Source organism: Thunnus thynnus, chromosome 2 (genome assembly GCF_963924715.1).
Source record: "Thunnus thynnus chromosome 2, fThuThy2.1, whole genome shotgun sequence".
NCBI classification, from domain to species: domain Eukaryota; kingdom Metazoa; phylum Chordata; class Actinopteri; order Scombriformes; family Scombridae; genus Thunnus; species Thunnus thynnus.
Window position 1 is genome coordinate 24,829,115 of NC_089518.1, and position 65,457 is coordinate 24,894,571.

General features: G+C 39.4%; 4 protein-coding genes across 8 annotated transcripts in view; 1 reads left to right on the forward strand and 3 right to left on the reverse strand.

The window, feature by feature from the left end:
- Positions 1-36,110: 36,110 nt before the first annotated feature.
- plk2b (polo-like kinase 2b (Drosophila)) lies at positions 36,111-41,620 on the reverse strand. The gene is made up of 14 exons (XM_067612405.1): positions 41,395-41,620; positions 41,196-41,303; positions 40,971-41,087; positions 40,554-40,683; positions 40,182-40,365; positions 39,824-40,022; positions 39,559-39,706; positions 39,229-39,323; positions 38,788-38,920; positions 38,530-38,610; positions 38,133-38,292; positions 37,679-37,808; positions 37,403-37,513; positions 36,111-37,208 (listed from the first exon to the last, which is right to left on the reverse strand). Exons 1-14 carry the CDS (start codon positions 41,578-41,580, stop codon positions 37,017-37,019), a joined length of 1,974 nt encoding a protein of 657 aa, XP_067468506.1. The 5' UTR covers positions 41,581-41,620; the 3' UTR covers positions 36,111-37,016.
- Positions 41,621-42,831: 1,211 nt separating this feature from the next.
- si:dkey-190g11.3 (uncharacterized protein LOC567059 homolog) lies at positions 42,832-46,967 on the reverse strand. 5 transcript variants are annotated; one of them, XM_067612420.1, is made up of 8 exons: positions 46,949-46,967; positions 46,383-46,472; positions 45,027-45,206; positions 44,754-44,825; positions 43,996-44,100; positions 43,630-43,770; positions 43,493-43,543; positions 42,832-43,377 (listed from the first exon to the last, which is right to left on the reverse strand). In XM_067612420.1, the coding sequence occupies exons 3-8, from the start codon at positions 45,192-45,194 to the stop codon at positions 43,192-43,194; spliced, it is 723 nt and encodes a 240-aa protein (XP_067468521.1). In that variant the 5' UTR covers positions 45,195-45,206; positions 46,383-46,472; positions 46,949-46,967; the 3' UTR covers positions 42,832-43,191. The 5 variants fall into 5 exon arrangements, with proteins under 5 accessions (XP_067468521.1, XP_067468516.1, XP_067468525.1 ...); XM_067612415.1 differs by lacking the exon at positions 46,949-46,967 and having other exon boundaries at positions 46,383-46,705; XM_067612424.1 differs by lacking the exon at positions 46,949-46,967 and having other exon boundaries at positions 46,281-46,398.
- Positions 46,968-47,606: 639 nt separating this feature from the next.
- rab3c (RAB3C, member RAS oncogene family) lies at positions 47,607-59,314 on the forward strand. Its single transcript, XM_067612429.1, has 5 exons — positions 47,607-47,850; positions 48,941-49,165; positions 52,643-52,761; positions 56,377-56,501; positions 56,801-59,314. Exons 2-5 carry the CDS (start codon positions 48,941-48,943, stop codon positions 56,989-56,991), a joined length of 660 nt encoding a protein of 219 aa, XP_067468530.1. The 5' UTR covers positions 47,607-47,850; the 3' UTR covers positions 56,992-59,314.
- Positions 59,315-65,061: 5,747 nt separating this feature from the next.
- The window catches only part of LOC137171618 (3',5'-cyclic-AMP phosphodiesterase 4D-like), a 6,532-nt gene continuing 6,136 nt past the window's right edge, over positions 65,062-65,457 (reverse strand). The window contains exon 10 of the mRNA XM_067575653.1: positions 65,062-65,115. Coding sequence (XP_067431754.1) covers positions 65,062-65,115 — 54 coding nt within the window. The remainder of the gene's footprint in view (positions 65,116-65,457) is intronic.

Below are 65,457 nucleotides of genomic sequence, written 5' to 3' on the forward strand. Positions count from 1 at the left end.
GTGTAGGATTTAGTGGCATCTAGCAATAAGGTTGCAGATTGCAACCAATTGATAACCCCTCCCCTTCCAAGCGTGTAGGTGGTGGCTGCAAAACTTGTGAAAAATGTAAAAAGTCCTCTCCAGAGCCAGTGTTTGGTTTGTCCGTTCTGGGCTACTGTAGAAACATGGTGGTGCAACATGTCAGGCTCCATGGAAGAGGACCCGCTCCTTATGTTGATATTAAGGGCTCATTCTAAGGTAACAAAAACACAATGATTCTTATTTTCAGGTGATTATACAGTAATGAAAACATATTTATGAATATTAAATTTCATTTCAATATTTCTGCCAATCGAGCCCCTAAATCTTACATACTGGTCCTTTAAAGGATGGGTCACAATTTTTCAAGTCTTTCTTAAAACAATAGTCAGGTACCCAAATGAACATTGAAATAGTTTTTTCTTGCTATAATCATTCCTCCTGTTCATACTGACCATTAGAAGATCCCTTCATAATGAACTTACAATGTTAGTGATGAGGGGCAAAATCCACAAGCCTTTTTCCGTGCAAAAATATATTTAAACGTTTATCTGAAGCTAACATGAGGCTTCAGATCAAAATGAGTCAAATAACGTAGATATTGTTCAATGTTACAGTCTTTTTGGTGCCAAAGTCCCTTTTTGTTACTGTAATTCCACTGCAGCTCAACAGGGAAACACAAAGAGGGAATTTGTTGCTAAAAAGACTGTAAATGTGGCAGATATCCATTGGATATGACTAACTCAGACTGCTGATGTCTCATATAAGCTTCAGATAAACTTTTAAATACATTTTTGCCCAAAATGACTGTGTGGACACACTGTGGATTTTGTCCCCCATCACTCACTCACAAAGCACACTTGAAGGGGATCTTTTAATAGTCAGTATGAACAGGAGGAATGATTACAGAAAGCAAAACCTCTTTCAATATTCATATGGACACCTGACTGTTGTTTTAAGACAAGCTTGAAAAATTGTGAACATATCCCTTGACAAGAAATTCTCTAGAAATGGATGTGACAAAGACTTTAGCACATGTTTGAAAGTGATTATCTGAATAGTCTTACTTTCATGCATACTTGCCATGGAAATAGGCAGCTTTGAATTCTACACAAAGGCCATAGGAATGAAGGTGTTCCATCACATGGTTCCTGTAGCATTAGTGGGACGTGCTCTGCTCACCTCTCTGGCCTCTGATTCACAAGCACCTCGCTCCCTAACCTGGGTGGTGGCTGATTTTCACAGCATTGTTCCAGACCTCCCATACTCCGCCATTTTGTTTCCTGTGCAGAACGGGAAGTCCTGGCTGCAGCTGTTCCCAGCACTGTGAACTAAAGAGCTTTTGCAGGCACACACACATACACACACACACACACAAACACACAACAGTATACACACATCCTCTTCCCTCATGCTTCCCCTCAGCCTGAGTTCAGGATGCCCCTCTCTGATGTGAAGATGACCCCAAGGGATGATAGGATGAAGCCAAGAGCACGTCTCCTTTCCTTAGCAAGACAACCCCCTTGCCTGTATGAAAACTGCACGTGCACACACACATTTTTGATAGGATATTGCAACATACGGATAAAGTAGATGCATTTTTTACAGGCACAAACAGGAGAAATACCTGTGGTTAATTTACCAGAATAAGTGTAACATAAAACACATTCATTCTGCTGACTAAAGGAGTTAAAATATTTTCCATATCTGTAGGATATATACTGATAGGTTGTTTCAAGTTCTATCTACCCCTAATTTATCCAGCACCTTTTTCTCAAAAAAATGAGTAACTTTCTATTTGTCATGCAGACACCTTCATGTCTTAACCCATGATTTTTCTTCCATAGCAAAAGGGAGAGTGTAGGACATAATACCAGCGTGGGAAAACACCTATGACCTCGTCCCTACCAGTGGACTGATGCCCTTACGGCTGCATGTTGAAAAAGTCCTAAACAATGGATGTTGATATTATTTGGACATTAACAATTACATCATAGATAAGTTGTAAGACATCGTCTTATCTGCACCGGTTATTGTTTCTGTACAGTGATCTTGATAATCTCATGGCCATTTAGCATATCCGAAGTCAACTTAATAACCATGCAGTTTGTAAGATAGATAGATAGATAGATAGATTTGACAAATAAATGTTCACTGATCACAAAAAAGAGAGTCCTTCAGAGATAGTCTGTACAATACCAATGAGTGCTAGAGCAGCTGGAACTGAAAAGGTTTCCGGACACTTGAGCAGGCCAAATGCTTCATACACCACCCTGTTACCAATCTGCTGCATATTATCACTCATGTAACACATCCTCCAGAAACAAATCATTTGGAAATGCTCACAGTTTCACAGTTTGCTGGAGCCTAGTAGAACAAATTTCCATGACTGAATGTCATATATGATAATTGCACTGCAATTGGTCCACTCTTGTTCCACTTTTCCTAAGGCCACAGGTGGCCGGAGCCCATCCCTGAACGCTTTGGGTAGGAGACAGGAAAATACCTTGGACATTTTGCCAGTCCATCACACTGAACACACTCCCTCTCATTTACCTATGTACAATTTAGATGATCCATCTGATTTGGAGTATGGGAGGAAACTGAGAGATTTGGAGAAAATCCAAGTGAAACACAAGTAGCATTAGATAGATTCTGACATTCGATTTTGACATAATTTTAATGATCCTCATTGGACATTTCAGTAGGAGTTTTGATGTTAATTAACACTGGCATTAGTCTGTCCTTGACAATAATGTTTGATTACTAATTGAAGAGAAAAAGCTGTAGAAAGTGCATTTTGAATAGGAAATTCACCATATTTTCTATGTTGGCAATAGGATATATGATGCACCGTGTAACTATATGTAGAATACTGAACTGAACATTGGTATGTGGGATTTAACTCTGATTATAATGATCACTCCCTTCCTGTTTCCTGCCCACATTCATTTTTCCAAAAGCTGATAAAATACAATTGAGCTAATTAAACAGAAAGTGTTATGGCTGGAAAAATGCCCTTCTCCCTCAGAATTAATTTTTAAAAAGCAACAAAGACATGCTTTCCTAAGCAAAGAACATAATGGTTAAGTAAATTTTCTAAATCAACCAGCCTTTACTGGCAGTATAAGATGATGAGCAATACCAGTGACTAATATAATCAAATGTACTCTTCACTTTTCTGTTTCGTGTTAAAAGAAAACTTGCCTGAGGGCGTTTTACATTCCTTAAACACACCCTCCAAAAAGAGGCTCATATTGTGTCTTTGAGATACTTGCTTACTCAAAGAATGTAAATAAATCTCTCACATTCCAGTAATTAATTAGACTTCCTCTCCATATCCTTTGCTTTACCCTCTGGAGGAGCTGGTTTCCTCTCGAACACCATCCATATGCTTCCTTTAAGGAAGGATGCCATCACACCTCCTCCACTCTGGAGGTTCCACCCTTTCCTCACTTTAAACCCATGGCACAGTCAAGTTCAACAGTGAAGTCCGGTTTGGGTGTGCAGTATTAATGCACTGTTTTGTACATTAAGTCCTCATCACATCTCAGCGTGAAGTACAAAAGGTGTACGCCTATACATTTTTTGTACGTGAGCTTGGACATGTGTGTTTGTGCATACAAGAGACTACAGAAAGAGAAATGGAGCCTTTAATCCTAAATCCTCAGAATTATTAAAAACAAATGACTTCTGAGACAAAGTGGCGTTTCAATATTGCTGCCAGCTATATCAAATTCTCCTGTGGGTTTAAACTTATGCAATGTAGCTTGAATTTTATGCTGTACCTCTTATCCGTTATAGTCCAGGGATCAGACCATTTTATTAAGAGACTGAACTTGTGCATGGGTCTGTGGTGGTTCCGCCTGTGAAACAATATCTCATTTGTTTACAGAGTCATCGAGAACCTCAAAATGTCATATCGCACACAATTCACATTAAATATATTTCAGTTAGGTTGAGGACAATGTGGGTGAGCTTTCATTTCTTCACAGTAGCTGAAGGAGGCTGGATGAGCCTCATAGTTGCAATAACAGCAGTTGAGCACGGGGGGCACCATCCTCCCACACAGGCCAGCTATATCTGTGGATTCGCTTGTGACTCACTGAGAAAAAAAGCGTCTCTCTGACTAAGGGGAAAGAGGAGGTGGAGTGTGAAATGTTGGTCGGCTCAGGAAGAGAGAACAGAGGAGAGGATAACTTGCTCGAGAGCAAGCAAGTTCAGTGAATCATCGTTGGGATCCCATGAACACGGGGTGGTGAGGCCTCCCCCTTAACATCTCCAGAGGAAGCCTCTCCCACAGTGTGAATAGGTGAGAGCCAGGGAACTTCCTCCTCCAAGGGAAGATTCACCTCCAAGGTAGGAGGTCAGGAAATCTGGGTTTGAAATGTGTGGATGAAGTTGGGGTCACACATGTCAAGCAGCGCCAGAATCCCTACTTGCTGAAAATCACCTGAAGCAAGTGGCTCATTGCCAGTTTCAGAGTTATCTTCATTAAAAATGAATGCGGGGAGCTTTGTCTGCTCAGAGCACTGGCTCACCAGTGAAAAGATGTGTATTTTAGTGGAAGAAAAACACTACTGTTAAATCCCCCGTTCAAGCATGTGCTGTTTTCTGCAAAGAAAACCAATGCATACCTGCATTTCACACATCTCTCAATAGCTACATGACTAAATTCTTGGCATATTTTGGGCATTACTTTACATATTTCCTGTAAGACTTATGTTGCTTTTTCACACATGTGTGGGAATGTCCCTGTGAATGTGCCTTGGCTTGAAACCACTATATGTGTGAATGCGTAGTTTTCCAACACCTGTGTAAGCCTGTGTAGTGGCAAGCCAAACTCTCTGATGTCATTACCAGCATTAGCTAAACATGACAGCAGAGGACATCCTAAAAGAGTTTAAACAGGAACATGTAGCAGTAAATGCAATGTGGCAACTAGTCCAAACAGAGAATGCCATTCTGCTTTATGAATGAGTGTTAGGTGTTACGGGTTAACCAGAATTACATTCCATCATTGAATGAGTGAAGGGAGAGCCACCTTTGCATGGCATGAAGACTGTGTCACTCAAATTGCATTAATACAATGGTGTCACATTCTTAAGGGCTGCAGAATGTAGTGTTGCCTGTTTAAACCGGAAGCGTGCTCTTTCCTCTGATTCCTTGTCCAAAATAAATTCCTAAGTTGCCAACTAAACTCACTTAGTGTGTAAATTTGTAAAATTATGGACCATGTAGAACCCTCAAACTAGCGACAATGAAATAGAAAATGTATTTCCCACAACATTTTTAGCTACAAATCCCATAATGCACTCTACAAAATAACCTAGTGAATGTTAATCTTAGGAAATAGTGAGTTAGTGACATGAATTCCAAGCGCAGCCTCACAGTTTTAATCAGAACCTATATAGTGTTGACAGTCCCATCAAATCATCAAATGTTCAATACACAACATCCAAAATATGACTCAAATCAAATTTAAATTTATTTTTACTTTGTCATTGTTGACACATTATGCTGCATTACAGATGAGACTGTTTAGTAAACATCTTACATGTATTTGTTTTCATTCCTGCAAGACTTAGTTACCTTTCAGGATATGAGAAAATGAGGGCATCTGCCAGTGAGCACTTATATGATAACACTGATCCATCCTTCTTTAATCCAAAAACAGGCAGGACACTGCTTGGAGTTCACAGGAGTTCAGCTATGATTATTTTGTGTAGTTAAAGGAATCTTAGGAAATGCATTATTTTGGCCATCAAACACACAGTCAGATAAGATATCAGTTTCATCTGTTTGTGCGCAGCACAGAAAGTGGCCTGGGATGTGATTAGCCTATCTCAAATAAACAGATAGCCTCTGTCAAACAAACTCCAGAGTCTGTAACCCATATTTTTGTTTTTTGTTTTTTTTACATGGAGAAAGCATGCAAATTCTAGTCAAACTACTACATTTCACAGCTGTAGCTGTTGTCATGATATATCAGTCAATCCCTGAGTACAGCTCTTACCACAAAATATAAAATGGTGGCATGTCAGGACAGTTGCTGAATTATGAATCCTTCTGTGACCCTCATTTCCCTCAGGCTCTCCAGGGTCTGATTCATGATTCTCTGTAATAACGAAAGTCATAACCTCCTGCAACAAAACAGGAAAGAGAATTTGGTGAATTGACCCTGTTTTTGGAAATTGTTTTTCTCATGAAAGCTATTTTGGAAAATAAAATTGCAAACAGCTAATCCAGCTGTTGACCTGCCAACTTTTTTTATATTGCTGTGGATCACCTGCATTCAATTCCAGGTCATTCAAGACAAATCCTTCCTGTAAATATTTTTGAATTTCTGTGTATGTATTCGAACACAACTTGACCCAACATAGTATCCAAGACCTCATACTGTTATTCAGTGCAGTGTTTCATACAAACAAACACAACTGGTTTCCTCTCTAGCTGTTTACAAGCTACAGCAAAAGGTAGACGTCATCCAATGTGTCAATGTTTTATAGAGCTGTAGCATTAAGCCCGGAAAACAATGGATGAGGTAACTCTTAGAGGCAAGAGGCCTTTCTTCTAGGGATGTTTTGAACAAAGAGGAAGAGGGTTGAGATGGGGGTTTTAAAAAATGGAGAGGGAGGAGAGGAAGGGGAGGACCTTCCAGGCCTTGGTTCCCACTGACTGTGTGCAGCTGGAGGAACGAAACAATAATGAGAAACAAACAGTGAAAGGACTAAACATGACCACTCCCTCCGGAAAATTCCCTGTAGTACCTGTAGGATGATATGACAGTCTGTGTTTACAAAGAACCATCACCTGAAATTGTCATGATATCACAAATTTCAAGATCTATCTCTTTTAAAGAGCAATAGGAAAGCTGTAGCCTACATTTTTAGCCATGCTAGTGGCATGGCTCCAGGTCAAAAAAGTAATATCTCAACAACTACTGGATAGATTGCCATAAAATTTGATACAGACATACATGATCCCCAAAAGAACAAGAAGTCTACAATACTGTCCTTGCTGATCCCCTGATTTTTCTTCTAATGCCACCATGAGGTTAATTTTGTGGTTTTAAGTGATTAGCCTCAACAAATAATGGATGGTTTGCCATAAAATGTGTACAGACAGTCATGCCCCCCTCAGACTGAATTGTAATAACTTTGGTGACCTTGTTTGTTGTTGGGGTTTTTTTTTTTTACCAAATAACTGCAAAACTAATGACTAATGCCTATAAGCCTCAGCTGTACTTTTAGTATGCTAACACAGTGAACTAAAATGGTGATCATGGTTAATATTACCTGCTAAACATCAGCATTTTAGCATTGTCGCGAAGAGCATTCTGATTTTAACATGAAGGTCACAAAACACTGATGTGTGCAATTACAGCCTCACAGAGCTGTTAGCATGGCTGCTCTTGACATCGTGCGCACATTGCATTGTATGAATTGTAAATAAATGATCAGAGAGGATCAATGTTACATTATGGTGTGAACCCACTATTCTATATATCTGCAATTTCTGTGTGTTTTTATGTCATTGAAGAAAATCCTGTCTTATAATAATGATTGCTTATGTGTAATAATGATCCAACAATCTATGTATTCCTGAGATATTTCTCTGAGGTCCTTTCCCTGACATTGCCAGCCACACATGTAAGTGAAATCACCAGCAGCTAAAGTTAAGCTTATTAGCAGTCACTGTTCTTGTTATTATCCCTCAGTATCCAGTTGAGCTTCCGGTGCACTCTGAGTCATCAGGGATAACTATTGTGGAGAGAGAGAGATGGAGAGGGGAGGGTGCAGTGTTCTTGGCGATCAACACTGAAGTGTGCTGTTATTTTCACTCTGTCACAACCTTTGTCTCCGCAGTCTATCATGCTTAGTCATAACCTGTAACTGGTTCAAACTGTCATTAAAAAAGGCCTTTTTTATTATTGCCGATTAATTTCATTTTGTGCACAGCATGTAGAATGTCAGTATAAAAAAACACGGCTCTCCAACCCTGGATGAAATATGGGATCACCTTTGTGAGAGCCAGAGATTTTGGCATGGAGAAGGGATATAGAAAACTTAATATAGCAGGATATTATATTATTTAAAATCATTTAAAAGAAACATACATTTTGCATAATCTATTCAGATGTCTGTAGGCAGTTGCATGTCTAATCCAACACTCAAAGATTGTAAAATGAAAAATGAAAAGAAAAAGACATCTCTACAATGGATTATACATAGCTCTATAATTTTACTTTGCTGGTGCAAGCTCATTTCTTTGATTAATTAGTCAGCTCAGGTTTGTAAATATTTGTCCCCTACTATGCCTGATGGAGCCTGCATTATCCAGACCTGCTCAGCATCGTGTTTACCTACACACTAGAGAGGAAGAGCTGCCTCTGTACCCTCAACCCTATCATCTGGCTCCCACCTCTGTTTACAAAGCTACACGTGTCCTCATTAAAACACAGAGTGCAGCTGGCTAGACAACACACAGGGGCTTGTTGTTCTGAACTCTGTGGTTAGTGGAGGAAAGTTCACCACATCAGAAAGTCCCTGGTTTGGTTAGGTCACTGATCACTGACGGTCAACCACACACCAGTTTGCCAGCAAAGACACGTTGTACAAGTTATACAATATTCATTTGGCTGTGGTAGCTTTCCACCTATGATGCAGGAAAAAAGTCCAGTTGGATGTTGTATTTGAGAAAACATTATACGTATCTACCCACAAAAAAGGTCAGTCTTCAAACACACTACGGTGTTTTTACTATCCAGGAAGTGATGTGCAGAAGACAGGAAAAAACAAAGACGGATGAGAGAAGACACACAGAACGTCACAGAGCGTGTGACCTTTAGTAGACAGACTGTAGATTAGAAAGAGCAGGACAATCTTTTCAAGCTCTCTAAAGAGTCAGAGAGGATTCTGGGCAGCTTAACTGGTTGTAATTACATGTCACTCCATTTTGTTGAGAGGACAGAGCAGTCAGCAAGGGTAGGGGAGCGGGAGTGACTGGCACTGTGTGTCTGTGCGTATGCAAGTCTGCAATCAAATTTTTGACAGTAAAATGTATTTCGAGGTACCAATGGTTCAAGTGCTCAGTGTGTGTGTGTGTGTATGTGTGTGTTTGTGTGTGTGTACGTGTGCATGTGTATGTGTATGTTTGTGTGTGTGTGTATGTGTATGTGTGCGTGCGTGCGTGCGTGCGTGCGTGCATGCGTGTGTGTTTGGTAAAGGTGTTAAGTAACGGCCACATGGGGCAAGGGTGGCTAGTGTTGCTTGGTGGTTGGACATGATGACTCTTGACAAAGTGTTTGTGTGTGTGGTTGATGACCAAAGCTACAGTGGAGCAGACAATAATTGCAAGTTTCTTAGTCTGAACTTCTTCACCCCAAGCATTAATGGATGCTTTGCACAGACATGGCCACATGTAAAAACTGACAATCACTTAAACACACTAAAATGTTCACTTTATGTTCAGCGTTGATGTAGGAGAAATATTGTCTGTTGTTTCGAATTGTGATTTGTTTACAGCATCCAGTACACAGTAGACCCAAATGTATGGTAATACACACAATGTTCTGCTCATATATTTCTTGTTTAGCAAATAGCAGCTTAGAATATAAAGGGAAATCAGCATACAAAAATATTGTCCTATTATCACCATCAGCATTGGTGCTATTACTTTAATCATTTTTGACATTTTCAGATCATTATTAAATTACACAAACTTATTACATTGTCATCATCCTTGTCCTCACAGCACATTGTGAGTCTGTCACTCTCTTTATCATGTGACATTTCCCTAGCATTGTTGCTACCAATTAACTATTTAATTTAATTTTATTTCAAAGTTGAGATGCTGCTGTGCCAGCACTGGCAGTGACTCATATAAGCAGGGGGGACTGGTGACAGAGGTGACCTTAAGAATAAACGGCTCCTTGATGCATCTTCTCTGTATGTCACCATGGATACAGCGACAGGAACCAACCCAAACCTAAGTTGTGATGATCTTAAGTAGACACACTCTGATGCAACTTACATTGGTGATGTTCGTCATGGTAACAGGCTTCGCAACAAAGCATGGTGAGACTAGACGGCATTGTTTGATAAAGTTTTAAAAGAAAGTTGGGATTGTGAAATTGTGAATGAGGTAGCTGTGTGAAGTGAATGAGGATCTCAAGGTAAGGTAAGGTTGCCCTCTGAGTGCTGAGAGTTTTTTCTTTACTGATAATTTATTTCACGGACCATTATAAATTCACTCAGTCAAAGTGGAAAACAACAGATTTGGCCATTTTTGAGACTGGTGCTTTTCATTTCTCTGGATAACTGTCTACACATAGACTGCAACTTATAGTAGTGGTCAGATATTTGAAGCACAACTACAGCTACTCAGTATCAAACAGCTATGTTTGTTTCTCACCTTCAAACTGATTCAGCAACCATATCAGAAGAGATCCATCATACCAGAAACAGAAATACAAGTTTCCCCTCTGACTAGCTTCAATCGACCAGAATGCCCTTTTAGCATGGATTACTGAACAGGCCTACCAGACACAGCCCCAGAGGCCCAGAGGCCCAAAGGCTCAGTGGGCCCCTAAGCCAGAGTGTCTGTCATAAGTGTCGGTTATTAACACTTCTTTTTCACTTTTTTTTCCTTTTGATCCTTTAATATTGAGCACCTGCTGAAACCGAGTACTACAGTTACTCCACATTAACTGATAAGGCTGGCAATTTTCTATATTTTTCTGATAGTCAACAAATTTCAGGTGCAGAGCCAAACCAACCATGAACTCAGCCTACTTACAAGTATTGTGTGTATCCAAAGTCTGATATTTTATATTCCTCTGTGCCAAAGACCTCTGTTGTTGTCCAAAAACTATTAACAGCACGTCAATGAGTCACACCATTGCACTGATGACATGTTCCCTGGTTGCCCCAAAGGCAATGGCTACTGTAGTTGGTTTAGAAACAGCTCCAAACACTAATAACAGCAAACACATTTTCAGTCTCAAGAGAGTAGTTCTGTGTAAGGCAGACGCCACTCCACATATGCAGGAACGCAGTTACGTTTACAGTGCTTTGCTAGCTTGTTGTGTATCACAACCTCTTGACTTTGTACTGAAGTTTTCTGAGAAATTTGCAGTATAGTACAACATCAAGAGATTGTGATATGTAGCAACAGCATGGCTCATTGACATTGATATGTTTTTAAAAGTTTTTGAACAACAGAGGTCTACGACACAGAGGAATACAATATATCAGGCTTTGGATACAGGATGCAGAATAGTTCTGTAGTTGCTGCACTAGGTCAAAGGATTCATTGTTTCATTATCCATCCATGCCTTTTGGCATACATTGATGTGTGTGTTTCAGCTGTGTTTGTGCAAATATTCACAGGAAGCACCTGATGAACATTTTCCCCACACCATCATTTTTGATTGAGTTGTATTTTCATATGGAATCTTTTATCAAAACTTAAAAGAGAATGGAAATGCTATAGTGATGCTGGTCTCCATTAATGACTAACTAAAGATGGAACCCTTGTAGTTCAAGAGTGTCAGTTGTTATAATGAATTTGAATATCAAAGCTTCAGCTGGACCTTGGGGAAATACACAACAAATAGATCAAGAGGAAAAGGGAAGCTTTTTTTTACTGTGCTCCTTTGGGGTTGCATAATGTATGTCACAGCCCAGTAACCTGGGGGGCACAGATCATCAAAGGAGTTGCTACGCAACTCAGACAAAGGCCGGAAAGCAAGGACGAAAGGTGTATCCAGCAGCACAAATCCAATCACAGATATATTAATGAAAAATGAAGGACTGCATTCAGTAATAGGGCATAAAATGTCAGGGCAGCCTGAGAATGAATCAGCAAAAATGTAACATACCCATCCCTGACGTGAAAATGTCACAACCATGTAAACCATGAGAACAATGGTAATGTTAGGAATCAGTGAACAACAGAACATCTCTGTTTCGGTATTCGGGGAATGCAACTTAACAACTTCACACTATAATGATCAGTGCTTTCTTGTCACCCTGAAAAGGAATGGCATGCTAATGTTCCTTAAGTACCATGTGGCATGAGCAGCGAGCATGATGTCATATTCTCTCCTTTACTATGCAAAGTACTCTACTGGAAATTACTTTAACAATCCATCACTTTGTTTTATTACTGAATCGTGAACTTGATTGCATTTTGTGGTCATCTGTAGACAGACAGTAAATAGAGTAGACAGTGAAAAGAGAGATGGCTTCAGAATTTGTATTCAGCACATTACCCCAGGCTGTTTCTTCCCCTCTGTTCTCAGACTGCCTTTCATTGTTATATGTTGTTATATTTAAGCTAGTTTCATGATTCATAGTTATTAAAATATTTTAAAAACTCAACATCTATTTATCTGCGGAATCTGAACCAAAACGATGGAAGAACCAATGTCACCCACCCACATCTGCTCCACAGCAGCAGTTCCTTGCTCACAAACTCCATAATTGTTACATTAACTGACTGTAATGCTGTAATGTGTCACTGATGTTGTTGAAAACACATGGCCTTTGTGAGCACGTCTCACAACTATGTGTCACATCATGGCACGATGCTCTGATGGTTCCTGTACTCACTCATATTTGGAATTTTATCCCTTTTATGATTCATGCTTCACCTCCATGAGCCCTACACTTCAGCACTTTCCTCTCCACAATCCCTTCATAGTCTTAAAAGTCTGCTTTTAAGGATTTCCTTTTGCACCATTTCTTTAATGCCCCTCCTTGTGTTTTTCCTCTCACACTAGCTTCTTCTTCCTCTCTCTCCACTCCCTCCATCACTCTGTCTTCTATCTCACACTCTCTCTGCCTTCTGTGCACATTAGTATTCTGTTCAGTCCCAGTCAGTCTAAGCAGGGAGGCTGTGGCTGTCTGCTCCTCTGTTTTGAAGCCACTGGAGTGAGGCACCCCAGCACGGCAGAACGCTTTATTCATCAGTGTGTAATTACTCAAACAGACACACACACACACAACCTCATATATAAACTCTTTGCTAAATCTCTGCCTATCTCTGTACCTGATCATGCCCCCACCTCCCCCCTCAATGCCACTATCTCTCTCCCTGTCCTGTGTTTGTGGTAAGTGGTCCTGCTGCACTGCGAGCTGCCCTTGAGTGCAGTCAGTGCTGACAGATTTCATTAGAGCTGTAATGCAGCCTGTCTCAGTGTCTGCCTTGATAAGTCCTTCATGAGACCACAGACCCAAGACATCACGACGCAGCACAACACACAACACAGCATTCAGCAGCACGACACAACCCAGCATGACGAAGCAAAAAGTAATAAATAAATAAAGAGGGAAAAAAGGTGTAACAGAGCACAACACAACTCATCATGTGAACAATCACCTTCAAATGACAATATAGCCATTCATAACAGCTTTACCAAAAAAAAGAAGATGAATATGTGTGATGGAAGATGTGGAATCCACATATACTATAAACATTGCATCCTACAGGATTGGACTGTACTTTAACATTGTTTTTTTAATACCTGCTGTATCTTGGTAACCCAGATGGCATTTGTAAAGACATTCAAATGTTCAGTGGAGCAGAATATGCTAATTCTCACTTCAATGCCAACTCAAGCAAAGCAGGATGTTTCAGCTCCTACTTGGGAAACATGATAATTTCACCGCTGTTGCAGGAGCCCAGCCTCAACAAGCTCAGAGAAATCAAAGGAGAGCTCAGACCCTCAAGCCATCACTATGAAGAGTATCAAAGGTTTGATGTTGTCACTGTGATCTGTTGTAGGTCTTGTCAATGTGTGGACATGCAGGACAAACTTGGAACACACACACACACACAGCACTGTTTTCTGTCCCTGTGGTCCCATGAGGCACCAGTTCACAGCCCAAGGCTCGATTTTTCAGATGTCAGATCTGTCACCATGCAAACTGTGTGATCTCAGTTAAGCTATGTATCACTTTCGGTACAGTCTTCGTACGTAACTCGTAAGTTGCCTGCTGTGCAGACAAGTATTGTCAAGCAAATAATTTTAACTTTGGAAGATTATAGCACTCAAGTGTAATTAAAACTTTCTAAGAAATCAGTATATACAGGTTATCCTTGGTTTTGTTCTGACCAACTGACAATGTTGGGACTGTATTTGATTGGTATAATATCTCAGTAGGTTTGTTATATCCCTTCAATTCACACAGGCAATTAATTTACAAGCTAGAAGGGACAATGTTTTCAGTTGTAACTTAGTCCCATTTGTGATATAAGTACTCCATGTTACTCAATGATTCGAGTACAGAGGTTACGAGATTCTACCCATTGCCATGAATTTTGACATCAGTCACTATTGCTACACCTGGCCTGGACATCTTTCTAAAACAGGGGTGTCAAACTCATTTTCACCGAGGGCCACATCAGCATAATCGTTGCCCTCAAAGGGCCAGATGTAACTTTTAAATGTTATGTAAAATAAATGTAACTACTCCTTAATGTTAAATAACTCTGAATGTATTACTTATTCAAGTTACAAATATTATATATATGTTTGCATAGATGTAAAAAAATATGTTTGCTTGTTGCTTTGTAATTATAACATAAATCTTTTTAATTTGTCAGGTTATGAAACCCACATTACTCCATCAATCAACGATCAAACTATCCCAAAGAATAAAGAAAAATAACATCAAGCAAAAAAAAGAAAAAGACTTTAAAGCGCGGGCGATTTCTTCAGCCACAATAAAGCTAGCTTTCACCGCTGCATTGTTTTTGGTTGTGGCTTTCATGAACAAATTCTGCTGCGATCGCAGTTTGCCTTTTAGTCCTTGGACAATTTGTTGTTTTTCTTGAAGGCTATTTTTGGCATACTTAGCTCCGTGTTTGGTGTCAAAATGCTGACGTAGATTGTACTCTTTGACCACAGACACCGCCTCATAATACAAAAGACATACCGGTTTTTCTCCTTGAAGAACAAACATGTATTCTCCTTCCCATCTTTCTTGAAACTGCCTTCCGTCTGGGGTCATTATTTATATTTCTAAATTCCACTTGTTGGGAAAATTGCATTGATGTGGATACATTGCAGTCTAGTGGCGGGATACCGTCACTTTGTGGGTAACATAATTGGCATGCATTGTGGGAAATGTAGTTTTCGGTCAATGCCCGCTTTTGACTTTTTTTTTTTTTTTACAATCAGACCTTTTTCTCTCGCGGGCCACATAAAATGACGTGGTGGGCCACATTTGGCCCGCAGGCCTTGAGTTTGACACATATGTTCTAAAATGTGGGACGAACACCGCACTGAGCATGTGGGAGCTGCCACTGATTCAGCAAGTGCTGTAAAAACATGAACGAAAAGTAACTTTTAGGTCAACTAGCTTCCACTTTCCGAGTGGAATACAAACTTAACAGCACAATGTGTCCTCCAAAAAGTCCAATGTTATACAGAAACACACGTCTTGTACTGCTAATGGTGCATAACCAACGTTATATGGGCTTGTTAAAAGAAGGAGAAAAAAACCCATCTTGTATCAATGTTCGTAGGCTATGACACGTTGTGCTCATTAGAACACCAAGTTGATAGCACATCTCCTGGCAAAGCTGGTCCTAAAATATCAGTCATCTGATGCTATGGGAGCCGCCCACCCAGATGCTTGAAGCTCAGATCCTGTTTTCACAAATATGTCCAAAAATAATTTTATCTTACTTTGATAGATGGAAAATCTGCACAACAGCTGCAGTATCATTGTAGTTTACATATCTTTTCACAATAAATGAGGGGAATATCAGTTTCAATTTTCATCTTATGTAATAATAATAATAATAATAATAATAATAATAATAATAATAATAATAATAGTGAAGCAGACTGAGAGAAAAGCTAGTTAAAGGCTAAAGTGAAGATATAAGTTTTTAGCTTTCTTTTAAAAATATTTAGCGAGCTGGCTTCCCAGATATCTATCAGTAATGTGTTCCATAGTTTTGGGGCATAAGTGACAAAGGCTGCATCTCTGATTTTCTTTCAGCTGGGAATCTCCAATAAACCAGCCGCAGATGATCACAATGTTGCAGGAAGCCAGTGCAGAGCAGCTAAAACTGGACTAATGTGCTCTCTCCTCTTGGTTAATAGCCGAGCTGCAGAGTATTGAATGAGCTGAAATCTTTCAGTGTTTTTTTTCGGGAGGCCAGTAAAAAGTGCATTAAAGTAATCAAGTTGGTTTGAAATGAAGGCATGAATCAGTTTTTCAGCATCTTTTTTATTTATAAATGGTTGAACTTTTTCTATGTTTCTAAGGTGGAAAAATGATGTTTTTGTCATCTTGTTAATTCTGTTAATCAAAGATTACACTAATATTTAATCCAACTAGTAGGATTTCAGTTTTGTCCTTCTCTGCTACCCAGATGAATCAATACTATAAACCAAATAAACTTTACTGTTTAGCTACCCAGTAATGTTTCCGTTCCCCTGCTTTCAGTACCTGTCAATGAGTTCAAGTGGTGCTTCTGTATCTGTATTTGGTGTTGTGCTCCTTGATTATTAAGTTGTCTGGTTGGAAAGGTTGATCCATCACACAAATAAAACTGAGCTCACGTCATAAGCAGAATCACTCATCTGCTTCTGTGGACTGTACAACCCCAACATTTCCTATTTGAGATTTTCTTTTCAGGTCCTGTATAGCAACCTATTTGATAGAGTGCAAAGCAATCAAACCGCCTCTTCAGATAGAGAGAGCTCTTGCTCTCTCCCTCTGTGTCACTTCCTTACCCATATGAAAGTCATTGTATTCCCACAAAGCCTTGCAAGCACCGTGACAAAATCATTTCAAGCAGCAGTCCTGTGAGAGCGTACATTCTAGGACAAATCAGATACCCAAATTGTCCTCTACACGCAGCCTGGGGTGTAAGCAGAACTTCTGGCATGTAAAATTAACTTGTCATTTGTAGGAATAAATGCAGACTGTAGGATGGTGGAGTGTTTCTTTGTGTGAATTTGTGTTGTTGGTAGAAGCAGTTCAGCAGATATCTAACACAATAAAAATATTTGAGAAGCTAACATACTACAAGTAAAGGTTGGTGCAGCCTCACCTTAATTCTAATTTCTCTGCCTGCTATAAAGAAATGACTCAGCCTTGGCATTGTTGGTATGCCACTAAGCAACTGATGACTGGTATGGACAAGCTAAAGGTGCTGAAGGCAACAGTGATGCTACAGGAAACACAATGAAATGTTTTGTGTTGGGATGTGTTTTGCCTTTCTTTTTCTGGGTTATGCTTCTAATATAAATCTGCAGCTGGTCTATTGTTCCAGTTTGGAAACAACTGCAGATTTGTCAGTCAGTTTAAAATGAAAATAACTCTAACAGAAGAGGTGATGTGCAAGAGAAGATATAAAACTTATAAGCTGTCTTTTGGAAGCAGTTTTGGAATTCCTTCTTGTTTACATTGAGGCTTATTTTATTCTTGCATGGCATGTCAAACATGCCTGAGCATTTTCTGTAGCTTCTCGCTGCAGCTCATTAAATTAAACCTTTGCAGAGCTGCCAACCGATCCTGTTACAACACAGGAACAAACATGAGCTTTACAGATGTAACTATCATATCACAACCAACCAGATAGCTTCTGATGTGTTGGTACAGGACAAGCAGTAATAGACACCTGCATTCCTAAGACAAACAAACAACCATGGTTTATGTTGATCTGATTTTAATTCACTTAATGCACTTAGTCATATAGCAAATTTGACTTTTGTCACATTTAATTGCAGAACTTATATTTTATATGTAATTTTTATGCCCAACCACTGGGTTAGAATAGGTCAAATGAACATGAATGATTCACTCTTACACCTACAAAACAGAGAGCCAATCACTGATCTATATTTTTATGTGGCTGTGAACTATTAATACCCTAATTACCCTATTAATACCCTAGCGGTCCAAAAAATTAAAATAAAATAGACTGTACAACTCTTATTGCCCTTAAGGTCTGTATGAAAAATTAAATGTCTACAGCTGCATCATCAAATAGAAGTCTCTGTTTCTCAATGCACAAGGAAGACAAAATGCTAAATATCATAAAATGACATTTTCAACTTGAATGCATCAAACTCTCCACAACCTTCAAAGCACAGTATTTTTCTTTTATTGTGAAGCACTTTGTGACGTCTGCTCTTGAAAAGTACAATAAACATATTTTACCACATTGGTGATGGTCTTTATAGGATATAGTTGTGCAGCCAATATATGATTCACTTCCATATAAAAATTCTGAATAATCTGCACACACATTATTCCACCCACCAAACACATTATATACAACATATAGAACATTTCAATCCTGAGATTTCACAGTGCGTTCTTTCAGTGTACATGATAATATAAACAAGCCTTTTCAAAAGTGCAAAACAATTCACTGGCAACCTTGTGGTATATCGCAATTTGCACCTGTGAGCTGTAGTTGTCAGTATGACTGAGTGACTGCTTTCAGCTGTGCGAAAAAAAAATAGCCTAATTTCTCAGTACACATTGCTAACTGTTGGTTAGTGGCATGTAAGGGGGATACAGTTTCGCTGAGACCAATGTAATCTGTTTAGACTAACAAGACTTGCCTTACAGATTTTCTGCCTCAGTTTATATAATTGAGATAATGGTATGGGTTGCACAAGTTACTGAGGATTGCTTTTAAACTGTGAAAAACTGGTAACAGTAGTAGCAGTACCTAGTATTTTTGGTCCCTGTTATATTTAATTGTTAAAGGAACATTTCCGTTTTGTTGCAGAGATACTTATTAATATACAATCTCACATAAATAGACATGATATATCCCTGCACATAGCCTTCAGTACAACCTTTCCACAGCAAAATAATGTCCAATCTTCTGAAAACAAACAGAAAAGCTACTTCACTGTTTTTGTTATGCTGCTAAAGGCTCTAGTGCACCTGTCGAGGAAAGCAGAGACAATGGGGTAAAACAAGCTCATCCATCAACTCCTGTGAGCCCTTCCCAGCTCTCTTGCGCTGCTCTCTGTTTCCTGTTGTGCAGGAAGTGTAGCTAAATCCGCTCCACCCACTGGTCGGAGGGTAAACAGTGCGTGGGACAGAGAGATAGTGAGTGAGTGAGTGAGTGAGTGAGTGAGTGAGTAAAAATCTGTGCATCAAAAACCTCAGTTTTGCTGAACAAAACACACAAGACAAATTCTCTACAGCTGCACATTTCCATTGTAAGAGGCTTGCAATGGCTCATTAGCTCAGGAAACAATCTGGCAGGAACTATTGGGTTAATTTAGGCTGCAGGAAGCCTTGTGCTTAGACAGCCAACTCTTTCCTGCTGGAAGGAAAGGTGTGATCACTTGCACACTCACTGATCTGCAGCTGCAGGGCTCCCTTTGTACCACCAACAATCCCCAGTTACAGATATTAGTGTAAGTGGAGGAAGGGTTTTTGCTAATAACCTTTATCTCGCATACATTATACATTATATTTATAATGCATACATTATAAAGGAAAACTGTCAGTTAAGACTTTCTTAATGGTTAGTAATTGTTTGATCAATGCTTTAAAGATTAGAAATAAAACATAGACACAATAAGACAATGTATGATTATAAATCATTTTGAGATGCCATGTTGTGAGTCCAAGTGACTGAGGAAGTTACTAATAGTATACCACTCTTGGTTCATTGGCATGCACAGAATCTCATTGGCATATGACAGACGCAGCTGATTATCATGTTCCACTACTGTGTGACGCTTATGAACTCCTTTTTATTTGTGCTCCACAGGCAAAAAACATTTTAACAGCACATATCCATACCATGTCATGTTTCAATCAATGGCATACGCTAATTCTTTGCTGTACACCACTTAAACTATTTGTGTGCCGCTGCTGTTTGACTTAGCTGTTTCACTTGTGTTCAACCAGCATATATCCATACCTAGTGGCATATACCACTGCTGTGGGTATGGTATGCCTAATGAACTTAATGAAATACTGCCAACTGGCATATTGTCAATGTTCCAAAAGGCTGCACTTGCTTGTATGCCAGTTTACACGGTTAATATAGCTATGGCTAGCATGCTAGCTACCACAAAAGTTCATGTGTGGCATGCCTAAAAGGAGTGGTTATCTCCCAGTAAATGTTATGATATAAGCTACCAGTATCTGTCAGTGGAACATGAATAGCAGGCTTTTTCTAAGTGGTGCACAACAGCAGCATACCGATGGTCAGCTGAGAGTGGGATGCCAGTAAGAATCAACATATTCTTCCATGGAATTTCTCAGGTATGTTGTGATGTTAAGTCATGTGCCTTTTGTTGAAAAATGCCTTTTATTACCTTACTATAATATTCATCTTGATGCTGGCCCAAGTGACAGTTTTACAACTCTCATTCGAGCATTTATAGAAGACAATAAGCAAATATGAAGCATGTTTGAGGGATTGGCATGCCCCACACCTCCAGGATTGAGCATGAGAGGGCACGGCAATTCAATGGTCTAGTAGGTGCTTGGCATTTGGAAGTTGCTAATAAATACTTTTCAGCTTGGATTCTTGACAGCCAAAGAGATTCTTTTCTTTAATGATTACCTAGCAACCCAGGTACATTATTTATTTGTAAAGCATTGCTCAGTGACTTATTAATCAATGATAAAGTAATTGCTGACAACTTAAAAGGATATCTGTGTATTTCAGATTTTGCTTTATTGTTAAGTGGTTCCTCGTACATACAGCAATGCAGAAAATGGGCATATCAGTCAACTGTTTATTCAGCTCTCATCCCATTGCAAATGCTATTGGAGTTGTGAAGAAGAGTTTAACAGCGGTCCCACATCTGAATAATGTTCTTTCATTTCTGCTGAAGTCTTTCAGAGTAGAAGCAGAAGCTGCTCAGAGCTGCACATTTTGTAAACCGTCTTTATCCCTTTAGTTAATATTCACAAGGTCCCCTCTGATTCAAACACTTCATTATGTAATATGTCCCATTACAGTGAAAATTTGGTAAGCAAATGGCAGTTTTCCTGTACCATTATAGTGTATTTGCACAGTTATGTCGTATTTTTTCATATAGAGTTTCGGATGTCAAATGAAATCAATGTAAATTTTATTTACTAAATTCAAAATAATCTGGAAAGAGATTGTTCAATGTCTTGCAGCTGTTTATTTCTCTCCTGTTCTGAGAGAAACACATTCATGAACAGAGTGACACACACACATACACACATATGCAAGTAGAAACACCCCAACATACATACACATTGCTCTAATTGGCTTGCAGTTTCCCCCAGTGCTCTGACAGTTGATTGCTAGTAGACTGAAACCACAGGTCCTGCTGTGAGGCTCCTGCGTCACCTCATCGTCATTCCAGTCCCCTACCCTGTCGCAGCAATCACTCGCCTCCTCTACCAAGCATATAATGTCCTAATTCCACCACAGTCATACATTTTTTTTCAGCTACTGACAGTGAACAAAACCTCACTATGAACTCAGTCCGCTCTCGTGGCTAAATTGTACTTTTTTTCTCTCTTTTTTCAACACACTGGCATGGTCTGTAGGGAGATAATTACTCTGACGCAAATCAAACAAAAGCATGGCTTCACACTGTAGAGGAGTTGCTACATATATATGATGCTTGGTGCACTCATTCAACTTTCCCTGAATACATTATTTTTTATTATATGTATAATAGTATATGATCCCAAAGTCAAAATTCACAGAAAATACACACTGTAACATAACTTACTTATGCACATTTAAATACCAAAACAAAGCAGTTGGAACAAGAATCCTATCTTATCTATCCCTTTCTTGAGAGTAAATAAATAACCCAGATTTATATGGTCTTCAGATTTTTGATAACCTTTCACAACAAAAAATGCACTTTTACTCATTAAGTTCATATGAACCAATTATTTATTTTTTTATATACCTTAAACTGAATCATTTTTGGAAGACATTAATCTTATTGTTCTTTCATGTAATGTATGTATAGTGGTTATACATAACAAATGTTGCTCTACACTGCCATGCAATTACTGAAACCTTGAAGAATAAGTGAATGCCTTTGCCTTAGACGTAACATGTACTTTGCTTTGCTCAAAACTGCAATGCTTTTAGACAATTTTATCTTCATGTGACCTACAGTATTTCAAAGAAGGTAAATTATTACACCCAAAAATATGGTTTGCAATTGTCTTTGAATATGAAGTCCATCAACTGATATTGTGACTTGATCAGGCTTTTTAAATGAGCGAAAAACAATCAATTCTTTAAAAAAACAAATCTAATACTTAATGTATCTCTTAGATATTTGTAGTATTTGAAATCAAGTATGGAACAAAAGACATTTGCACCATCTGAAAACAGAACAAAATATAATATTTTTGATACTTCATAAATATCATTAATATATAAAATAAAAAGTATGGGGCCCAATACTGACCGCTGTGGGACTCCAGATTCATTACCAGCAAACTCTACATAGTGATGTCTGTAAATAGCAGCTTATCCTGCTGATACCATATGCATTTGTTTTGCAGAAAGATATCTATGTCGACATGCTACATTTCCACAACAATAAGAATACTTAGGGCTTAACTTCTGTTGATTACTGGACTTGAGAGGAAGATCTTTTGAGAGTAAATCTAACAAAGTTGAGAGAAAACCTGTTTATTGTAATGGAACACATGCTGACATATTATGAATCATGCAAACTACTGTGAATACACTGAGATACTGTACTGTCCGTCTCACTTTTCGTCAAAGTGGCTCAAATGCTGGTGGTGTAGCATTACTGCTTGTAGGCTTAGACAACACAGTACAATACAGTTACTAAACACAGCATGTCTCCGTGTTACATAATCATCGAGGACTAAAAGCCGAATGTATTTTTAACGACACCAGTCTGCCGAGGCCCTAGGCGGTAAAATGTCTCCGGCTGAGGCTGTGACACAGAGTTTGAGGATTACCAACTGGAAACCAAGCACAATACATACAATATGTATTTGTTGATGATGAAACATGTGACTTAATTTTGTCTTCCCGCTATGAGTGGACGCATAAACATGTGATCTCATTCTGTGTTGTCCTATGACTGGCGAGAAATGAAGTCATCTCTATGTAGGAGCCCAGACTGGAGATACCGTTCCGCCAGCTTTATCATGGCATCAAATTTTCAGAGACAAGTGCATTAGGGCTGAGTCAACCCACAAAAGGAGAGAATAAAAATAAAAATACCTGGCAGTACCTTTTAGTGAACGAACGGAAATGTACGTTCTTACAGCCTTCATTCCCAGGTGTTGAATCACTGATAACATAATTGAGAATCCACTGCTTGAATTACACTCTATTCTTGGTATTCTGCTTGAATTTCACTGACAGTGACAAAAATAAAATGACGATAATTATGGTGCTCATTACATTGCTTTTTGTGGCACTTCCTGGCTGCTGAAAATACTTGTGTAGAGTTTGGAAAGGCCATGATGTATGTGTGCATGTGTTTTAAGTGTGCATATCTTTCTTTGTGTGTGTTCCCAAAGGAGATCTCTGGATTTTGAGACAAATGCATTTGGCTGATAGATATCTAATGTTCACATCTCAAGAAAGATAGCTGGCGCCCACCTCACGATGTCAGACACACACTCATGGTATCCACATGGTATCTGAGTATGATTATCTTCCTGTGGTTTTGGACAATGGATCCTCACAGTAAGAAATATAAGAAACTATGAACAAGAGCTTATTCTGTTCAGAGACTGCAGAGACAGATTGCAGATAAAAACACTGCAAGGCACAGGGATTACCCAACTGGCATAAAGTATCTTCCTCATTCTTGATATGGGAGGGTTGGATTCTGAGGCATGTCTGAATGTGTTCAAGCTAAGGCTTGCTTATGGAAATAGTTTGCCTACTAGCACTTATTTGTGCTTTTGAAGGGTAGTCAAGGAGAATGTTTTCTACCACTGTCATTATTGATAGCTGAAAAAACTGAAATTATTCCTGCAAGATCCTATACACTTTATTTCCTGATCTCCACAGGCTGATAATGAACAAAAATACATTTTTCACAGTTATTTATTCTTACTATCGGTCCATCACAGCATGTGTGTATAATGAAAGAAGAGAGGTGAGTTGTCTCCACTGAAACTATTTTGCAACACACCCAGTTCTCCAGAAACACCCACTACTGTCAGCACAATCATTCCTGTGTAGATATGCAGTAGTTTCTGTAGTTTTCCTATACTCAGTGGTGGAAGAAGTATTCAAATCATTAACTTAGATAAAAGTAGTGATACCACGCATTACAAGTAACTGTCATGTCCACAATTTTACCACAGTAAAATTCCAAGTATAGTACATACAAGTATTATCAGCAAAATGTACAAAAAGTATCAAAAGTAAAAGTACTCATTATGCTGAATGTTTCATATTATTATACACAGTATATTATGTTATTGGATAATTATTATTATTAATTTGTTAACAAACAGTAAAACCTTCTTTTTTATGTTGTAGCTGCTGGGGGTGGAGTTAATTTTATCATTCTAACCTGTTGGTAATCTACATTGATGCGTCATATTTTATAAGATCAAAATACATTTTCTATGTAAAATCATAATCTGCAAATTAACTATATTTGTCAAATAAATTAATTGGAGTTAAAAGTACAAGATTTCTCTCAGAACTGTAGAGGAACAGGATATAAGGCAGCAGAAAATGGAAATATTCAAGCAGTGGTGGACTCAAGCTGTCTGAGGGGCAGGGGCGAAAAAATATAAAGGGCACTTGATACATTCAATGGGCATGTTTGGTGAAAAAAAGAAACCAGACTACATTCCTAATTAAGATTAACATTTCATGAGGTGATTCAGAATATAAAGAAGCAACACCTCTGTATTAAAAAGGATATACTTTTTAAACATTTATTTTGCAAACATCTCTGTAATAAAATACAGGGAATGGGTAACATTTTAAATGTTTATTCCTCAGACACATCTGTAAAAAAACATTTAACTATTAACATTTTGAGAATTACTGTTCTGTACTTTTTTGAGCAGTCTTATCAGGGAAGCCAGAAGTGTTGGGAAAGCGAGAAGCAAGATCGGTGAAATCAAAGGAGAATCCATCTTTTAGTCATGAAGTGGTAAATGTTAATGATCTCATTATGGTCAGCTGGGATGCTCCTCTTAATGGACAACAGCAGAAGATCTGAGATCCTTCCACAACTCCACAACTGTAATGCCTCTCTACAAGTGCAAGTTAATCCAAGCTAAAGGGTTGTAAACGCATTTTGAGAAAGAATACTGTAATGATTTCCTTAAAGATTTTACTGCACCACAAAGTTGATTTCCAATTTGTACCTAATATTTAGTATACAGATGGCACGTACCTACATAGCCAGCTACAATCCATCTAGCATATTGTTTAGCATGTTATACAGCTTTGGACGGGCCTACACATAAAACTAACTTAGAAAATACAGGCAACATACATTGGTAATGCATCCTTAATAATATTTAATCCATACACTCTTTTTAATTGCAAATAAGCCTTGATTTATGACCTACTTGACAAATTATAATAGGATCAAGGTCACAGCTTAGACTGCACTGATCCAAACACAATAGAACAGTCTAAAGATGGTGTGGCTGAGCAAACTAGTTAGTAGTACTGTGCCAAAATCAATTTAATGGTGATGTCAGCCACAACAACCTCAAAACGTTTTTACAGGTGCTTTATTTTCCTAATGGTCAGCCTACATAAAGGATACATAATGGCCAGTTTACTCCATCACAAGGGCATCTTATAGAGTAAAATATCTCATGTTCTTCACCGGAAGGACACTTGGGGCACAATGTTTTCTCCCTAAGCAGTGCACCCTATAGAGGACCTTTTGGGCACTGATTTTTGTTCGTTAAAAGGGTACTTGTCATTGCATCATGTTTTTTCACATGTGGGGGCACCCTAGAGGGCACTTAATCCTTGATTGAAAAGGCATTCAATTGTGCACTTCAGTATGTTAGACTTAGGGGAACCCTAAATGGCACTTTTTCCCTTTTTTTTTTCTCTCACCCCATTACACAGCCTCTTCATTTATAGGGCACGTCGTGTTTTCTCGCTTGTGGGGGTACTTCACAGGGTACTATCACACTTTCTTCCACAGAAAGGGCACCCATGAGGGCACTTCATTCCAGATTGTCACATACAGAGAGACAATCTCTCTATATGTAAAGGTGGTTGCGCCCCCTGCCCCCTCAAGGGTCTGCCAGTGTACTCAAGTGATGTATAAATACCTCAAAACTGCACAAGGAAACTTACCTGGCTTTAGCCTGGCTTTTGAATCATTAATTTGATTGCATTCATGTTTTAAAATGTTTTATTCCCTCATATCCATTTAATTTTTTATTGTCTTTTATCTATTTGACTGGTTTTATTAAATTTATTTCATTTGTTTTTTCATTATGATTTCTCATGTGCATTTATCTCAAATTGTTTTACTGTTTACATTTGTGCCGTCCTCTTATCAGTTTGTCAGTCATCTGTAAAACACATGCACTAACCTGTACAAAAAGTGCTATACAAATAAAGTTTGATTAATCATTAAGTTAGACCTAACGCATAGACAAATTTACATCTACATCTACATCTACGTTAAGTTTAGTCTTTAATTCACATGAGATATGTGTCTTTGACCTTTAGAAAAACATGCAGATACATACATACATACATACAGAAAAACATGTCAACTCTGCCACTCTGCTGCAGTGAACCTGTTTGTGCAAATCCCTGTCAACACACATGACACTGATGATACATTTAAAAGGTGTTAGTCAAGCCTAGATATGGGTCTACAGGTGGGCTTTTAGCTGACACACACACAGATGCTCAGACACAACTTACAATTACAGACAGTCATCATATCACTCTGAACTGAGGGTGAGTAAAGTTGTTTGTCTGTGTTGCTGCACTTAGCTGGGGTAGTCACCCAGGTGAACTCTCACAGTGTATGATAACACCTGCTCCTCGGCACGGAAAGCAAACTCATCTGGACAGCAGACAGCAAGTCCTTATATGGATGTTAAAACAGACCCTGCAAAACCAAAACATATGGTCGTGCCTCTATTTTATGGCTCTTTAACTTCCTTATACACATACATATATTTTAATATAGAACAGGAAAAAAATGCTGTCTTCATTCAAAGTAGGTCATGATTCTGGATGATTTTTGTCTCAATTTTGTGGTTATTCTGTATGAAAAGGTTTCCATGGTAAGTTGGGCTTTTAAAACAGCATATTCGGTATGTTTGGAGGTGATAGCTCGTCCTTGATCTGTCATTTTGAAATGTTAGTGTCTTTTCTGGTTGAAACAACAGTAAAATGTTGAAATGTATTGTAATTTACTGTGTACTTGTTTAACTATGACAGGAGAAAAAGATGTTTGATGTAGCTTCTTTGTAGGGGCCAGTGGTTTCCTGCCTTTTCTGGCTTGTGACCCTTTAAAATGAAGCAATGTCTACTGTGACCCCTCATCACCTTAGTGTGGACATGAGTTGAGTTCAACCAAAGAGTGATTGTGTCATTTGAAGGATTTAAGTCAGTATCCTTCACAAGAAAAGATAAAAAGAAAAATAGAATGACTGCTAACCAAACTGTTCTTTGAGGACAAAAAAGATAAAGAAGATGAGAAATATTCTTTTTTTTACCCCCCATTAATCATCTTGTGACTCCTTGAGGGAACCACTGCCATGACCTCACCTGACATCACCTGTGTGACATCATCTGTACAGCATCAGCAATACCACCTGCATCTTGCTATCATCTTTTGCACCAGCATTATACTATCATGTTGTTTTCTCCTGATACCTGCATTAAATGTATTTAAAACAATTGTCAGGTGCCAATATGAACACCAAAACAGGCTTTTATTGCTGTAATCATTCCTCCTGTACATACTGACCATTACAGGATCCCCTCCAAATGTTCTTATAATGTTTTATTACAATGTCAATGTTGTATTACAATGTGAAAAAATAAAATAATAAAATAATTTAAAAAGTGGGTATTTTCCACAGCAACAGTCTTTTTAGTAAAGAATTTCCCCTTTGTGTCTCGATGGACAGTGTTTTCCTGTTCAACTGCAGTGGAAGGATACTAATAAAAAGAGGGAATTTGGAGGGAGGAGGGCTGCGTATTTTGTACGTCATCACTTCACACACATCACATTTAAAATACATTATGAAGGTATCATTATGAAGGTATCTGTTAATGACCAGTATGAACAGGAGGAATGATTACGGCAAGATAATCATGTGTCAGCATCCATTTGGGCACTTGACCGTTGTTTTAGGACAGACTTAATAAATTATCTTTCCTTCCATTGGTCACACAGATCATATTTGACTAAAAGGAGTTGTATGGCTGCTTATTAGCTTGTCTTTTCTTCTCCACTTTCAAACATTTGTATTCTTATCTTTCTATTTATCCTAGGATTCTTCTAAAGATTGTTGTCCACCACCTCCTAAATTCGGTGGGCTTATTGTTCTCATCTCATCCGCCAGGCCAAACAGAGGATATCCAGTAGGATGTGTTCCTGTTCACTTCCCCTGAGAGGAATACAAATAGTGACAACAGCTATTGTCCGGTCACATGTTGCTTAACAGTAAAAGGCTTGACAGTTCATCAGAAGTTATTGTGTCACATTTGGCTAGTTGACGGATTATTCATATACATACGTATGTACCACAGTGGATGTCATTGTATGTCAGTCCTGCGTCAGTCCTTCTTAATCATTCATTAGTTCCCTGGCTGCTGCTAGAGCCCATTATTTCACAGCCAGTAGAAATGCAGTAGAAAGTACAAATACAAAGCTTGTATGTCTCCAGCAGCCCATTTCCACTCTAGCATTCTTTAAAAAATGTAGCAGCTGGAAAAAAAACAGAAAATCTGTTTACAAGATTTATTACGGAAGTTTTAATGTATATTTCTATCACACTTACAGTATATCATTACTATTGATAGTAACATATTTGCAGTTATTTCTTAAGTTTTTGAAATTAATTGTTGTCATGTCATGTGCTGGTTTGAAACAAATGGTCAAAAAAGGACATAGATTTGATAATAATGTTTGTATAGCAACATGTTTTGGAAGGGTTTTATCTGGGTGGACACTTCCTGTGGTTATCACCAGGAGGTATCACCAGGAGTACCAGCAGAAGAACAACAAGGAGAGAATAATGCTGGTGCAAAAATGAAATGATAGTAATGCAGCAGATAAACCTTGGTAAAAAAAAAAAAAAAGTTGGTAAATACTTTAATGACAGATTAATGACAGCAATCTGGGAGTTGGACATGAGCCCTGACACCCAACTATAGTGACTGTGTGCAAAGAAGAGCAAAGTTTCAAGGTTTCCAATATACAGATGTCACCATCTTCTAAAATCAAGCTATTACCATTATGGTTCAAGGTTGCTACTGTATTTTATAATGTATTTTTCTTGTCTGCCAGCAAACATTTGTAATAACAGGTGTTTGTTGATTGAAAAGGTATGCGTGTAAGTAGGAAAACCATTCAGTTCTGAATTTAAAAAACGTGTTACGAATGTACACTGTCAAAAGTGTTCACCAATTTGATGAAATAATATGATCATAATGTTTAAGCGAGGAAGTGTGCACGCAATACAGGATGACTAACATAGAGCAGCCAAATGAATTGCAGCTGGATGTTTTCATGCGGGCGAGGATGAGAACACCAGTTGCCATAGAAACAGTAGTGTCTCCCACTCAGCTCAATGGCAGAGCAAGTGGAGACTGCCGATCTATTATCAGAGATGATGCATTGATTGGCTCATTGATGGAGCTGTCAGACGAATCCCCGGAAACATTGCCCTCGACCACACTAACCTCGTGCCAGACTCTCACTTCCTCTTTGTCCTGGCATTTTCTTTTCTTTTTTCACGCAGGAGCAGGCAGAGATTTTTCATGAAGGAGGGCACCTAGACACAGAGAGAGGGCAGGAATATGTTTTGTGGCAGAACAGACAGCCATGATTGCTGTGAAACCGCTGTCTGCATTAACCTGAAACCCCTTTTCATTCACTCGGTTGTTCTTAAAGCAGTTTCAGCTGCGTAATGAGAGGTGGTTCTCTTTATTCTTGCTTTCGGTGAATACATTCAGCTGTTATTCAGCATGTAGCAACATGTGAATAAATAGGGGTTTATGCTTCCTTTGTATGTGCTGATGGTTACATCAGACGGAGAAGACAGATATATGGGTTTGTCTGTGAGGCATACATAACTTTCTGTTGAACATAAATTGCTCCTCACAGAAAAAAAAAGTCACAAGGCTCTTTTCTTCTCCTCAACTTTAGCTTCTTTGAAAATGTTTGTGCTCTGAAATGCCAGCGCTCTACAGTGTCATCAAAGTTTCAGAGTCAGCCCTGTGGAGATTCATCTTCCCCCAGCCGACATCATGAAGCAGATCCACCTCCATCTGGCAGCACAGTCCATTTGTCCGCCCCTGCATCTGTCCTGTGCATGCTGGGAGCACGGCAATTTGGATAACATTACCTTTGGCATTTACCGGATGAAGGCTTGTTTCTGTGGCCTGGGGGAAATGCCAAGGGTGCACGGGTTGTGTCACCAACCTTTCAGTTACAATTTGTGGTCAAACTTTCTTACTGACTCAACTTATCAAACTCTAAAAATGTGCAGATTAAATAAGTGATTTGTTGTAATAAATGGACATTCTTGCACAAATGCATTATTATTAAATGACAATAACTTCTGCTGAGTTAAAAAATGCAAAAAAAAACATGATTTATATTATGTCTCATTGTGTACATATGAACCTACGTCTCCTACGTCTGTTAATGATCACATCTACTTGTGATCATTAACAAACATTCAACTGTTAACTTGTTGAGCAACGCAGCCCCGCCTAAATCCAAACGGACATGATGTGTGTGCATGAGTGTCTGTGTGTGGTGTGTAGGATTTGCTTTGTCCTCCTATCTCTACTGTGAGTCACAGGATTGAAATGCTGCTTTGAAGCCTCTGGAGTTTCCTCCCTCCACAAGGCAGGGCTGTATTTAAACACTTGCCACACTTTCGGGATCTTTGCTAAATGCCTTGCTTTCCACATCTAGTGATACCAACACTGTTCCGCTTAAATGTTCTTTAAACCACATACCTGCAATGGTTAGTGTGATGGAATCATGGGAAGAGGAATCATGGGAAGCATCAAGCATTAACTTATTATCTCCGCCAGGTGTAAGCCTGAAGGGGATCATGCGTTTGGTCGTGTGTGTATCTGTCTGCAGCTCATCTCGCACACTACTGGACCCATTAGTTTAATATTTTTTGTGCACATTTATGACCGTATGCTCAAGGACCTCTTGTGGTTCCGGTGATTCAGAATTTTTGAAAAACCTTTTATAATGCCATTGACTGCTCTGTTTTATACCACCATTGGCTGCTGACTCCTCATTCCTCTGAACCAGCAGGTAGGGGCCGCAAGTGATCAAAGACTGCTTCAGTTTGGAATCTTGTTTCTGCTAGGGACAACCAATCATGTCTAGTTGCCACGTTAGATCAGTCTGTGCCAAATTTCAGTACCTTGAGAGCAGGTCGTGTTGTTAATTCAAATAAATATTGATAAGATTCCTTATGAGCCTATTGTAAAGCTTAGACTTTTCAGCAGTCTGTTTTACGATATGCGTTATGACATAGCAGATGGCAATGCCAGCAATCGGCTAAGCTAAAAACAAGGCTTACCTAGTCTGTTGCAGGCCACATTTTGGCCTTTGTCAGGGCTCAAAAACTGACATCCATAGAAAGGTTTGGTCTCATCTTGAACTGGAGCATCTTCAGATTAATTCCATACCCGATATGTTATGATCCACTAAAGTTAGGCATGATATGAGATGAATAAATCCTTGTTTTTGTTATCTTCGCTGCCATCTTGACCGTAAACACCCGGCGGAGATCTGCACTCTACTGAGTGCACTCTTCTAGTTTATATGTATTTTTAGTTATTTAGTATAGTGAGCATTTATTTCATACAATGTTCCAATTATTAACTATTGGTAGGTTTGCAATCTAAAAAATGTAGGGATCTTATGGAGAAACCAACACTAAAATTAAAATCTTTACAGTTAAAAAATATAGACACCTTCTCTACAGCTTCAAGTTGGAACAGATATTATCAGCAAATAACTCTGAGACATGTTGAAACTTTGCAAAAAGGAATCTGAGTATGAGAACGGGAACTTCAGAAAGTCACTGTAGCACACCCTCTCATTTGCTGGTATGGGTGGAATGCAATTTTTACTTTGTTGCAGCTATTCCAAAGTGGAGCTCAAACAGTAATTATCTCCAAACCCGGTGCATTTCAATGATCATCTGTAAAACTACTATGCTATAATGACAGGATAGGGAGGTTGATGTTGTGGTACTTTTTGGACAAGCTTTGGTTCCCACAGGAATTGTAACCAAAACGCTGAGAGCAGAGACAGGTTGAACTTTTATTTGCTGTTGACTGCTTGAAGTTGAACTATGCATTTATGTACAAAAACTGTATTTTATTATGTTTATTGTTTAGAGAGCCTAAATCCTGGACTGATTGAGAGATGTAAATGCAACTTTCTTTTCCTTTTTTACAACTGTGCCGCAGAGGGTCCATGAATCACTAAATTGAGATTATCCGTCCAAGCTGAAGTTTTTCATTCCTGTAATACTGTGTACTGTAATAGTACAGTATAGTCATTATATCATGAAATGCAGTAATATTTCCTACTTATGAGTAGTAGGAAGTTAATGAGGAGCTCAGAAAAAGCTCAATGCATTGGTTTTTCCATTTTCATTGCTGTGGAGGCTCCCTCAGAGTTTTTCTCATTTTCCTCTCTTCAGTCTTATCTTCACTGTGTCAGATGGCTGCCCACACATGACCATGTGATGTTTTTATTAAAGAAGTCAGCAGGTTGTTACCCCATTTCGAGGAAAGTCACATTTTCAACTGGCATCACGGAGGATGGTTGCTGGTGCAGTTGGAGGAGACAAAGCACAATCTGCTATTGTAGAAACTGAACAAAAAAATATCAGTCATTCAGATAGGCTGTAATGATCGGCCTGTGATGCATTTGCGACAGTCCAACGGCAATGTGACGTAGGCCGTCGTAGGCAGCGGTTCATCTCAGTTCATTCCAGCTGAGTTAGTCTGACACGTGATTAATGTCTGAATAAAGAAAACCTCCATGCAATTAGGTGGTAATTATACACATTCAATAAAATATGAAGTCCGAACAGTAAGGTAATGATTAGAGCTTTGTGAAAATTTTATATAGTAATTGCGCTGTGGTATTTCAGTCAGGACGCTAACACGTGTAGTACAAGAATAGTACAGTGCATTTTTGTTTGGCAGTGTGGCTATGCTCGTGTGATACTGTGAAACAAATCTGAGCAATCTGAGCAAAGAATGCCCCTGAGCTCACAACCCCCTGAGATATACATTCGCAGAAGATGAATACATACTGAAGGGAGCTTCATAAGCAATATGTGATTACATTAAGTTGACAGAATTTTAAAAAGAAAATTGAGATAGAAGAGTGTAAATAATGAATAACAGATGCCATGAGAAAGCCTTTTGTAGAGGAGTTTAGTTTAAATTTAAGAGCCCTCACTGTCTTTATTCCTCCTTTATTCCTTGTTGCTGAGTTGGATGCAGGCTTGCTAGTACACTTTGATCCATGAATAAACCAAAGAATATAGTAACACTCCAAAAAGTTCTATTTTCAGCCAGAAATAAAAGACCTTTTTAGGAGAGCTGATTGTAGAAAATTACAGGAATCAGACGTGGGAGCATCAACGTCACACTACTGAGAGAAAGTGGCCACTGCATCTTAGACGGTGACTCATTCTCAACATTATACGTATTTGAACACCTGGAAGAAAACCAAACACGTTGAGAAGGAAACACACATTCAGAGAAAAGTACACCTCCTCACATGCTTGCATGCACAAACCCAGGATTTTTTCTTGGTAAAACAGAAATTGAGTAAGCTTGTGCTGGCAACTTTGCAAGTTTGACTGCTGTACATTGCTCATCTTTAAGATGGTCAATACTGTATGCTACAAGTGAGAATCGGTCATCCCTGCTCCCTCTACAGTACATCTGTTTTTGTCTACATAGTAGGAGGAGGAGCACTGACATTTGATATGCAAAGGCCTTCTAATCCCCCAAGTGCATCCTAGTGTGTGCACATATCAAAGCGTATTTTCTTTCTGGCAGAATGTGCCTACTATCACTTTTAATGCCAAACTGACTCACTCTTCTGCCTGCAGAGAACTTTATGGTAGAAGCTGAGGTATAAAGATCCCCTTTGTCACTTCAGCTTAGACTCATTCCAGAGCTAAGCCTGCCTGCATGCACAAGACTTTTCCCACTGTCAACGTGACTAACAGAGGAGCAGCTTTGTGTGGGTGATACTGAAAACTAGCTGTGTGATAAACATTTTTTTCTATATGACAGTGACACTAAGAACATCAAGTGAACCCGCACTTAGCTTTTTCAACTCCACAGGGTTTTCTAATTAGTTTATCTATGTTTAATGCTCACAGTCATGTCTCATGGGGCCTATAAAGCTGATCAGCTAACATTTGCTGACTCATAGAAGAGATCCTGGTCTGACCTGAGTTTTCTGCTTACAGCAACCCTAACAGGAGCTTAATCTACATTGGCATGAGAAATGTTTTCTTCACATAACCTCAAAAAACTACCACTTTTACTTATGTTTGCTTGGAAAGAGAGATTTGATTTACCCCAGTGCGTCCATCTGATGGAGATGCTGCACTCCACTGTTCAGATGTTTGGACCAGGGGTAAATATGCCCTTGAAGGCCAGAAAACTTCATGTCAACAACAACATCTATTTCTGTCTGACCGGAGCATCCACTCCGGGGGCCATTACTGTCAAAACACACGCACTCAGACCTGGAGGTGTCGTTATGAATAATTCCTGCTCCTTCCTCTTGTAGGCTACTTCCTGTTCTGCTTCTGTCTGTGTGGGTATGTTTATGCATGAGGCATTCATTATTAAACTCTGAAGAGCACAGATATTCTGAGCGAACATCCAAAGGGATGACTCAAACATCCATGTTCAGCTTCCATCATTACATAAGCTCATAAGGTGAAGAGGTGTTCACTAGACAGCCGGATCAAACACTCATGTAGAGAACAGAGAGTGCAGCAGAAAAGCCAATCAGCAGCAAAAGATATAAGTTAAGATGTTAACCTAAGTATGTGCTGACTTTCAGCAAGGACAAGCCGTGCCAGATGTCTTTTACGCAGCCTTTCATTGATTTCCGATCCTCACTAAATTGGTCAGTAGTTGCTTGTTTCCATGGTTACCGTCTGTGAATGTGAAAGGATGTCCAAGAAAGATTGTAGCCAGTTTGCCTCAAAAGCTCTGATGCAATCGCTGACTTAGTGTGACCGAGTCTGTCATTTTATTAGACTGTCTCTCCTTCTAGATGCATGTCACTGTTTGTCTGCCTTTCCTATCATATTTTTGAACCACCCAGCTGGCCTATCTGTTGATTAGTGCCCTTGTTTGTATGCGAAGTAATGTGTGTGTGCATGTGTGTGTCAGTCCCATTGCCAAGTCACTTGTATTTGCCATCCTCCATTTATCACTGTGGAAGAAAACTCAGCCAAGGCGTGGCCTTGAACCAGAATATAAACACTTCACTGTAAACAGGCCCTTTATCCGTCTTATCATATGTGCCCATTTCCTGCTGCAAACACAAGTTTGAAGATAAAATACTTGCTTTGACATGGACGAGTGCAAAGATATGAGGGTAATTAAGTTTCATCTAGGTCTTACCACACCGTATATCTACTTAGTGTAAGGATCCTTTCAATTGTTGGTATGTTGCCAAAAGATTTTTTGAAAACTGGGTTGTCTTAACACAAGGCATCTATTATGAAAACAGATGTACCAGCAGTTAACATCTTAATACAGTAAGGAAAAACATGTTAAGGGTCAGCACTGTGCTGTTTTTGAAACTAAAAAAAGGATAAAAACACTCAATGAGAAGGACAAGTACTCCGATGTTTGTTTGTTTTTTAGAAAATGCTCTTTATTATTAAATAAATAAATACTGCACTTTTTTACACAATAAGTTATTTAGGACATTTTCTACCATGGTGATAATGGCTCTTAAAGGATCCTTAGAGGATCTCTGATGCTGTTTTTTTTTTAAATGTCATTCTCTCTCTTTCCTGCTCCACCTTTCCCCCCCTCACATCACCCCACTGTTTCCCAGCTCAATGTGCTGAGTCCATCTTTCAGTTAAGAGAACAAATCACAGTTTTTAAAAGTTAGTGTGATATTACACCCCTCCCACTCACTCACACACACACTCACACATACGCGTATAAACAGCTGAACCCTGTCCCATCCACACACATTAGCACATCGTTTCTCTGCACTGCTGAGTTGGCTGTGACATACACTGTACATAATTTACAATATTCCACAGTCTAGCTCTGGTTACACTCAGAGCATCAGTTTATCGATTGCTTCTATCAACAGCATCAGCTATACTGTACACATTTAAGCTGGTGCCAGCCCAGCGTTGGTCTTTACTTCCCAAAACATCCTCTCTCTGCCCCAAACATCTGGAGTTCACAATCGTACCAACACACTTGCTCTATCACACTCAGTCTTTTCTCTCCTCCAACAATCGACATACAAATCAGCCCTTTTCCATCCACTGTCATTGTGCTACATTTCATCTTCCTCATCCACAGAGTCTGTCCGTATTCTTTTTTCACCTGCACATCTGCTGAGTCACGATGGTGCAGTGTTGTAGGAATGCTAAATTACTTTGCAAAGGTCCACCCTTGAAATCCATCCATCTCACAGATCCTTCTGAATCATGCCTCCACTGCAACACTGCAGTAGCACAATGGGTAGATTTGTCTGTATAACAATGTCCGAAACATATTAGAAGGGGTTTAGCTGCATCTCTGCAGCAGCATATTGAGGGAGTACACCATGCGTTCACGCAAGTCAGTGGGGCAGCCGGACGTCAGCAGGGTGCTGAGTTTGAAGGTTTTGGAGACGCGATCCTCGTTGATGTAGGTCAGCATGTATTCATCCCTCTGGCAACACAGGATGATCTTGGTGTGGTCGTGGTAAAAGTTGACCTTTGGAGTTAAAAAAGAAAATTCAGTAAATCAATATTTGGGAATAAGATAATTCCAAGTTTTCTTTTTTGATTTGTGGTCTAACCCTCCTCCTCTGCCGCTGATCTGAATACTGTCATGCACTGGATCTAAACTGTGCTCCTCTGAGTGTGCCCAGCAACAGCTGTGTTTCCTGTGACAGTGTGTGTGTTTACCTGGAAAGTGCCGTCGTTAAAGAGCATCATGAGGGCGCGGTCGGATTTAAGCCACTGCAGCAGGTAGAGTCTGGGCATGTGTGCATCTGTCATACTACCAAGATCCCCACCCTGAGAAAACAACAGAAGAACCATGTTAGGATTAGACAGGCTGCAACATGAAAAATACCATTTGAAGTGCTTTAGGGGGCGGAAAAACAAAAGAAACATAAAAGGAAGGGAGATATATATTACGGGAATGAATAGAGGAGTGGGGGAATATAGATATTTACTTACGTCCATGAGGTTCTCCTCCATGTAGTGGGAAAAGTACTTCAGCACAGTCACTTGGCCCACGAAGTGTTCAGGAACCTCGCAGGTGGGGAAGACAGAGCGCTGACCCAACTCTGCATAGTAATGGATAGTCCTGAAAAGATAGTAAGAAGAAAATAAACAAAGAGTTACACAACCATTCAGGTAGACAAATACTTAAACAACAAGAAACTAAACACAAATGGATTTTCTTAACATTTTAAACTCTGTTGGCATGCCTAAAAACTGTTTCCTAACATTCTGGCACAGAAAAGAATGAACTACGCCTTGTATTTGAGACTTATTTCAAACCACTAACAGGTTCTCCAGGTCAGTTCTATCCCAGAGCATGCTTAAACAAGCCATGTTAATCGTATGTAATGACTAAAAACTTTCAAACTTAAGGTGGAGGGTTGTGAAAGAATAGAATAGTGCGTACTTTCTGTCTGGCAAGAGGCTCATGTGAGTGCCATTGTTGAAGAGAACTCCCACGGTGTGATCAGACAACTGGTAGCCAAAGCCATACTTGTTGGAGTAGTCCACCCATTTAGTCACCCATTGAAGACTGCAGCTGTTTGAGCCCTGTGGAATGTCGTCCGCTGTAGAGTGAGAACACAGAGGAGGAGGATTAGAATACAATTACAATGAAGTTCATAAGGAATGACAACTTTAACTCTTCTACCTAGTACTATCCTTGACTGTAAAAGCACCCAAAAGCTCCATTTAAATCCAAATTTTAGACATTTCAAGGTCAAATACAGATAACAAAAAATCTGTATTTATCTCTGATTTATCTAATTAATAACTACATGTAATGACTTTGCAAGTAGACTCACCTTTAGGCATATTCTCCAGGCATCCCCTCAACACACTAGCAACAGTCTCAGCCACGCTTCCTGTTGTGTTGTCTTCCAAGCCTTTATAGGAACAACAAAAGGGGTCCTTTAGCTTGACGTCATACCAGTAAGCACAAGAAATTACTTTGCACTCTAGCTGTTACATCAAATCTCTTCATTGTATAGCACACACTCTTAAAATTTTCAATTCGCATTGAAGGCTGTTCTGTTCTCTCTCGGTTGTATTTGTGAACTTACATTCGCTGCTGCTGCTGCAGCTCCCCAGACTCCCCCTGACGATCAGACGGATGGTATCTCGCGTCGTCGGGGACTGGCTCTCTGTTGCCAGGGCAACGGGGCTTTCGGCAGATGGCGGAAGTAGACTTCCATTCTGAGGTGGGAATCAGTGACGACAGGGTTTAGAATCTGCGAGTTTAGATCATCTTGTCCTACTATGACTCAGTGGTCACCCACAGATGCAAAGTGGTTGGCTTAAAGGTTGAAAATAAGTGTTTTTAGTTTGCTCTAAAACTGTGCTTGTTATAAAGTTTAGTACTGAAACAGAATGACTCAGTGGATTATCCTCAACATGATATCTCAAATCTACATATTTATTTAGTAGCTGTATGAATAATGCACCTGCAATATCACCTACACTCCTGTCCATATCTTGATTTGTGTTGAATAATTTAATCTTACCTCAGCAATCTTTTTGCTCTGTTGTTGGCTGATGACGGTTCTCTCCAGGTCATGCTGCAGTTTGTAGATTTCCTCTTCCTCTTTGGTTAACTTATCTGTCGAAGGCAATGAAAGCAAACAAAAATCAGAGCTTGATCTCTTTAACCTACAGCTACATAATCTGATATCAGAGTAGAATAGGACAAAATGTGCTTGCGGTCATTTTAAAAACTAGATTTAACTCTACCTCTTGCTGCAATCATAATTTTACAAAGTGAAAGATAACTAACTGGTCTGACAATAGCCTGTTTTAGTGGTGCATGAGTGCTCAGTGGTTGATGTAATACTCACTCAGAGTCTCGTAGTATTTGACCTTGTCTCTCTTCCCACCAAACAGTGCAGCAGCAGCTTTCTTGAAGAAGCTCTTGGCGGGACTAGAGACATGGAAATCTGGTGCTGAATGGCAACAGCTAGCAGGCAGACGCTCTGGACTGAAGCCCTGTGAAGAAAGAAAGTAGGTCAATACGCGGTTTGTGGGAAGGGGTTGCTGTTATACTCCTACACAGTGACATTTAGAGAGGGACAAACAGATAGAGAGGTTAAAATGGTGTCTAACCTGTGTGAAGAATTCATGCCTCACAATGAGGTCGAGGTTGGGTCTGTCCTCTGGGGTTTTGGCTAGCAGGCTGGCGATTAACTGCTTAGCCTGCAGTGAAAGGGAGGAGGGCAGAGAGTAGCGCGCCTCCCTAATACACCTGTAGGTCTCCTTCAGGTTGGTGGTTTCAAATGGTGGTCTGCCCAACAGCATGGTGTACCTGTTGCAGGATTAAAGACACAAGTGAGCTCATTTCTGTCAGTAAAAATATATTTACACTTGATCACACAACTGATTGGCTAATAATTCATTAATTAATTATTATTATTACTAAATCTTTTGATGTCCTTAATAGTGAATTTACAGTAAGCCTACTCACATTACACAGCCTAGGGCCCAGATGTCTGATTCACAACCGTGGCCCTGCTTGTTGAGCACCTCAGGGGACAGGTAGTTGGGAGTCCCGCAGATCGTCTTCCTCCTGTTTCCCGCCGGCTCCAACTTGGCAGCCAAACCAAAGTCACCAACCTTCAGCTCCATCGACTCACTCACAAAGAAGTTACCTGTAGGGAAGAAAGGAAATGAGACGATGAGTGCTTGATACTCAACCCAGGATCAAAGGCTGAATAGAGCACAGATCCTCTGATGAATTGATGGACTGGGATATTACAAAAAAAGCACAGAATGCATCTTTACAATTTGTGCACAAAGTGGCTCAGCATTGCATTAAAGTACAAAAAAAAATCCTTACCAAGTTTCAGGTCTCTGTGAAGGATCTCTTGTTCATGCAGGTACTTCAGTCCGGAGACAATCTGTCTTAGGTAATACCGCACCTCTGGCTCAGTAAGCACTTTGCGAGCCTTCAAGATATGAGCTAATGACTGCAAAAACACAAAACATTGGAAAAAGAATGATTAGAAGTGTAACTATAACATTGAGACAACTTTTCCTCTGTGAAAAACCCTTATCATACTTGAAAATTTCTTTAATATCGTAAAACTGTAGAGTTATAGGTTTACTAAAATATCAGAGTCCTTTTTTCCTGGGCTAAGTCTCTGAATACTGCAAATGTGCTGCCTCAGTGGCTTTGGGTGCAATGCAGGTGTCAACCAAACGTCAAACAGCAGTGGCAAGCATATATTAGAGTGATTAAAAACTTATCACTTACTTTTCTACTGCAGTACTCCAACAGGATGTAGATGTTCTCTTTGTCCTCAAAATGGTGATAAAAGTGCACAATGTGTTTGTGATGCAGCAATCTATGTAGCTCAATTTCTCTGTCAATCTAGCGGGGAGAGAAGACAAAATGTTCACGATTGTAACTTTAGGAAATTTTGAGATATTTGTTGTCTAATAAGGCCGGCTCTCACCGGCACCAGAGCCGCGCACTTACCTTCTCACGTTGGTGAGGTTTGGAGACGCGCGCATGTGGGATGATTTTGGCTGCGTAAACTTTGCTGGTGGAGAGGTCGGTCATCTCATAGCATTTAGCAAATCCTCCCTGAAAAGAGGAAACACACTGTTAACATGATGTGTCTCCGAGTAACGTGGTAAATCCAAAAAGACGACAACAAATTCAATGTTTGCGCTACCTTGCCCAAAACTTTCCCACGGCAGTAGCACTTCCCCGTGACAGGATCAGTGATTATCCTGGCCATCTCCGAGGGCGCACTGCGTTCATCCATTCTCTTCCTACGAGGCTCGCAGGACCTCTGCGTCGATTCACACATGCTGCTGCTGTTGGTCTGTTGGGGCCCGATATTTCTCTGTACTTCCATAGAGGTGGTTTGTCGTCCCGCACTCAGAATGCAACCCGGAGAGCCCGTCTGTGCGCCTTTATACTCTGGCAACCACCCCACCCGCTGTCTGCCGCCCTCTCTCTGACGTCACGTTGTGAAATGAGAGCATGAAGTCCGACTGATATTGATTACCTTGCATGTACATTGGTGTTGATGATGGCAGAGACATGAAATCGAAAGGGTCAGAGCAAGATTTTACATTATCTAATATAACTATCTAATATAATCCCTACATTCTAAAGTCTATTTCTTTGCATCACCAGTCGTCATCCACCATAATAATAACAAACACTGTCTGTATACATGTTCTTCATAGGTAGATGAATGGACCTTTAACATTTTGATGCACAATATCACTCACAGTGTTGGAGATCTGATGCATTTACATCATTATTAACATATCCACCATGCAGAGGATAAACATACTCTGTATTCCATTCAGGTTTCCACCTCTCCAGTGTTTTTACAGCAAACTCAATTTGGAGCACTAGCACCCTCAGGTGGAAATTCAGGATTCTCCATCAGTTCTGCCATTGAATTAGTATATTTGTCATAAACTTAAATGTTATATAGTGTTATCCTCTAATTATATTACAGTTAGACAGTTTATTTTGTTTGTTTAGTGTGTGAGCACCTGTGTTACTGGAAAGGTTGCAGTACATTGCAAGGTTTGTGTTGTTGTTGATTGCAGAGGCATACTGCATCAAGTAATCAAGTAATGGCATTTTAAACTACTGTTTTAGCATGATTACAGTATCATCCTACTCTCAGATTTAGGGATATGCACAAGACATAACTCATAACTAGAAACCACTCAGTGAGAGCATTAGTCTGCCAAGGCTGCACAACCACACATATTTTATTTAAATAATAGCAAATTATAACAACTTTTTTGTCAGCATCTGGATATGTATCAATATACAAGTGTGGGACACAACAGTTAATGAGAAAATGAAATAAAGTTTCAGGTACCATATCTCACTATGTTGATAAATCCTTTCAAAAATCCTTGAATCAAAAACTGTTGATGTGTTCAATGTCAAATGGCCCACATTTCTGGCAAAATGCATTGAAATCTCTTAAGATTTACTGCTAACAAACTAAAAGACAAAAAATACATACAATACATTGAACTCAGAATCTTTACTGTAGCATGTTAAGTGCTGATGTCAAAATAAAATAATTTGTAGTCTAACAGTGGTTTAAAAAAGTATTACACAAACAGCTATATTCACGATAGTGGTGCATTTTATTTACAAGAAGATTGTCAGCAATATGGAAAAGGCTCAGTGCAATCTCTGTACTGACAGTGTAGAGATTGTACAAATACTGCAGGGGCTAAGAGATGTCGAAATCACTCCGACATCTTGCTTAGTCAGAGTCCTTCTCATCCTTGCAATCTTCGAAGACATCTTTCAGAAGCTTCAGTCCTGATAACATTTATTTCCCCACTGTTCTCATGATTATCTTTAAAAATGTGCATTTTACAGTTTACATACTATTTTGTTCAGATCTGTGTCTGGAGTGTTTAATGCTGTTGAGAATGAAACATCTGTGGAACAAAATAACCCAGAGATATTTGCTACACCACTACACCATTGTGCTCGACATATTTCTCAGGCTTGAGCGAACAGTGCTCATGTCATAGGCCCAAGTCTGGTCAAGACCGGAGCCGGCAGACGATTGGTGTGGCCAGTCGGGGAATGGAAAACGACAAGCGACGACACGCGCATCATCAGGAAGCTCTTTCATCAGCTTCTCACCGAGTGCCTCCATCTGTTAACCAATCAGAAAAGGATGCACGAATCACCAACCAATTATATTCTATAAAGGCTATGTGACTTATACAGCATCAGAAGATCTACAGAGGGGAAATAATCCTTAAACTCACCACTCCTGGGGCAAGAAAAGCTGTCACATTGTTGTATTTTGATAAATCAGTCTATGAGAAAAAAAAAAGAAACAAATATAGTAAAATAAAATGTTGATCAGCCTCATGCAAAGCAATGATGTCAATTGATGTCCTACCTTCCAAAAGTCTTTTTTAACAAATGTTGCCTGACTGGAAGGTACACCTGTCCACTGGGCCTTCCTCCTGGCATATGCCAGTAAGATGGAGTTGATCTCAAAGCCTGTGCACTGGAAACCAGCAGAAGAGGCCGCAAACACCTTGGAAATTAAAACTGCTGATGTGAAATACAATTGCTGTAAAATAAAACAATTGTACTGTATATGTAGCCTGCTTAAAGCAACAACAGAACACACAAGCACACACAACACACTTACAATTCATCTCAAGCAGCGATTAAAATCATGACACACTCAGTTTTGCATTAACTGCATTATAGTTTACACTTGGATACATATTTTGTAGGATAGATGGAGCTCACTAACCAGTCTTCCATCTCCTGATCCAAGATCTGCTAAGCGACCGGTTCGTCCCTCAAGCAGCTTCATAGTGTTCAGTGTCTGATCTTTACTGGAGGGCAAATAAGGAACCTGGACCACAGTACAAACACAAGTCCATATATGCGATATTTAATATACAAATTATTGCTTGCTATAACTTTGGCACATTGGAGCTTAAACATGGAAATGGAAGATACATCTATTTTATCTGTTTTTCTACTACTTCTACTGCTACTTACAGCCTAAAATAAAATTTACAAGTTATTAAAATATTATTCAAGACACTCTTACCAAACACTACAGCAGCATGAATTTATTCTTTTTCATATAAAAAAAATCTGGATACGCTTCAAATTAAATTTCTCTCTGCTTCTGCACTCAGTCAAGTCTCCAGAGTGCTGTGACTATAACCTTGAATCTGATCTCCCACTCATTTTCACTGGAATTTTTCCACAATATCTGTATGAATGAAAAAATCAGCAGGTCTTGTCTCTCTTGTTTCTAGCTATGGTAAAGTGGATTTAATCTTTGCTCATGTAAAATTCCAGTTTTTCTAGCATAAAATACTGTTTGTAATGGTTTAGCTGCACAAAATGAGATGATATAAAATACATAAACTCAAAAGTGAATACATTTTGATCACATTTTTAAGCATTAGCTTTTAAACAGCTTCTTTTTGCTTCAACATTTAAGTCAGAACAGATATAGATTCTCAATGAAACAACAATTGTCTTCATTATTACCAAACTGCTGATAATCTGCTCCTGATCATCATATTTTCTCGTCCATCTTGCTCTGACAGTACTTGTGACTTTCTTCTTTTCCCACATAGCATGGAGCACTATGCTCCAAAACAAGCAAATTATTGTTAATATGCAAGTTATCTTCTGCCTTGGCTTATTTCCTTTGATTTCACACAAACATGCAGTATTTGATATCTGAAATGTTGGACAGGGAGCAAAGCAGTCAGGTTAAATATATATATACATAATTATAAAAAGGAAACCTCAGGGCACCTTAAGGTTCAATGGGACTTTGCGAAAGCCAGGCATGGCAAACAGGCTCCACACTCCATACAGGCCTGTGAGCAGAACGCCTGTGCCGGCCGACAGTACGGGATGGGGTCTGGTTGTAGGAAGGACCCTGCCATACTCCTGCAGAACCATCTCAATCGAGTCCTCCATTGCAAATTGTCACTAATGTGGATAAAAATACAGCAAATGACGGGAGATATTATGAAAGCCTGTAAAATGTTACAACTAATGTAATGAAATGTCTGAAATGTCTCAACTGATACCGGCTTTTTTAGGCCAAGACAGATATGAATATATCAGCAGATATTTGTTGTTTTAACACACATAACATACAGAAACATTTTTGAGGGATTACTTATATTTGTTTTTTTAAAGCCTTTAGACCAAGATACATATGGATCAGGAGAGTTAAAAAATAAACTTGTCAGTGCTCTCTGATGGACAAAGTATGTAATGGAGACACTGTTTCTAAAGTAACATATCTTTGCCATTTCTGTAATGACATTTTTTGTTACTTGTTGTCTAGTATATACACATGTACAGAAATAGGCCTCCCTGCTGTGAGCTAATATCAACCTGGCTGATAAATCGCCAAGGCTGTAAAATGTTCCATTGATACAGGAGGACAAACTATCATGTTTGTGGATAGATCCTTTTTGTAAAGAAACCAATCACCTTTAAGGTTTGAAGAGTTGTAATTGTATTTTGTATTTAATTGTATAATGTACCTGAAGGTCTTAACAGAAACCAGTCTGTAATTTTACTGTAATTTTTGTAAACTATGAATTTGTCTTTTTAAATATTCTATCATTTATTAATTCCCCTCAGCATCAAGATGTCAGTGAGCTTGCAGTATAAGGCCACAGTTATTTGATTTCTGACACTGTTGCTCTGTAAATCATCACCAGAAGTCGGCCTATGAGCGCTGCCAAGAAAAAACATTTCCAGGGCAGCATTTCCAACAGCAGATGGCGCCACAGTGCCCTTTTCTCATGACAAGACCTTCTAGAAAAGTTCTGTTTACAACGCTTTTAGACATATACTGAAACTATCTGATATAACAGTTGTATTTCGGGCCAAATGATTTTGGTTGTATTCACGTAAAGGAGCTCCACCACTACAAATTATTCCCAAACTGTTTTCAAATAACACTGACAGATTTGAAGGCTTTCTGCATTCTCGACGAAAACGGTGCAAACTACTGAAGAGGAGACGAATGAATGGTAGTTAACTTACCAAATGGGACAAATATACAGATGCAGTGTAACTTCAGTATATTTGTGAAGGTATTAGCACAAAATCTAAGTATTTATTGAGACACACGTTTGTGCAGCCTACCTGACCCGCCCCCTCGTCTGCTGCGCACTCTCCAACCTGCACTCTCAGATCCTCCAGTCAAAGGGCAGTCAGTCAGCTGCATATCCCGCCCTATTAATTCATACAGGCTCTATCAAATGTCTGCAGATTACATGCCTGCCTGATATAAAACGCCTCACGTCTGACAGCCAAAGCAAAGAACTGCATTTTAGTTGTAGTCCACGCTTATGTAATGTCTGTTGTGTCTGCTGTGCTTCTTAGCGCATGGTTGATTATAGTCCTAATTGTCGGCTTTGCTTCAGGTGTGAGATGAGGAACAGGAGAAAGCCAGCTGATTAAAGACTACAAGCACACTCACAGGAAAATGCACAATATAATTGCTGATATGAGCCTATTGGTCAACACCCACATGACAATATTAGGTACAGTTTCTTTTTTTTCCACCCCTCCAATTAATTATGCACATAAAGGTCTTAAGAGAGGGCCGATGGGATTACAATTGCAAAGATGTCCATATTTTAACTTCTGCCGCGGCCTCATCCCGCACTTGCTCCTATTGAAAGGCCCATAATAGTAATATTCATCACCACTCAGGCCTCTCTTATTTGCTCAGCCGCTTGTTCTCTGAAGCGGAGCTGGCTGCATGGGCGGAGGACGGCAGCCAGAGCCAGACCGAGAGTGACGCAAAAGGAGAGGCCATTATATTTGCTTCCTGAAAAAAATATATATATACATACATATATATATTCTGTTCAACTGGGAGTTTATTATAGCTACTGGAGTCAAATTTAAAACTTACAACTGAAATATTACAGTGGACAATATGGACTTGTATGGGAAGGTAAGAAGCATAATTTTACTCTAAAGCTTGAACAGAGAGCATGAAACGCTTTAAATCGTCATATACGGTCATTATGTTTTAGAGAGGCTGAACATTGACACCGAACAAAGGTTTCCAGCTTTATTGCTATTTTAGTCTTGCTCTTGCATGATGGGAAAAGCCTGTAGGCGATATTTCTAATGCTTTTTTTTTTTTTTACAAAAAAACGAACTACAAAGGTTTTTTGCTGCGCTTCCACACTATATCATACAGCTGCTGACAGTTGTGACGCGCTGCATGCTGAGTAATGTAGTCGAATCTCTTCTTTTGCTGCCGTCCATGCTGCCGTACCTTTCGTCTGCGCCCGTGCTGCGGAAAAACTACAACTCCCATCTTCTACCTCTCGTGTAACGTCAGACCCACGCACGAAACGCACTACCCTTTGCTCGTGCTCATGTCATGCGAGCCAGCTTCGTCAGCTCAGGAGCGCGTGCCAGATCCAACGCGCAGGGGACAGCTCCCGGGTGCTGAAATTGTTCGGCGCTCCAAAGAGAGAAAGAGAGACACGGAGGAGGGAAGAAAAATCAACGCCTGCATTAGACACAAATATAAAAACCGTATTCTGCAAAACAGGGGCAGACACAGATAGAACCAAGGCCTTCAAAACAGGTTTGTTCACACAATGTCCTCAACGCATTGTGCTAGTTTAATTTATTAATAGTTATGTGGAAGAATTTCATTAATACATCAAATGACCTCACGCACAGAATTGCTTGTCTAACATTAGCTGGCATGCAGCTCCCTGCTCAACTATATCGTGTTAATCTCATATCAGATCTACTGATTCTATCGTGGTGTGTGTAAACGCCAGCCTGGCACTGATATTTTGAAAGTGATGTCCTTGCAAATAATGCCTCAAAGGTGTTTCTTTTTTTCCATACACGGAAGCGAACAGAAGCCCAGGGCAGGATGTGCAGAATGGAGGTCCGGCATCTTTTATAGCTGGATAGGCTAAAAGGAGAGCTAAGGCTGCACATGTTTGACATATGATCGCAGTGGTTTTTGTCTTAAACATTCACCTTGGAGCACCTTGGAGCAAAGGTGCTCTTGTCATCTTGGTCATAGTACTGTTGTCCTGTTAGGTCGCTGACTGCTGACAGGCTTGCATAGAAATGTGTAGGACAGGCGTTGTTCAGATGAAAGGTTGGGGTTACTATGTATGAAATCGTTGCACCTTGGTTGAAACAAAAGAGTGATGTTTGAACATTAAAAAGCAGTATTTTGCTCTGTTAATGAAAATTATATCGGATCATATCACTCAAAGAAGTAATTGCACCAATAACAACTATTGTATAACATAATGTATGAGAATAATGTATAACAACTTAATGTATGCAGTAATTTCCAAAGTAATGGCTTTAGAGAAGACAAACTCAGCTTTAAAAAAAAAAAAAAAAAATCCTGGTTATCTAATACTCATCAATACAACAGCTTGCTGTGTTGGTCATGCTGGTTTGCCTGACACAACCTTCTGTCACCTCTGGTCTGTGGCATGTACGACAAGCTTGTACTGCACCGTCTGTACAGCATCGAGCTCTTTCTCTCTCTTTCATTCCCAGCCTGTGCACATAAACTGGAAGTTGGTTTGTAGAATAAATGAAAAACATCTTCTGTGCTTCACGTTAACTCAAGGTGAAACTCTTAATGCATTCTTTTCAGAGTCTCTTTTTTTTTTTGTTTTTTGTTTTTTTTTTTGCAGATGGCTGCCACTCAAGATGTGAAAGGGAAAGGGGAGGGAGGGGACCAAAACTTCGACTACATGTTCAAGCTGCTGATCATCGGCAACAGCAGTGTGGGCAAAACATCTTTCCTGTTCCGCTACGCCGATGACGCCTTCACCTCGGCCTTCGTCAGCACAGTGGGCATCGACTTCAAAGTGAAAACCGTGTACAAGAATGACAAGAGGATTAAACTGCAGATCTGGGTATGAAATATTAACATCCAAGCATTAAACATTAACAAGTGAGCCACAAAATGTTCGATTCATTCATTTCTGCACTCCTTGCCTGGTCAATGCCAGATTATAACTTACTTACTTGCTGTTAACTCTCGAAGAGCCAGTTTTTCCATAAAACCCTTGAAGATTTGCAAAATGCTCTACTCATGGTAATTTATAGAAGCAAGAAAAACACATTTCGAGACTACAAAGCAGCAGTGTACAGCAAGCCCCAGCAAGTCTTCCTTCCGTGTCACTACCTCTTCTTTGTTATGCCAATCTTGCACAAATTTCCATTTAATTCACTTAAATAGAGAACATTTGCATGTTGAAACACAGTTAATGTCTGGGAGAAATCTGTTTTCTGTTGTCCTCCAAGGTCTTCTGGAGGACTACCTAAGCTTTAAGGGGGAAGGGGCTCTTCAGTGACGCCCTGCCCCCTCGTTTCTCTTGTTCTCTCCGTCTTTGTGTTTCTGCAGAGTGACTCCTGTCTGTAAAAGGCTGTCAATCTATGCCCAGAGCCCACTTTCTCCTGACCTCTGCCCATATCTTTCTCTGTTGATCAATATATTTCAAGGACTGTGACAGGTTGTGACTTGATGGCTTTATGCTTGGACATAGAAAAAAAAAAGTCCAGCACACACAGGATCACCTGTGCATTAATTCAATTTTAGTCTTGTTTCAGCTCTTAGAGGACATATCAGGTGTGCTTGGTATGCTTAGAACACACTTCCCTTTTCATCTCCTATTTAAAAAAAGCCTTTGCATTATGCTGTTTCTCAAAAGTAGAATATATATTTGAAGCTAGTCCTACTTCTTTCATCATTTCAAACAATAATAAAGGACATTGATGTCAGCACTAGTGATCTTTTGAAAGATCAATTTAGACAATAGGACAATTTTCTCTCATGATGTGACATTTTTAACCATCCTTACTATAATGTTAGTGTTTAAATTTCATTCACGTTTAACAAAAACAAACAAACAAAAAAAAAAGGTTCAGTTTCTTGTTCCTTAGTCTAAAAACCACATGGCACATTCTTAATTAATTGAGGAAAGCTTCAAGAGATGGTGTGTTGTGTTTTCGTGGTTTGACATTCTACAAAATAAGTGCGGAGACAGATGGAAGTCTCAACATTTCTGACAGCATGCTAGTAAGTGTTAGTTTGCCACACAGCGGGGAAGAACACAGAAGCAACACCTTCCTGAGGATGTGTGGGAAACTGAAGAATGTCTGAGGCTGTTTAATTAGGAGTTCATCTGAACTGTTGAAGCAGATTTTCCCGCAATACCTCTGAGATAGTGAGGGGATAGATGTAATTGTTCTCTCTTTCTCTATTTCTTTCTTTCCTGTCAGTCTGTCTCTCTCGTCCTTCTTTCGTTTTTACACGAAATGCCAACTTTCCTATAGAGGTTTTGTTCTCTTGTCATAATAGTTGTCTTTTGCAGCAATTAACCATCCCCCGACATTTCATGTTTGCTAATCGCATAAGAAAGAGACAAAGAAGAAACGTTCCAGCACGAAGTGAAAGCTGGGTTTGAACAGTTACATGACGGGCTAATCGGGGTAATGTGTTTTCATCATTAGCAAAGACAAGCATATTCAGGGAGAAAAAGGACTGGCCTAGCATCCAGCTAATTGGCCTGTCTTCTTTAATTGGGCTCAGAAAGAGCTGAGACTTACGGTATGTGGCTGTTTAAGGTGATGGCTATTGGCTAATGTCATCGTGGTAGTCGCGCAATTAATCTGCTGAGAGATAAAAGCATCACGGTGCATCATAGAATTGTTCCTGTTGTCATATTTGGCTGAAGTGAACACAGCACAAAGCTTTGCCAAGATGAACCCTCATGAAAAACTGAAACTCACTTTACTGAATGAAGCAGAGTTCAGGCGAGAGTCAGCGTCCACTCACTACCTCTCCACTTGGAGTAGTCAGCTTCTTGGATTGATTTCTGATGAGATGCAGACTACAAGCGAAGCTTTTCAAGGAGCTCCAATTCACGGGACTCAGCATTTCTTTTTTTCCCGTGCCGCTGTCTTTTTAACTGAGAACAAGCGAACCGGCTCACTAAAATAGCACGGAAATGCAAAGGTCATTATCAAGCACTCAGCTGAGAATCAATAGGCTACTGAAACACCTAAGTCTGACAATTTCAGACAAGAAAAAAGATATATGACTGCTGCATCGTGACTTAGTACATCTAGTTTGAATTTAAAAAAATCACAAGCACTTCAATGAAACATCTTCATCATTCCCTTTTATATTGTTCAGACTGTCAATCCACAAAAGATACTATCAAGACAACACAGAACATTAAAAATGCACACATTCACATGCATTTCTATGTGTTATTGTAAACTGACAAAAGGTCCTAGCCGTGGTGGGTGGAAGCTCGGCAGGCCGCGAGCTCTGTCTCTGTGGAGTGAAGGTCAGAGCTGTCCTCTGGCTATAACAGGCACAGTGTTGCTGCAGCCATGTGCAGACTGACAGAGAGCAAACCACAGTAGCAAATACAATCCAGTCCTGCCTGTCAGGCTTCTGTTTAACAAGAGCCAAGTGGAGCAGCCAGAAGTCCTCTATCATGATTCACAGGGGCCTGCAAACACACTTGTTGTGGGAGGAACAACAGTGCAGTAAACATACAGTATAAATAGGAGGGACAACACTGGGATTTTATCATTATATAACTAAATATCATAAAACAACAAATGTAGAACCACATCCACAGGCAGGTTTATAGATACATAGTGAGCAGGATGAAGATCAAACAAAAATATTCCCAAACTCAAAATTGTCCGAATGCATGTCTCTGCCGTTCTCATGGACACACTCACTGTCTGTATTTTGATCCATTAGCATTTTCATTGACATCTTGTAGCAAAGGCTGCAGTGAGCGCTTGTTTCCAGGGTAATCTGTGTACAATGTACGACTCCTCGAATGCTGTGTAATCATTCGCTTGCTTTGCCTTTGAGCAATTTGTTCAGCCTGATCATGAACTGCAGACATTTTCCCCAATATTTGAATGATTTTACTTCTATTTTTATCCCTTTTTTCCCCTAAGAAACGCATGGCATAAGCTGAGCTCTGAATGCTGCACCACTGAGTCTTTAACACAGCTGAGCGATTGTTTTATTGAGGAGAGGAAAAAAAAAATCGATCACATCAGCCAAAGCTGAATCGCTGTTTTTGGCATCTCATCAATGCAAAGCCAGCGAGGCAATTAGCATAATGATTATTTCCACATCATGAACACAATAAATGAAGCAAATGAAGTTAATGTGTATATATATAGCATTCTAAATTGTGCTCAGACATGTATAAATAGCTGCAGATTAATAATGTACATGTCTGCTCATTTACTGTTATGGACAGTGCATATATGTGCTCCACAGGGTCATGTCAGTGTCGCTGTGCCTGGTAGTGTGAGTGTCAGTCATGCTTAATCATGTTGTCTGTGTGTAGGACACAGCAGGCCAGGAGCGCTACAGGACCATCACCACTGCCTACTACCGCGGGGCCATGGGCTTCATCCTCATGTATGACATCACCAACGAGGAGTCTTTCGGTGCTGTGCAGGACTGGTGAGTAGTGTCTGGTTTAATGTTGGTCTGTTTTTGACAGTTTTGGATGTAGATATCCTCTCTTAGCCCCTTTTATATCAACAGAACTTCCTGTTTGTTGCCATAATGCTATCAGTTGGCACTACAGTTTTTTTCTTTTGAAGAGAAATATATCTACAAATCAAATATCCCTATCCATCCATCCACCCCTATCTCCTGCTCACAGTGACAGTACAATTCTTTCTCTCTAATATTTGGCAGGCTTGTACGTGCACATCTTGGGGATCTGGGGAAACTTGTTAAGGTCACATCTTGTCCATTCATGAGTCACACAAGCGTCTGCAGGCTGAACAGTAACTCTGAGCCAAGCCCAAATGTCGGTGATTTATGATTATGCATTCATGTCTAAAACAGGACTTGGAAGGCTACATCCGATCAGCTGCAGAAACCAGGTTTCTGGGTTAGCATTCTTGCTCCAGAAACAACACATTCTCACATGTACATCACAGCTAGGAAGTCACAAATGAGGTGAAACACAGAGGAATTTCAGCTCTGCCAGTAGAGATAAATGCTTGTTGCGATTTACATTTTGCTGATCTTTCTCCTCGTGGCTAATTCTCCACAGGTGACATGGTGAGAAACTGTCATTTTCCATTTTATTTACACCCTGCTGTTCTACATTTATCTCTCTCTGCCAGCCCAAAGAGATTATAGGAGCACAGAATGAGCATTTCTCAAAAAACATTTTTCTGGATCATCATGGTAATATTCTCATGATGTTACACCTCAAACACTTTGGTTCATTGGCTATTAAAAGGAAATCTTTTTCCAAAAACCTAGTTGTCATTTTGACTACCAGCTGAAATTTGATAAACACATCAAAACAGTTATTCAGTCCTCCTCCTTTCACATTTCACAAAATACACCCACTGTTATCCACCAGTTGGAAATGGTTATTCACGCTTTTGTGTTCTCCCGCTTACTGTAATGCTCTTTATTCCTGCCTAAGCCAAGATGCTGTTTCCCAGTTACAGTTAGTCTAAAATTCTGTAGCAAGATTACTCACTAAGACTTCATGTCGCTCTGACATCAGTCTGGTTCTGATTTCACTACTCTGGCTTCCGATTAAATTTAGGATTCAATTCAATATCTTCCTCCTCATCTATAAGGCTTTAAATGGTCTTGCTCCAGAGTCTATTAGTGAAATACAGATGCCTTATAGGTCTGCTAGGCCCCTCAGGTCCTCTGAGCTTGGCCTGCTAACACAAGGGGACTGTGCGTTTGCTGTGCTGGGTCCCAGGTTGTGGAACAGTCTCCCCCTGGGAGTCAGGTTAGCAAAATCTCATGGGTGTTTTAAGTCACAGCTGAAGACCGATCTTTTTTCGAAGTGTTTTTGTGCTTGAGTTATCATATACATGATTTTGAATTGTGATGCCTTTAACTGTTTTTGTTTTTATTGTGCTATGTATTCTGTTGTAATTTCTTTTACTCATCTTTTGTTCTTTTAACCTTGTATCCTTTTGTAAAGTACTTTGTAACCTCGGTTTTGAAAGGTGCTATATGAATAAAATTTTACTTACTTATTTACTTAGTTACTCACTTACTTACTGTTACATCAGCTGCAACGAAATACTGATATGAATCATGTGCACCTGATATGGATTGTGATATTTGCAGTTGACAGTTTAGGTTCATGCCATGTGGCTTCCACCCATTGTTGGACTGTGACAATCACTATTAAGGCCAGTGTCTACTCAGCCGTCGTCACTTAGCTTGCAGCACTTGACAGCTGCTTTAGGAAGCACCTGTCATGGCAAAAGCAGCTGCATATGACTTAACGGAACGTATATTTGATTGATTTGACTTTAACTGGGGGATTAAATGTACAACTGTACAACTTATTAGCACGAATCGTATTAAAATTCTCGGGTGATATTGCATTAAAGTGCATTTCTTATATGCAATGAAAATGAGGTGTTCTTGTAAAGAGAGGTTGGAGCCAGACACACTTATTATTCTTTTAAGGCCTGTCTGACATTTTGATGGAATACTGCAGTCTGAGCAGTGTCTGTAATGGGTATCTTAATAATAGAGCCAAGTGTGTCACTAGCAGCGACAATCCTCACAAGTTCCCTGTGAGCTTACTTACCCAACAGCGCACAAATCAACCAGCTGTATACAAGGGAAGAGGCGTTTTTTTTACCCTTCATATAACCAGAACCCCTTTTTTGCCTTTGCTACAGGCTTGAATTCCACTTTCACTTTCCCCTTGTTGCTTGTGACAACATTGCAGAAAAAAAGAGGTTGCCCTGGCAACAGCTCCTTCCTCAACTGTGCCTGAATTAAGCCTGTGACGTGCTCATTTCCTGCCTGTGACAGAGATAAAATTGGGAAATATTGTAATGCTGACATCAAGTGTAGCATTAAAAAATGATGCAAAATTGTGTCATGCACAAACAATTGAGTTTATTACAACCACAAAGCTCAATGTCATTTACTTTCTTTTTTTTGTCCTCTCTTGAGGCCAAATTGTATTAAAAACACAGCTACAGACCCATTATAGCCGGCATATGTAGCTCTGCTGGATGTAAAACAAACACAAGTGGCTTTCTGCTGGTGAATATTATCTGCAGATGGATTCAAAGTGACCCACATCTGAACCACTATAACAAGTCAGAACTGGACAGAGAGAGGAGGAGAGTCAACATCCTGCTGCTCTCTCTCTCTCTCTCTCTGAGTCGTTGTTTCTTCCTTTCTTGCTGGCTCTTTCTCTCCTGTTTCCAGCCTGTAGTGTATTCGCTGCCCTACTTTTAGACAAACTGCAACACCACAGGAGATATATGTTCCTTAAATTCCTCTCAAAATGTGTGTGGAGGTTAGAGCAGTACAAGTGGGTTATCATGCAGGGGCATATGACATGGCTCACAATTCAAAATATTTCTTTAAAATATATACAGTACATGTGGTACAGGCAATGGTACATTTTAAATATAATAATTTGGTGATTTTTTTGTCATAACCATAATGGTTTAACACTATTGGTTTAACACTCTTAACTGACAGCTTAAGAGTTAAAGACACAGGGCTCAAATAATAATCCACTGGTTCCCATTTTCAAGGTGTATTTATCTTCTGTATAGTTACTCATCATTTAGTATTAGCTGACAAACTATTGTTTAATGTCTAATACACAAGTTAGCAAGAGCAGCTAAAATCAAATATAAAGAAAGACATTAAAAGTAGCCTGTATGTTTGCAGGACAGAGTCCGGGTGGGTATGAAAAACATAACATAGCTGCAACATAGCAAATAATACTCTATGTCTGAGTGATAGAGATTACATATTTTCAGTATATTGTGGCAGTTGACCCACTTTTCCGCTGGTACCATCGATGACTCAAGTATTACATGAATGCCATCCAAAACCTGATGTAATCGCTGTTCATGACTGGTCAAAATGGCAAACAGACTTAACATCTTGTCCATGTCTCTGCCATCTTTCATGTCAATTTGTAAAGGATCCCATCCAACAAAAATTGGCACAAAAACAATCCCAGCAAGTTTTTATAAAACACAGAAACAGCATTTATTTGAGTGTGATGTATCTTTTTGTGTATTTGTTTCTGATTACGTGCAGGTCAACCCAGATAAAAACATATTCGTGGGATAATGCACAGGTGGTGCTGGCTGGGAATAAATGTGATATGGAAGAGGAGAGAGTGGTCTCAGTGGATAGTGGCAGACTGCTGGCAGAACAGTTGGGTAAGCAACATTCACCATTTTATGTATTTCAGATAGGGTGGCACTATTATTGTATTAGTGTCATTACATAAAAGCATGACATGTTTGGTTCTTTTTCACCTCCCAGTTCTTACAGTATGTTGTCATTTTGAATTTTAGCAGAAATTCTGCTATGTAGAAGGAGCTTTGTTTGCAAAACCTGTTCAGCTGCAGCAATAACTGTCAACGCTTTGCTAAAAAATTACAGAGAATATATTTATCTTGTGACCTTTTCCTCTGTCCCCATGTTTTTATGCTACTTGTTCTTCTTCTTGCCAAAGGATTTGAATTCTTTGAGACCAGCGCCAAGGACAACATCAATGTGAAACAGACCTTTGAACGTCTCGTTGACCTTATTTGTGACAAGATGTCCGAGAGCTTGGACACAGATCCGGCTGTCACCACAGGAGCTCCCACTGCCAAACTCACAGACAGCGCTCCGCCCCTCCAGCAGCCCGGGTGCAACTGTTAGTGACCAGGGTCAGGAGGGCAAATGGAGGGCAGCGCAGATCTTGTAAGGTGATAGAGTGTGCAGAGTTTTGTTCTCCCTCAGCATAATCACTCCTGCTAGTGCTGCTTTCTCTGGACTACAATTCAAACCTTGTTTAGTGGTAGAATTACAAAATGCAGTCGTATTATCTCTCAACCTTTATCACCTTATATCAAGAGCGAATAACCAGACAAACAGACATGTCTACTGTAAAATGTGTAATGTTACAGGATATCAAGGATATACTCTTAGAGACATCATAATCTCATTCTTTGGCTAGTTAGTACAGTTATGAACCAAGTATGTTTGATAATGCTGAAAGTAGTCCATAGTCAGGCTGTACAGTTAATCCTAAAGACCTTTAAAATCTTTTAAGACCTAGAGTAATTATACAATGGGAGATAGAGTCAGTGAGTGCTTTAATAATTATTTGGTTTTTATTTTTTGTACAGTATGTATTTTCCTTTTATAGATTTATTTTATCTCGTAAAGCTGCCAAATCTTTGAATTAGGGCACTATAGGATGTAGCGGCTTTTTTTTTGTTTTGTTTTTTGTGCAGTGTGTCTGTGTATGAATGGGTGGCCGTTGCGTGAATGTACAGTGTAGTAAGTGTGGATTTGCATGAGTGTGAGTATTATGTTTGAGTCACAAATGAGTGCAACTTGTCATCTAAAAATCATCTACCTTGGATAAAAAAATAAGTGGCCTTTTAGCATCTCCAACATGGCCTCCGTAAGTTCCTCTGTCATGCTTACATTTGGATTGAATCCAGTATGTGTATTGTTGGTGTGAGTACTATTCCACATTTTGTTGTCTGTAGATGTGTGATTCCTCTGATAAGTATCTTTAAAAAAAAAATCTAAATCTTAAAAGCAAATCTTTCTATGTGCTTAGTCTCTAAGAAGACCCTTTATAGTTTGATGCGACGAGCATGCAGCCAAAAAGTCAATCATATGTGCTGTTTTTTCTGAAGATAGGCCTTACCCAAACCTAACCATCCCCACCTCCACATGATAGCAATGATCCAGCATTTCCATTCAATAAAAATCTCACACTTACAAGGCACAGTACAGTGTATGATATACAACTGTTGATCAGCTCCGGCATGGAATAAACAGCCATATATATACAAAAAATAATGTTTAATTTTTGAGTTGGCATGCTTAAATTCATGTTTGTGCTATAAAATTTAGTCCCTCTTTGGAAAAAAAAAAATCTCAGTAAGCTGTTTAGGAAGTATCCCCTAGCAGTCATATACAGTGCTGTTGTGGTCTTAATGATAACTTTAAGTCCATATAGTGTAAAAGCTGTATCTTGTTTTAAAATCCAGAAAGCCTTTTGGTTCTGTAGAACACACGCAATCCATAATATCAGTGTGCCAAAACATTACTGTTCCTTTAGCATTGTCAGTTGTTTGTTGCATAGTTGAATAAAAGTTCCAAAAAATTGCATGAAGTCAGTCCTGACTTATCTATGTAGATTTATATTCTAAGATAGTGTATATATCACTCTATGTTACAGATTTAGGAGCATTTTCATAGCACTTGCTGTGAGATGCAATGGGCCAATAAGTGCAATATTTTATTAATTAAACCCTGTACATAGTTTCTCCTGTCCTCGACTACAGTGACCCTATCTGCAGTATGTGAGTGACAGTTTGGTCAGAATGGCTCTGAAACTGATGTACAATCTCTAAAAAGGAGTGTGTGCTTCATTCAGTAACTGCAGTCACTGAACGTGTGACTTGGTGTGTGTGTGTGTGTGTGTGTGTGTGTGTGTGTGTATGTGTGTGAACTTGCCATATTGAAGAGACAAATTACATAATATAGTGTATTGTTTGTGTATACCTTTTGTACAAATGTATTCACGTACTATATGCTGTTCCTGCTAACGGTTGTATTATCATGTCAAAATGAAGTGTTGTTGTGAAAGATAGTCAGGGAGATAACTAAGTCCATGCCATTATGCCATACTGTTGTAATTCCAAGTAAAGGGATACACATTAACTATTTCAAAGACCTTTGCGCATATGTGTACACGTGCTTTGCGCGTGTGTATCTGTGTATGTGTGTGATATTATAATTTTATGCTAATAGCCATGAAATAAATTATTGTATTGATCTCAAGTCAAGATCCATTTAATAGAGGAATAAGTAATGTGGCTGTTCTGATGCCCAAACTCTGGTCAAATCTCATTTTAGAACTCTATGACTTTACATATAACTGAATATAATTGTTTCTCAGAGTGCAAGCAAATTAAGAAGTTTGTTTTTGCGATCATAGGAAATAAAACAAATTCTATCAGTGGGTTTCTGTAGTCTCATTCGCTCTCTGCTGACGAGATGGAAGAAGGGATTCACAGGCTACTGGCCTCCAACACAGACCTGCATCTACATGCCTTCTTCCATTTCTAGGGGATGTCCACCACCTAGTGTTGCAACGCTGTGACTGCGCATAACATGCAGTGTTATGGCTGGTGATTTTACTGTATGTTAAACATTTGGCATTATACTGTATTTATTTACATTTCCGGTGAGTCAGAGCCAGTGATAGAAAGTGCATCTTCTCAAGTACTGTATTTGAATAACTATAATAAATATAATTATAATTTCAGAGACAAAAATTAAACATTTACTCCTGTCTTCATCCCAAAAGACTATGATGCACTGCTGTAGATGAAACTAGAGAACAGTACACAACATAGTTACAAATAGGTTCAGCCAACAATAACATTAAATGCTAATTACATGTTTATGTTTTGTAATTATAATCTAATATTTAATAATATAACACCAGCAATAAAATCAAATTAAGTACATTTACTCAAATACTGTCTTTAATCATAATTTTGAGGTACTTGCACTTTACTTGAGCATTTAAATTTTATGTTACTTTACACTCTTAGAGAACTATACTTGAATATACTGAAAGCAATAGTTACTAGTTCTTATAAAATTCTGGATTTTACAAACAAAACATGTAATGCAGTTATACAGTAGATTAAACAACAGTAGTGACAGTAGTAAAGTAGTTAATAGTAGATTCACCTCTGCCAGCTACAACATGAAAATACTGCTTACACAGTACTGCATCAGTAATAATAATCCAACAATATAAGGGAAGGTGATTGGCATCTGCTGCCTCCTGCCCATTTGCACTATTGCAACTTCTTTAAAGATATAACAGTGTTTATTAAACTTAGCAAAATTAGCAAAGTTAACAAATGCTTCATTCAATAAACAACTATTCTAAAATCTAATTCTACCAAACAGCTATGTACAGGGTTGGACACATGCAGGGGAATGTGTGTGTGTATGTATGTACCAAGATGGTGACTTGGCCTGACGTGATGATGTCGTCGGTCTACGACGCGGACGTGACTATGGGAGGAAGTCACGTCGCGCAAGAACTGGATGGCAGAAGTATGGCGGTGTCTTGGTTAAACTGAAGCAAGATGGCGCCACCTGGTGGTCGGTGTCTTGCACTCACCCAATTCCGTGAAAAACACACTAGTTTGATGGCGGATAAGGAAAAACAAAGCAAAGCTTTGTCCCACGTTATCTGACCATCAGATGTGCAAAACGATGTCGGTGCGTGTATCTGTGTGCGTGTGTGTGTTGGTCGCAAGAGAGGGAGAAGAAGGAAAGAAAGCGATCGTGAGGGGAAGAGAAGTGGTTCCTTTGTCCACAGACAGCGTGTGGTCAGACGGCAGTCTGTGACGCACGTTGTCTGGTTTCTGATCGACAAAGCAACTTACTTTCTCACTCACGGTGGCACAAACACAGCAGTAGTCTCGAGCGGGACAAACACAAAACAGTCTAGTGTGGTGAACACAACTAAACAGGCAGCAAACGTAAAATACTCCTCAGAGTAAACAGAGAAAAATTGACTCTGCGGTCCGTCAACTCACACAACAAAACAATAGCAATAAAGCTAAAAAGCTAAATGCTAAACAACAGCAACTGATGCTGAAAAGAACGCACAACTAACACTGCCTCTACACAGACTTATGCCTCTTAGTCACTTCAGAAAGCGAGCAGGGTGTGTGTGTAGTCCGTCTTTCTGTCCAACTTTGTCCTTGGCTCATATGCAGACGGTGGCCGTTCTCGCACAGTCGGCGAAAATCACAGCAGCTGGCTTTCAAGGTGTGGCGGAGAGAATAGCAGAGTCAACTTGGTGAAGAAGAGCGGGGCAGAGAAGTTCCATGTCTTTCTGAAGAAAATTTGTTTCTTCCTTGTCGAGAGAATTTGAGGACGCTGGTTGCAGCAGCGGTCTCTCTTGGATCCAGGAATGTGTTCGGGTGAACACGGGCGAAGTCTCGTCTCGTCCGGCAAGGGGAGTCTTCGATGAGGGGAAAACACGTGCGTGGGGTACCCCCTTTAGTCGAGCTGACTCACAGAGGAACAAAGGTTACCCCTAGCTCAGCGACATGGGAAAGGCGTGTGCTTCAGGGCATGTTCAGTTTTTAAAGGGGCAGTGATGTCATGGCTGTGTCATCAGGACGCTCCGCTATGCAGGAGCGTCTCCGCCAATGAGAGACTGTATGTTGACTGTTCCCTGCTGAGGTGTTAAAATTGCAAAACATCCTTGGAAATGGAGTTTGCAATGGGCTCCCATTGTCTGTAAGCAGCATTTTGGCGCTATTCCTTTGTCTCTGGGGAAACAAAGGAAAACGCACCTTGTGGTCAGGCCTCACAGGTTACATATAGGCCTTCTCTGTGTGACCTCGTCGTTTGAGGCCCAACAAGATAAACAGCAGGTCAGCAGGTAACCCTGTTCATTTGGAATGAAAGACAGAGCTGAATTACTGCCAATGTCCTTCCGTCATTGTGGTGATAGAAAGATGGTGACAGAGAATACACACAAAGAATTCATTCATGAAAAAATGAGTACTACACAATAATATGCATGAAGCAATTGAGAATCCAAATGGGCCAGGCATATTAGGAGCAGAAAAAACTACAAATCACACCCACCTGGTGTAAGTGTGAGACAAGTCTCACACCTAAACCAGTCTGTAGGGAGTCACTAAAATGCCAAATATAGACATGAGTTCAGAAAGGATGCGGTCAGTCTGTCATCTTTTTCATTATCAATAAAGTAAATGTTCTGTGCTTCCATCCCACACTTGACTGCCCTCTGCAACAATGAAAGAACGAGAAACAAGAACCCAGATTAGGCAGAATCAACCCATGCTTTTATTTATCCATTGCATATAAAAACTTTTTTTTCATTCTTTTTATTTGTTTTTTACATAAAGTTGTATGATCTACAGTGCTATCCAATAGACTGCAATTAACAAGGAATCCATTAAAATAACATTTTAATTGTCCTGTGAAACTTCCAGACAAGTTGGCATTCTAAAGACATAACCCAAAAAATAATTGTCCTGAAGACCTTTTTTTTAAGTTACAGTTTGTGTTTTTCCTTTCATACCATAAAAAAATAGAACACATAATGAGAAAAGAACACACTGTTTCCATTGGTCCAGGGCTGTTTAGAATCTACAGTATGTGTGTCAAAACAAGAGTCCCTGTCACGGGACAATGATGCACTTCCCCAAAACCCTTCATCCCACCCCCCCAACCCCCCCTTCACTACAGAAATATACTGAACCCTCCTCTTGTCCACGCACAAAGATGTCAGTGGTTTTGGATATTGCAAGTAATGTGAGTGGAAGTGTGGGCCGAGCATAGATAAGCAACACACTGTCAGTGTTTCAGCCATAATTAATGCAGCAGTGGCTGAACATGCAGATGTGTCTCGAAGCCTGTGTGCTTCGTAGGCCGTGGTCGAGCAGCAACTACACACTCCTGTTGCACCCCATTCAGTGTTTGTAGCTGTAATACAACCAGAGGGATGTAGAGGACGCTGCAGTAACACAAAGTTACTCTCATATCGTCTACATCCGACAGGTTGAATCACATCTTTGAGTGTAGTGGCTGGGCCTGAGGAAGGTGCGAGTGGTTCAGACCAGGTCTACAGCAAATACGACTCTTGGACATCCGGCTATAGGCCACACACCACTCAAGTAGTTAATCTATGACTTGTGGTTGACCTGAATCTCTACAAGCTTCTGCACTGACAACATATTTTCTAAGCAGTGCCATATTTTTTGATAGAGCAATTTGTGTTTGGCTGTAAAAGTAAAAAGGCAACGTTTTCAAATTCAGGACAGGAGATCAGGACAACCCAAGCCAAAAGATTCACTAATGCAGCAAAAGAAAACTAGAAAATTAAAGAGGAAAAAAAAGGCTAAAGTAAATGACGTGTGTTGAATTTAAGGCACAGCCCATGGGCCAAGGAACAGTTTCTTTTTAAAAAACAATTTGGCTTTCCCCCTCTCTTCACTGAGCTAGTTCTCAGATAAGCAACATGTCGATGGATCATTTTTACACTGAAGCTCATGTGTAATAAACATTCTCTCAACAAGAGGTACGTAATACAGCCACACCATCACCAAAAGGGATGATAAGAATCAACCATTTACAACAAACGGCATTATGATAGTAATAACATTAATAATTATATATTATATACAGCACAATAAATATATGTTTGTAAACAGCGATAAAACCAGAAAATTTTATTACAGGTAAGGGCATCGGGTGAGGATGGAAAAAAAAGAAGAGAAAAATAAAATCTTGGCACAAACTGAAAGATTAAATTAAAAGTTTTGAAATGACACATAATTAAAGCAAGCACTCTTTAAAAAAAAGCAGTGTGCAGTATTCAAGTGAATTTTTTTTTCCTTTTTTGTACATTTGTTGATTTTTTTATATTTTATGTACACAGAGAAGAAAAAAAAGTATATTTGGGTATTGTAACTGGCAAGCCTGTGGTCTATGCTACAGTGAAATATTTACTGTACCACCTTTATATTGCAAAATGACTCAACAAATAGAAACATATACCAATAAATAATAGCATTAGGTGTAAAGTGAAAAATGAAAGAAACATGGAAAAGGAAGAGACTCTTGGCTGAGGTGTAAGACAGCATTGTTCAAGCCTAAGCCTGCATCAGTGAGTGTTTTGGCGCATTAAACATGAAAAACAATAAAGTGGTGATATATGAATATATCAGTGCATTAGATTATCTACGTAGAGGATAGTCTCATCTGATGACTACGCAACGGAGCTGATTGTCTTGTCGAAAAACAAAGACAGCAACAGAGTTTTATGTTGTTATGGCAAAATTAATTACTATTCCGATGAAAAATAAATTCATGTAGCATAACCAAAAACGAACTGGCATGACTGACGACAAGCATCAAACAAAAATGGGCAAAATTTTCTTTTTTTTCTTTTTTCTTTTTTTAAAAAGGACAAAAAAAGCTTTCATAACATTGGTATAAAATCACCCCAGTAATTTTTAACACCAGTACTATTTCTGTATACTCGGAGCACTAATCAAGCTTCTAAAAAAAGGTGCTTTTTGTATCAACTACAAAGCATTGCATTGTCTCAGGATGTGTTCAAAAGAACTGCAGGCAACAATAATAAAATTTAAAGGCTTCATCCACGTCACAAACAAATTCAATGAGAGCAAAGACTTCAGGTGTCTGCTTCCTCTTTAGTGAAAACTTAAAAATAATCAAAATTATATTATTATGAATAAATTCCAATTTCAACTCACAGGACTAACCAAATATGAGTATAGTGGCATGGGAATAGTAGTATAAATGCTATTGGAGCAAGTGCAAACACCTCAGAACACTCCTCATGTAATCCAGCTGTAAAAATACCCCTTTCAAACACTGAAAATTTGTGACACATTTCTCCCCGTTGGTTTCCACAATTTCCAAAAAGTTCTCTCATCGTCTTTGCTAACAAAAGAAAGCCTAGGATTGCAAAAGTAAATTCTAGAAAATATCTGAATCTTACATACAGTACGATACAAAAATTAAAGAGGTCTAGGACAGCAGCATTGCTGTTTAGATTTGAGCTTTGTGTCAGTCAGGTTTTCAAGGAAGACTTCCGCGTCAGAAATGTGTCTCAAAAGGCTCCCCAGTGTGCTGCAGCTTTCATCTCTGCGCCATCCTGTCAGGTTTTCAGCGGAACGGCAGCATAACAAGCCTCCTAATTCGTAGTGGGGAGGAGATGACCTAACAGAGAGGGAGATTCTCCTTGAACACACTGATAACTTTCTCTGTAGAATATGGGCACTTGATAAAACACAGAAACACTGCTAAACTTTCAGGCAAGGCTGAGACAAAGCGGAGGGAAGGAAAATGTGATATTATGTGTCGTTACGAACAGCACTGAGCAGACTGTGAACTGCTTGCCCATGTCCTAAAATTAAGCTTGTAAAGGGGAGGTTGTAAAAGAAAGAAATAAAGACACACCACGTCAGTACGAACGGGAATGGAAAGGAGTTTTCCTGAGTGCAAAAAAACTTGAAGAAGTACCAGTGGGCGTGTCTGAACAAAGCTGACAGGAGGAGTGGC

Excerpts from the sequence above, each read along its gene's own strand:
- rab3c (XM_067612429.1), top strand. The coding sequence starts at position 48,941 with ATGGCTGCCACTCAAGATGTGAAAGGGAAAGGGGAGGGAGGGGACCAA. Across the intron at positions 52,762-56,376 it reads TTCGGTGCTGTGCAGGACTG|GTCAACCCAGATAAAAACAT; the intron begins GTGAGTAGTGTC and ends GATTACGTGCAG. Across the intron at positions 56,502-56,800 it reads ACTGCTGGCAGAACAGTTGG|GATTTGAATTCTTTGAGACC; the intron begins GTAAGCAACATT and ends TTCTTGCCAAAG.
- plk2b (XM_067612405.1), bottom strand. The coding sequence starts at position 41,580 with ATGGAAGTACAGAGAAATATCGGGCCCCAACAGACCAACAGCAGCAGC. Across the intron at positions 40,366-40,553 it reads TCACAGAGACCTGAAACTTG|GTAACTTCTTTGTGAGTGAG; the intron begins GTAAGGATTTTT and ends TCTTCCCTACAG. Across the intron at positions 37,809-38,132 it reads AGCCTCTTGCCAGACAGAAA|GACTATCCATTACTATGCAG; the intron begins GTACGCACTATT and ends CTATCTTTTCAG.
- si:dkey-190g11.3 (XM_067612420.1), bottom strand. The coding sequence starts at position 45,194 with ATGGAGGACTCGATTGAGATGGTTCTGCAGGAGTATGGCAGGGTCCTT. Across the intron at positions 44,826-45,026 it reads AAGTCCCATTGAACCTTAAG|AAAGTCACAAGTACTGTCAG; the intron begins GTGCCCTGAGGT and ends TGGGAAAAGAAG. Across the intron at positions 43,544-43,629 it reads TTAAAAAAGACTTTTGGAAG|ACTGATTTATCAAAATACAA; the intron begins GTAGGACATCAA and ends TTTTTCTCATAG.